We start from the raw sequence: 67,295 nt of genomic DNA on the forward strand, positions 1-67,295 counted from the left end.
TACTCATCATCGTACCCGGGTTAAAATCCGGCATGGTATGTAGAAGCAAGGATGACTTTGTGTTGGTGACTAATGTATTTGTTTGAAAATGTAAATAAATGAAATAAAAGGTTTTAAAATACCTTTTATATGTCATTAACCAAATATTATCACCGAAACACGGATTTAACCGTCATGGTATGAGGAACCAAGGGTGAAAAATGCTTTATGGTTAAAACATGTGAAATAAAATAAAAATGGTTCGTAAATACTTGAAATGGTGAAAACCAATTACAAATATGAAAAATGGAATAAGGGAAATGACGAGAACAAACACGGTTGATTTCTGGTCTGAATACCCCATTTAGGCGCGGGCTAGTTGGCGACCTAAGGGGCTTCTGCCTCAGACCAAAAATCAGTTTTGGCTCGTTCATTCCATGTTTTGGTTCATGTTATGCATGTTTTAGCATGTTATAGTCATGAAACGAATGAAAACATAATAAAAGAGGATTTTTACACCCTCATACTTACATGTTTGGTTATGGCGAGTGACCGACGTAAGTGTAATAACTCGTTTGATTGGAAAAAACTCGGTTTAAAACCGTTTTGGTAAGTAAAAAGAGTGTTTTAAGCTTAGTGACGGTGTAGTGGTCGAAATGGTCGGTCAAGTGATTTAATGCACGATGACGGTACCAAACAATGTGTAAGGCTCGTGTTTACGATCGGTAGGTCGTAAATACGCGTCGGATTGTGACGTAAGAAGTCGAGTCGAGAATTTTAAGGGAGAAAAGAAGGGACGGACACTCACGTAAGTCTCAAATGGGTGGCATTTGAGGGGTATTTATAGGAGAATGAGTGGTTGTGTGAGTTTTGACGACGTGGCCACTTGGGCTGCTCAAAGAGGCGCGAGCCACGTCGCGGTTCTTCGAGTTGTGTTGTCACTTTCACAACAAACGCAATCATGATTTGTTCTATCCTAGGTTTTGTAGTCACATGTTTGGTACTTGACCAACATGAATCCGGGAAAACTTAAGGTAGAAGGTTTGGAAAGTTTTGTTTTTGGTGGTTGACTCGGTTTGACTCGTTGTTGGAGTCATGATTTGAATTTTTGAGTCGGTTTTTGGTCCGGTGTCGGTTTTGACTCTAGTTAGTGTCATTGCGACCCCGTCATCGTGCATTAAACACTCCAGGTATTTTTGAAATATTTTGAAATGTTTTATTTTTCGAAATCGTTTTAAGTTTTCCGACGTAAAGTTGTACACAAACTGTCGATCAAACGCCGCGATTCCAAAACATGTTGTAGTCCGATAATCATCGGGTGTTTGTTGGAGTCTCAGCAGATACTGGGTATCTACAGCTTCAATCTGCTTATCTGATGGTGGATTCTCCTTATTGTTGAGAAAGTGGTAAAGCCCAGCAGGAGACATCCGAGTCCTCAACACAAGCAGTCTGTCTTTGTAAATTCTTGTTTTTTTTTTGTAGGTGGCTCAGAGAGTGGTTCAGTAGCTTCAGTAGGTGCTTCAGTAGAATCAGCAGCTGGTTCAACTGGTCGCTTCATTTTAGCTTGCTTCCTATTATGAACCAAGTAAGGCAAAATAACATCAGAACTAAAATCCAAAATGCAAACACTTTATGTAAGATTGACAACAGAGAAGGTGATTTCATGCACTTATTAACAAGTATAACAATATTATCTTCCAGTTTCACAAAAGAGGGTCTGCGATTCACACAATTAGGTCCTAGATTCACACAACTAGGTCCTAGATTCACGAAATGCAAATGAGATGTAGCTACTGAAAACTTAACCAACAATACATTTAAAAACTGGCAATATAGAAGGATAAGATAATGAAAACAGATAAGGTGATTTCATGCACTTATTAACAAGTATAACAATATTATCTTCCACTTTCACAAAACAGGGTCTGAGATTCACACAATTAGGTCCTAGATTCACACAAATAGGTCCTAGATTCACAAAATGAGATGTACCTAACAAAAACTGGCAAAAAACCCTAAACCCTCACTAACAAAAACATTTAAAAACTGGCAAAGAACATGCATCCAAAGAACATGCATCCAAAGAACGATAAATTAATCACAAAACCATACGCAAGAGAATCGAAATATACTAAAAAAACCCTAAACCCTCACTAATAAAAACTGGAAAAAAACCCTAAACCCTCAATAACAAAAACCTGCATAATAAAAACAATAATTTGACGAATTAAAGAAGTTGATTGAAATTATGGTGAAAAATACGAAACAAAAGGAGGATGAATTGAAACTTGAGAAAGTAGATAGAAAATACCTAATTTGCGGATGATAGCGATTGTAGAAATGGTAATGCTAATGGCAGACGAAAAGCTCAATGATAATGGCGGATAATGGCGAAGACGGATGTGAAATTGGAGCACTGAATATGGAAGTTGAAAAGAGAAGTAGTTAGTGAATATGGAAGTTGAAGAGAGAGCACTGAATATGGAAGTTGAAGTGAAATTTGAAATTGCGAAATTTTGTGAAACTGGACCACGTGGATCTTTACTTAAGAATACATGACTCCTAATTTTGAGAATCTTGGAACTAATTATGTGAAACTGGAGCATGAAAATGTGAAACTAAGTCTTGAATAGTTGATCTTCACTTAAGATGTTTCTTTTACTCAATGTTGTGAATCCTGGAACTTATCTTGTGAAACTGGAACATAAAAGTATGAAACCTAGACCTGAATCCAACATTAAGTATTTTTGTGATTTTGATCAAAATTTAGTCTTTAGTCGATGTCATTGTTTCCCAATTTAGCCTGAATCCAGCATTGTTTCCCAATGAAGTAAAGCCTTTAGTTGATGACATTAAACATGTAATTGTACATAATACAGAAAAAGATGTGAATCAAATGAGAAGGCGGCTTGCATTAAACATCTTTGTCTCTAAATAAAAGACCGTCATACGAAGTAGACCCGTCTCATCTTATGGTCAAATCCAAGTTTCACAATTTCTTGTAGCATTACATTCTCGATTACTAAATACATTCTCGATTACTCAAATACAAGACTACAGACTAATCAATTCATGGTACCATTACAAACAAACAAGGTCATATGGCCGAATTTCACCATTTCGAATACTGAGTACATCAACACAAGATAGATTTAGCAGCTCTGCCAAGCAAGGGATGTCCGCCGGTGAACACATATCCATCGGAGAAAGATCATTTGCTTGCAAAAAGACTGTCATGTCATCAATGAAACACCTATACCATCAAAAACAAGTAACAATTAAGAGATGTTCACCAAAGTTATGACCAAATGGACTTTGCATTAATTTTAAGTCAAGCAAGTGTACCGTTTTTGTATTTTTATCCCATTTAAGAAGTTCCAGTATTATCTTCTTTCGATAGTCAGGCAATTTCTGCAAAAGAGATTTTCATACAGTATAGTATATATTTAATATGTAGCAATGGCAAGTTAGGAGGCAAAACCCGTAAATCTATACCTCAAAATATTCCTTTGTTGGTCCGAAACTTTCATTGTCCAACGCATCCAACCATTTCAAAGACAAACACTCCACAATCAAAACTACAAATAAATAAACATTTATGAGTAAAAGAAACATCTCAAGTGAAGATCAACTATTCAACCATTCATTTCAGCAATATGGGATTGGGTACTTGGTTTTGGTCAGAGAGGGACCATTCAAACTTGTACGATAAAAACACAAATATAGCCTAAAAAACGAAGATACATGGTTACATACCATGTTTTTTTGTTAAGGGACTTCAAGGTTGACAATTGGGTTCATGTACATCAACCGCAAAGGTTCAAATGCAGATGAACCACCACAAAGAACAGATGAAACTTGGTACAACTGGAACATGAAAAAGCCAATAGAACATAAAAATATGACAGGGTTATATTTTTAAGAAACTAAAGATAAATACTCCAAAATATTTTGGGAAAAAATCATACAATCTCGTGGGCAGTGTGGTTATCAGGATCCGCATGTAAATCGGTGCTCGAGTCGAGGATGAAATTTACTTTTTGCTTTAAATCGCAAACGCAAGCCCACCAATGACGACACTTATCGTTAAGCATATTGATAAAAACCTGCAATAGACAAACCAATTAACAATACACATGAACGAAAATAAATAAAAAAGAACATAAATAGTAGAAGAGAGATCTTTCACCTTTTGGATATTGCTCTCATCAAATGGAATGTAATCAGACTTCAGGTATTGACCCCAAATAGCTGGGTTGCGTTCTTCATGAACGGTCTGCATGTGACAAAAGTAGGACCATTTTAATAAACCAGAGAGGAGCAACATTAAGAAAGCAAATACTTTAATATCAACATCTAAAGGATTTGAAGCTCACATATACTGTGGTTGGCAAGTAGAGGAGATGTGATCTATCGAGTGTGGACTTAACTCCAAACATATCAATCACCTACAAAATCAAATTTAACAAACATAGGTAAAGGATTCACAAAATAAGTTCCAGCATTCACAAAATAAGGTCCGGGATTCACAAAATAAGGTCCAGGATTCACAAAACAAGTTCCAGGATTCACAAAATAAGTTCACAAAATAAGTTCCAAGATTCACAAAACAAGTTCCAGGATTCACAAAATAAGTTCTAGGATTCAGAAAACAAGTTCTAGGATTCACAAAAAAAGTAAAATGAAACATGAAAAGAAAAAGGAAAGAAAAATGATACTTACCTGATCCATAACAAAGCCACGTGGTCCAAGGGTCTGTAAAGCATGTCTTGTGACTTCCATCCACGGAGTGGACACCATAGCGTCACTTAAATATTGAGGAAATGCAATTAGTCAATATCTCTCATAATATAACTTTTATATTGTAAAATCAAAGCAAAATCATATAACTTTTATATTGTAAAATCAAAGCAAAATCATTACAATTTAGTTTGTGCCGATTTTGATCTGCAAACATAATCCAACAATTCTTTGGTCACTTTGTAAGGAAATGGTCGAGAGCCACTGCCACAATACGAACATATAACATTATTTAATCAACTAAAGTACTAAAGGTTTTGCAAGAAAAATTTGATAATATTAAAAGAAGAAGGTTCTTACAGCGGTACACGACTCCATTCTAGTGCATCTTTTTCACTCTATCTCTTAATACGTTCTTATCACATGTAATACTGTGATAGCACACCCTCAATACAAAACGCTTCACCTGAGCTTCCTATAAATAAAAAAGGAGAATAATAATGTGTTGCAAACTTATAAAAATTTATATTTATCAATGTATAAATAGAGTTGAAAAAGTAATCTTACAGTATATATGGTTATTGGACAATCACTTTTGTTTCCTTCGTAATTCTCTAATATGTTTAATAAATAGATGCCATTATCTATTTCATCAGAAGGTAGGTTTGATTTTGGGATACACACTTCGGGCGTACAAAATACTTGTCAGTGCTAGCAACTTTGGTTTAAGAAGCCGGATGAGCTTTTCTTTCTGTATGAACAAAAGAGAAATCAGTCTTTCATAGCACAGGTATAAACAAAAATTATTTTGTGAGGTACAACACACTATCTAGGAATCATGTAAGGTACTATACTGTCAATACAGACACTAGCTACGAAATTGCACCAGTTGAACCATACATCTTAGTTTGTAAAATTTGGAGTGAAATGGTAAAGGACCATAAGTTCACAAAATAAGATCTAGGATTCACAAAATAAAGGCCTACTTTCACAAAAGTCCCCTATTTTGCCCTTTTCCTTTTTTGGTGAACCTCAGACCTTGTTTTGTGAATCTCAGACCTTGTTCAGTGAATCTTAGGGCTTATTTTGTGAAACTTGGTCAACATAAGTGGTTTAAAATCATCTATTTTGCTCTTAATTTTTTGAATCTCAGACCTTATCTTGTGAATCTCAGACCTTGTTCAGTGAATCATAGGGCTTGTTTTTGTGAAACTTGGTCAACATAAGTAGTTAAAGTGATAAGATTCACAAACCTTAAGTGTAGGCTTCACAAAATAAAGTCATACATTCGCAAAGTCATTTCCTAGTAGAATCACAATAACACACATTTTCCTAAGCAAAATGGAAACAATAGACGTACCACAGGTTGTATAAAACAAGAATAATCAACAGATCTGCCTTTCATAGGATGGATGATTTGCACTTTGCTACTTTTAGTTCTGAGGTCGATACAAATCAAGAAAGGTGGACATGAGGCGGAGACTATTGGAGCGCAAACCTGAAAAAGGACAAAAAGTAAACTGAATTAAAAAGACAAAAATGCAGTGAATAAAAAAGACAAAAATGAACTTAAGTTGAAATATAAGCAGACCAAAATCAAAGACTTACTAGTTGAACTGCAAAAACATCAACATTGGAGAGACACTGGGAACAAAAAATGAGTAACGATTAGAAGTCAACATCATGTAAAATAGACTTGGAGAATTGGATAAAGTAGAGGGTAATAAGACTAACACTTTCATTTCTATGCGACACAAATAAACGAGAAGGGGAAGTCCGGGATTTGAATATCTCAATACTATTTAAGATCTCACAATACACATCTATGACATGAGATGATATCCGATCCCCTTCGGCCACACTCTTCAACTGGCTCCTTGTCAAAGTCTGACATTGACTTTGGAAAAGAATCTCTGTTTCATCATTATATGATTCACCAAGTATAAAATCTAATACTTGTTTCTCAGCTTGATTCAAATCCCTAAAAATATTAAGATTTCTTTGCAAATAGGGCGATCGGAAAACTTCAGCTGGAACTACAATCCTCCTCTTACCACGACCCGGAACATCCTCTTCAATTGGTAATGGAGATAAGGGAAATGGGATTGCAGCAGTAGTTGGGGTTTTGCAAGGAACACTGGCAATCGACTTTGCCAAATGACGTGGCGAGCGACGAATATAGACATTACTGACAGATCGTTTACTGACAGATGGGTTATCGATTGTTGAAACAAGTGGAGTATCTGGTAGGCAAATAACATCAAGAGTTGTCTTCCGTACCACAGTAGTAGGAGGAGTAGGAGGAGTAGCTTTTATCTCAATAATTGTAGGCTCAGTGACGTCCTTGTCAGGAAGAACATCATCCAGAGCAGCGTGAGAGGATGTGTTGCAGTGTAATGTCCAAGGGTTTAGACAAATACAACAAACAAACCAGCAAACCAAAGACAGTTTCTCAGGAATGCTATGAACTTGTGCTAATTAATAAAATTATGACATGACCTCCTAAAATCATGAAACTTGGCAGTAATTTACTTGGATATGAGAACTAACTCTGAGCAAAACTCCAGGATTTTTAGAGGACTCAAAGTAATTTTAAGACTCAACTGAACTGACTGATAGACACAAAGGACTGCAATTGAGACAGTTCTGGAATAGTGACTGAAAGGAGGGAACTTTGGATATAATTATCAACTGAAAACCCACAGAATACTCACAGGGAATTAAGCTAACAATTTGGGGTGTTAGAGTTAAGAAATTCCACAGATTAACACAGGAAAGACTCAACTGAAACAAACAGCAAAGCTAAACTAACCACGAGTCTCAAAGACGGGAAAGTTTATACTCTACTAACAGGTACTTAATCAATAACCACAGTCTAGGCACAGGTTATTATCAAGCCTGACTCTAATCTACAGTCTAAGCACAAGATTAAGAGGTTTAAATTTGAGAGAAATCTCAGGTTTCATTCATAAATCATTTGTCCTACTGTGATCGAGTGAGGTCCTTATATAGGCCTTTTTAGGTTACAAACTTGAAAGAAAACTACATACAAGGGTCAGGATCCCTCCTCACATGCTGGTAAAGAGTCCAAGTACAATATTACAACGGTTTAAAAGCTCTTAATTGTTAACTGGAATGAAAACAAAAGAGAAATGCGGTGTGATGTGATAGGTTGTGGTCCTTTCTTTGCATTGCTGGCCTTTTCGTTGAATGTAGGCACTTGAGGACGAAATGATTGAGTCCTTAGCATTAAAATTGGCTCTAGGTTGTATCTGGTATATGGGAAGACAAGCCAAAAGTTCTTTGAGTGCTTTTTCCTCATGGTTTAGCCAGAAATGGAAAGGTTGCTTTTGTTGTTTGTCATTTGCTGCAGATCTGTCCAGCTTGGATTTCTAGGACTTGCATTGTGATTTTCCCTTGGACCCCTAGGACTTTTCTGAGCCTAATTTAGTGACCAACCAGCTGGCCATGGTGGCAGCTAGTGGTTGAGCTTGTACTCATACTTATTGGCCACTAAACTTAGCTCAGCTTGACTGGTTTTTGAGATGGGTGTGGTGTTGCTTTGGCCTGTCTGCTGATGTGAGGTGCCCTGGTCAGTGGCTCCTGCTGCAACCTCCCCTGGTTGAACAGGGCTTGTCCTCAAGCCTGGTGACTCCTCCCCCTCAGCATCATCATAATATGGACTTAGGTCACCTACATTAAAAGTGCCATGCACCTCATACTCTCCTGGTAGATCCACTTTGTAGGCATTTGGACCAATCCTCTCAACAATTTCAAAGGGGCCATCAGCTCTTGGCATTAACTTGTTCTTTCTTTTTGCTTGAAACCTCTCTTTTCTTAAATGAACCCAGACCAAATCCCCTGGAACAAACTCCTTCCTTTTCTGATGCACCTTGGACTGTTTCATGTATTTCTCATTGGTCTTCTCAATCTCCCTTTTCACAGTTTTATGGAGTTTCAGAAGTTGCTCTGCCCTGGCTTTAGCATCATGATTCACCTCATTTCTTGGTACAGAGGACAAGTCTATAGGCATTAGGGGATTAATCCCATAGACAACCTCAAAAGGACTATGACCGAGAGTAGATTGATGGTGATCTGTTGAAGGCAAATTCTGCTGCTTTGCTAATTTGATGTCCCAATCTTTTAGACTCTTGTTTACAAGACATCTCAGAATCCTACCGAAGGTTTTGTTGGTGACCTCAGTTTGGCCATCTGTTTGGGGATGGTGAGATGTCTTGAACAACAGATTTGGTTTTGAGCGACTTCCATAGAGTTTTCCAAAAGTAACTCATGAACTTTGTATCTCTATCTGAGATAATTGTCTTTGGAACTCCATGAAGCCTCACAATTTCCTTCAGGTATAGCTCAGCAACACTGGCAGCATCTTCTGTCTTCTTGCAAGCTATAAAATGGGCCATTTTACTGAACCTGTCAACAACAACCATGATTGAATCCTTTCCTCTCTGTGTCCTTGGCAATGCAACAATAAAATCCATGCTCACATCCTCCCATGGCTTGTTTGGCACTGGTAATGGGATATATGGACTAGTTTGGAAGGAACTCTTAGCCATTTGACATCTTTGAACATCTCTTGAGAACATTTTGGACATCCCCCATCATTTTTGGCCAATGGAACTGTTCTTGTAGTATGTCCAGTGTTTTCTGAACACCAAAATGCCCTCCCAAGCCCCCTGAATGGACTTCCCTGATTAGGAGGTCCCTGTAGGAACCCCTTGGAACACAGAGCTTGTTCCCTTGGAATAAAAACCCATCTTGTAGTAAGTATTTGTTCCCTGGAACCCTATGCCCCTCAACCTGTATGATCCACTCCTCAGAGAAGTCAGGGTCTTCCCTGTACATCTCTTTCATGAACTCAAAACCAAGGACCCTGGTTCCCATAGTGACAGAAGGAGTGCCTCCTTGATAGTGCATCTGCCACTACATTTTGTTTTCCTTCCTTATACTTGCTGGAAAAAGTGAATGACTGCAAGTACTCCACCCACTTAGCATGTCTGTGACTCAATTTGTGTTGACCATTTATATACTTCAAAGCTTCATGATCAGAGTGTAACACAAATGGCTTTGGCTTCAAATAGTGACTCCAATGCATGACTGCCCTGATAATTGCATAAAATTCCTTGTCATAGGTAGAATACTTTAATTTAGCTCCATTCAATTTCTCACTGAAGTAAGCTACAGGTTTCTGAGCTTGGATCAGGACTGCACCAATGCCTACTCCACTGGCATCACACTCTACTTCAAAAAGTTGATCAAAGTCTGGCAATTTCAGAATAGGAGTCTCACACATCAATTTCTTAATCCTCTCAAAGGACTGCTGAGCACTCTCAGTCCAGTGGAACTCTCCTTTCTTCATACACTCAGTAATTGGAGCAACAACTAAACTGAAGTTCTTGATAAATCTCCTATAAAAGGAGGCCAATCCATGGAACCCCCTCACCTCAGTGATTGTTTTAGGAGTTGGCCATGATTGAATGGCTGCAACTTTTCCTGATCAACTGTAATCCCCCTCCCAGAGACAATGTACCCTAGGAATGCCACTTCTTCAACCATAAAAGTGCATTTTTCCAGTTTGCCAAATAGCTTTTGTTCCTTGAGGATCCTGAACACAGCTTCAAGATGTTTCAGGTGTTCTCTTTTACTGCTGCTATAAACCAAGATATCATCAAAGTAGACCACTGCAAATTTGCCTAAACATGGTCTTAGCACCTCAGTCATCAGTCTCATAAAGGTGCTTGGTGCATTAGAAAGACCAAATGGTATCACAAGCCATTCATACAGTCCATGTTTAGTTTTGAAGGCAGTCTTCCACTCATCTCCTTCCCTTATTCTGACTTGATGGTACCCTTGCCTGAGATCAATTTTAGAAAAAATCATGGCACCACTGAGCTCATCTAACATGTCATCCAACCTTGGGATTGGGAATCTGTACTTGACAGTGATGTTGTTAATGGCCCTGCTGTCAGTACACATCCTCCATGTCCCATCTTTCTTTGGAACAAGTAGAGCAGGGACTGCACAAGGACTGAGAGATTCCCTGACAAATCCTTTGCTCAAAAGTTCCTCAATTTGGCTTTGTAATTCTTTGGTAGCAGCTGGATCACTTCTATAAGCTGGCCTGTTGGGAAGCACTGAGCCTGGAACAAGGTCAATGTGGTGCTCAATGCCTCTCAATGGTGGCAACCCACTAGGCAGCTCTCTTGGAAACACTTCCTTATACCTCTGAATTAATGGCCTAACTTCAGCAGGCATCTCAGGACTCCCTTCCTTGCTTACTTCCTTGGATAGCAACACCCAGACAGGTTGTTCTTACTTCATTTCTTTGATCATGGCTGCTTCAGAAAGAAATAGCACACCATTGCCCTCCTCTGGCATACTTGGACCTCCATAGTTTCTCTGGTTGGGTGGTAATGGGGTTAGGGTGACCTTCTTGCCTTCATGCTTGAAACTATAGATGTTATCCTTCCCATGGTGAGTGGTATTCCTGTCATACTCCCATGGCCTCCCCAGGAGTAGGTGGCAGGCATCCATTGGGACAATATCACACAAGACTTCATCTTTATACACCTTTCCAATAGAAAATGGAACCAAGCATTGTTTGTCCACCCTCACTTCTGCTCCCTTGTTCAACCATCTCAACTTGTAAGGGTTTGGGTGCTCTTGAGTTGTCAGGTTGAGTTTGCTAACCATGGCATTTGATGCCACATTTTACAACTTCCCCATCTATGATTAGGTTACAAACCCTCCCCCTGGACTGTGCATCTGGTTCGAATATCAGGGATCTTTGATCGCTTCCAGAGGTGAGTCTTTGGGAATGCATGACCCTCCACAAGACTAAGTTGTGACTGTATCAAGGGGGCCACAAGCGCATCTTGTTCTGGTTCTCCTTCGTCTCCACTTCCTCCATTATCGGGTCTCATCTTCCTCATACTGAACCAAACCTTCCCTCTCCCACTGTTCTACTTCCATTTCTTTGTCAAGGTTCTCTTAGAAGGACAGTCCTTCCTAAAATGGCCATACCCTTGGCACTGGAAGCATTTAATTTTCCCATCAGTCACAGGTGTGTTGGTTCTAGGATTCACATGACTCTTCCCCTTGTCTGGTGTAGGTTGGGTTGCAAGTTTTGGAATTTATCCAATCCTAACCCCATAAAAAGGTTTGAAAGTGGATCTGGTAAGGGGTTTGGAAGCAGTGACCTTGGCTTTTCCCATCTTTTCAATCCTCAATGCCAGGTTGACTGCCTCATCAAAGGACCAAACTTGCTGCATTCTAACCCTTATAGCAATTTTAGGATCTAAGCCCTCAACAAACCTAGCAATTTTCTGTTTAGGCTTTTCAATGATCTCACATTGCAGGGTAAGTTGTTCAAAGCTCCTAAGATAAGACTCAACAGATTGTTGGTCTTGTTTCAGCTGGGTTAACTTAATAAACATATCATGTGTGTAATCTTTAGCTATAAACTTGTCCTTCAATTTCTTTTTAAGTTTTAGCCAAGATTTAATGGGTTCCTTGCCTTCTCTCATTCTCTGGCTTTTCAGGGTTTCATACCAAAGTGAGGCATAACCTTTGAATTTAAGGATAGAAATTTTGAAAGCTTTCCTGTCAGTATATCCCTTAAATTCAAAGACTCTCTCAACAGTTCTAATCCAGTCTAACAAATCTTCAGGGTTTAAACTACCATGGAAATCAGGAATTTCTACCTTTATATCTTTGTCTCTTTCCATGTAGATGCCCTCTGCCATAGATTCATCAGTATCTGACATGTCTTCTCCATGTTCCTGGTGGTATTGTTGTCCTCTTCCTGCTCCAACAAAGCCTCTACCCCCGCCTCCGCTCTCGTAGGGTGGCCTCCTTGGATCATGGTTAGGAACTCCTTCTGCAAGAGTGTTGACAATATTTACCAGTTCATTGATTCTTCCTGCTATCTGATCCACCCTGGTCTCAATACCAGTAAATCTCTCTTCACTCATGGGTTATTTTTTGTAGTTTTGTTGTAGTTAGGGTAAAATGAACTCACTTTCCTTCCCAAGACTAACACAAGATGGAATCGTGTTAAAACCTTGCTCTGATATACCAATTTGCAGTGTAATGTCCAAGGGTTTAGACAAATACAACAAACAAACCAGCAAACCAAAGACAGTTTCTCAGGAATGCTATGAACTTGTGCTAATTAATAAAATTATGACATGACCTCCTAAAATCATGAAACTTGGCAGTAATTTACTTGGATATGAGAACTAACTCTGAGCAAAACTCCAGGATTTTTAGAGGACTCAAAGTAATTTTAAGACTCAACTGAACTGACTGATAGACACAAAGGACTGCAATTGAGACAGTTCTGGAATAGTGACTGAAAGGAGGGAACTTTGGATATAATTATCAACTGAAAACCCACAGAATACTCACAGGGAATTAAGCTAACAATTTGGGGTGTTTGAGTTAAGAAATTCCACAGATTAACACAGGAAAGACTCAACTGAAACAAACAGCAAAGCTAAACTAACCACAGTCTCAGCACAGGAAAGTTTATACTCTACTAACAGGTACTTAATCAATAACCACAGTCTAGGCACAGGTTATTATCAAGCCTGACTCTAATCTACAGTCTAAGCACAAGATTAAGAGGTTTAAATTTGAGAGAAATCTCAGGTTTCATTCATAAATCAGCTGTCCTACAACAGTCTGAGTTGAGGTCCTTATATAGGCCTTTTTAGGTTACAAACTTGAAAGAAAACTACATCCAAGGGTCAGGATCCCTCCTCACATGCTGGTAAAGAGTCCAAGTACAATATTACAACGGTTTAAAAGCTCTTAATTGTTAACTGGAATGAAAACAAAAGAGAAATGCGGCGTGATGACAAAGTTGTGGTCCTTTGCTGCATTGCTGGCCTTTCTGTTGAATGTAGGCACTTGAGGACGAAATGATTGAGTCCTTAGCATTAAAATTGGCTCTAGGTTGTATCTGGTATATGGGAAGACAAGCCAAAAGTTCTTTGAGTGCTTTTTCCTCATGGTTTAGCCAGAAATGGAAAGGTTGCTTTTGTTGTTTGTCATTTGCTGCAGATCTGTCCAGCTTGGATTTCTAGGACTTGCATTGTGATTTTCCCTTGGACCCCTAGGACTTTTCTGAGCCTAATTTAGTGACCAACCAGCTGGCCATGGTGGCAGCTGGTGGTTGGGCTTGTACTCATACTTATTGGCCACTAAACTTAGCTCAGCTTGACTGGTTTCTGAGATGGGTGTGGTGTTGCTTTTTCCTGTCTGCTGATGTGAGGTGCCCTGGTCAGTGGCTCCTGCTGCATGTGTTCCCTACCAAAGGAGTGGGCTCAGTGAAAGGAGGGATGACATCCACAAGTAGGGATGACACAGCAGCATAAGTGTCAGGCTCAGGCTCAGGTTGAGACAACAAATGGTCATCAGCTGCTAGGAGCCTAAAGAATGGGTATTCTGCATTTGCTGGTGGTGAATGATGTGGCGCTATTGGTTGCAAAGCTTCACCCATCGCATCCAATCCCGCCAACAAATCAGCCTCAGTCTACCCATACAAATTATCCACATTCTCCCCAGCTTTCTCCACATTCTCCCCACCTTTCTCCACATTCTCATGAATATCGTCAACCACTTTCTCAACGATATTCTCATCCACAATGTCCGACACCTTTTCCTCATTCTTCATATCCTTCACGTTTTCAGCATCATCCTCTTGTTGAGATAACTTAAAACCTTCTGCTATGCCGTCTACAGCTGCAACTAGTTTCTTCACTGTTGTTGTTGAAGGCAGTTTGGAGGGAGCTTGACTAGCAAGTGATTTGTAGTCCGCAAAAGCTTGAGCCATTGCCTTTGCGGAAAGCGCAAGTTTATGGACAAACTCACCAGTGCCTTCATTCCCAGGTAGAGGTAATTTTTCAGCTTCAGCTTCAGATGCTTTATCTTGAATTGTTGACTTGGAAGACTGGCCGAGCTCAATCTTTGGAGAAGGAGGACACAACTGTGGAATATGGTGGTTGATGACCATTGGAGGCTCAATAGAACCCCTGCCGAAAGTTTTCTTTTCCGAATTTTTATCATTCACTTCCTCCTTAACTCTCTTGGATATAGCTTCTTTAGTCCAAGTTGAGAGCGTTGGAAACTGCCGAGTAAAAAGGCGTGCTCTGAAAACACATCGGTCAAGATAAATGAAAACCAAGACCATAATAGGTCCACCAAACCAATTTTCTTTCAGCTTTTTGGTATGCCACACCTCCTTTTGCCAAGACTCAACTTGGGCAGCCAATTTACGTTTGATAAAATTGCACCAGTTGAATTTGGAGATCAACTCAGTGATTACCAAAACTTTTAAGAAGTCTCAAACTTGCCTGATTGCCTACAACACCGCTTAAAAGAGCATTGAAGATATAAATGATGAAAGTGCGTTTGAAATCATCTCCACCATCTCTTTGTGTAGAGAGCTTTTCCATAATGTGTTTGACCTCAATGGAACTACCTTTGTATTGACTTCTGAACTCCTCCAAAAGAGACACATAAGAAGGGCACTTATCTCCAATTTTTGCTTCTTCGACAATGTTTGGACCCATTGGCAATCCCAGGCACAGATGAATATCTTCCTCTAAAACAAGGAGTTTCCCATCGCACAACGATCCTGTACAGGGGTCATAATTTGAAACTAGCCAGTACGCCAAGTGACCCGGAACAACATCTATTTTAAGATACAATAGAGAACCAAATCCCATTTCTTGTATAGCTTCAATCTGCTTATCTGATGGTGGATTCTCCTTATTGTTGAGAAAGTGGTAAAGCCCAGTAGGAGACATCCGAGTCCTCAACACAGCGATCTGTCTTTGTAAATTCTTGTCTTTTTTGTAGGTGGCTTAGAGAGTGGTTCAAAGAGCTTGAGGGTGCTTCAAAGTATAGTGGTTCAAAGAGCTTCGATGACGTCCTCAACACGTCGCTTCATCCTGGCTTGGCTTGCTTCCTACAACTCAGTAAAGCTTATTATTCACAAAGCAAGGGAAATAAGTTCACAAAATAAAGAAAGTTGGTCAGTAAGGTTTAAATTCTCATACCTTGTTTTGTGAATCTCAAACCTTGTTAAGTGATTCTAAGGGCTTGTTTTGTGAAACTTGGTCATTATAAGTGGTTTAAATCATCTATTTTGCTTATACCTTTATTTGGTGAATTCACAGACCTTGTTTTGTGAATCTCAGACCTTATTCAGTGAATGTAAGGGCTTGTTTTGTGAAACTTGGTCATTATAAGTGGTTAAAATCATCTATTTTGCCCATACCTTTATTTGGTGAATTCACAAAACTTGTTTTGTGAATCTCAGACCTTATTCAGTGAATGTAAGGGCTTGTTTTGTGAAACTTGGTCATTATAAGTGGTTAAAATCATCTATTTTGCTCATACCTTTATTTGGTGAATTCACAGACCTTGTTTTGTGAATCTCAGACCTTATTCAGTGAATCTAAAGGCTTGTTTTGTGAAAGTTGGTCATTATAAGTGGTTAAAATCATCTATTTTGCTCATACCTTTATTTGGTGAATTCACAAACCTTGTTTTGTGAATCTCAGACCTTATTCAGTAAATCTAAGGGCTTGTTTTGTGAAACTTGGTCATTATAAGTGGTTAAAATCATCTATTTTGCTCATACCTTTATTTGGTGAACACAGACCTTGTTTTGTGAACTCAGACCTTATTCAGTGAATGTAAGGGCTTGTGTTTGTGAAACTTGGTCATTATAAGTGGTTAAAATCATCTATTTTGCTCATACCTTTATTTGGTGAATTCAAAGACCTTGTTTTGTGAACCTCGGACCTTATTCAGTGAATCTAAAGGCTTGTTTTGTGAAACTTGGTCATTATAAGTGGTTAAAATCATCTATTTTGCTCATACCTTTATTTGGTGAATTCACAGACCTTGTTCTGTGAATCTCAGGCCTTATTCAGTGAATCTAAGGGCTTGTTTTGTGAAACTTGGTCATTATAAGTGGTTAAAATCATCTATTTTGCTCATACCTTTATTTGGTGAATTCACAGACCTTGGTTTGTGAATCTCAGACCTTATTCAGTGAATCTAAGTGTTTGTTTTGTGAAACTTGGTCATTATAAGTTGTTAAAGAACATTACATTATAACAATAAGCTATGGTCAATTAACTGAATTTAAGTGATAATAGGTAAGAAAATGGAAAACCGTACGAAGAAGCAGGAAAATTCACTAAACAAAGTCTCAGATTCACTAAACAAGGTCTAAGATTCACAAAATAAGTTCACAAAATAAGTTCCAGGATTCACAAAATAAGTTCCAGGATTCACATAATAAGTTGCAAGATTCACAAAAGAAGTTCCACAATTCACAAAATAAGGTCACAAAATAAGTTGGTCATTATAAGTGCATGGAAGAATATGTAAGAAAACAAATACAAAATTAAATAGAAAATCAGAAAGTAAAGAACATTGCATTATACATAGAAAAGTGATCCATGCAAATATTTAAAACAAAGTACAACATTACATGATAATTTATGTTATCCAAAATGTTAAACTAAGACGTACATAATTATACAGAAGGTTGACACTACTACGAAATTATACAAAATAACAAAAGGGCAAAGTTAAAACCTTAAAGTGCAAAGCCCTAGTTACACAAATAGTACATTACAAACAAGGGACAACTCTAGGCTATATATACAGCATCAAAGGTAAGTCAAGAAAAGATATATCTCTACGAGTGACTAGTAAGTCAGCAGCAATGCCAATAGCTATATCTCGTTCTTCACTCGGCGTAGCTAAAACATACAATGACTCATTAACTGCACTGCGTGCAGCATCATCAAGAGTATTGAGATGAGTACTCTGAGATGGAATTTTTGCTTGGTGATAATGCAGTAAGAATTTGGCAATCATATCCTCCGTCATGAAACATTTGCATGTTTGAAAGACTATTCTAGGACCCCTACGAATAGTCTGAACATCATTCATATCATGTATGTCTACAGAAAGCCAATATGCCAAGGTGACCCCAGGTGCAGTTTTGTGTATCAGAAATAGTTGAGCCCAATTTCGACATACGAGCGCCATATGTGCTTTATCTTCGTAATGATTAATTTTAGAGAAGATTTTTTCCGTAAGATCTTGATTATTAAAAACAGAATGACATGCTTGATAGTGACGGCCAGGCACTATAACTTCCTTTAACGGCAAAAAAGAGAAATCCATAGCTGTTTGTTTTTCAGTGACATAAAGTGCGAGAAATGACACTTGATCTTCATCAAGAAGATTAACAACACAACCATTGCACCAAGGTGTCATACTTGTCTATGAAACAAGTGAAATACAAATATTAGTTAAATAAAAGAAATGTGAAAATACAAAACACAAATTTCTAGGTAGTTGGACTAACAAGCTGGGAAAATAAACAAAGGTGAAGGAGGGTCACAAAATTATATCTAGGAAGCACAAAAGCCGGGAAAATAAAAAGGTTTAGATTCTCAAACCTTGTTTGGTGAATCTCGGACCTTGTTCAGTGAATCTAAAGGCTTGTTTTGTGAAACTTGGTCATAATAAGTGGTTAAAATCATCTGTTTTGCTCATTTCTTTATTTGGTGAATTTACAGACCCTGTTTTGTGAATCTCAGACCTTATTCAGTGAATCTAAGAGCTTGTTTTGTGAAACTTGGTCATTATAAGTGGTTAAAATCATCTATTTTGCTCTTTTCTTCTTAATTTGTTTCTCTGCTTCTTTGTAATCGCAGACCTTATTCAATTAACACTCAAGCAACAACAGCAGAAGATAAAAAGTAGCTAGTGTAATTTATGCAAACCTATATAATTTATGCAAACCTTTGAATAATCTCAAACCTTATTCAATGAGAACAACAACAGCAGAAAATGCAACACGCTGAGAAACAACAACAACAGCAGAAAATGCAACACGCAGCCAAATTTACTAGTTTGAAGATAATATAACAATAAGCTACTGGTTTCACAAATTTACCTCATAGATTCACAAAATAAGTTCTTGGTTTCACAAAAGCAGGTAAACGAAATCTTAAAACACAGATGACAAACATTAAGTCCAAGTTTGAAGATAATATAACAATAAGCTACTGGTTTCACAAATTTACCTCCTAGATTCACAAAATAAGCTACTGGTTTCACAAGTTTGAAATAGAAAGGAACATACGAAAAAGCGGAGAAATCGAATGCAATTGATTTTATGCGTTCCTACTGTGTTCGATTATGCTCACAAAGCGATCAAAACCTGCATAATAACAACAATAATTTAGTAAAGAAACGGAAAATAGAAAAATAAGAGAAAGTTTCAATCAAATTGCGAGCATAATCGAGCAGAAACGAAATGCATAAAAATCAAACGAAGTCGAGTGAAGGAAAATAGAAAAATAAGAGAAAACTGAGTAATCGACTTCAATGGCGAAAAGGAACATACGAAGAAAAGGAGAAATCGACTTCAATGGCGGAAGACGGAGTTCAGCGAATGGCGAATGGCGAAGACGAAGTGAATAGCGAATGGCGAAGACGGAGTGAATGGCGAAGACGGAGTAATGGTGATAATGGCGGAATAGATGAGCTTGTAATGGTGATAATGGCGGAAAAGTAGTTGTGAAGGAAGAGAGAGAAATAAATGGTGAGTAAATGGTGAGGAAGTGAGATTGTAAATGAGGGAAGTGCGTTAGTTGGGAGTATATATGGGGGACACGTGTCAACATCTCGTGCATTTGTAATAATTAGATTCAATGGTGAGTAAATGGTTCAGCCGCCTCACCCTAAGGAGGGTGCCTCATATGATTCAATTTCTATATATATATATATATATATATATATATATATATATATATATATATATATATGACTCATCATAGGTGTTTTGGGCCTAAGTTGACTAACGGACCTTCCTCTTATTCTTATCCTTTCACAAATTATTGGACACAACCCTATCCCCTTCATTTTTATACAAAATTTCAACATACTTCCTCCCTTTACAACCACTATTGTTACATAATTCCACCATTTCACCAAAAATATCATAACTCACTCAAATCTTAACCAAATCGACTCATTTTCGCGTCTATCTTCTCCTCTTTCCGTTCTCCATCCATTCATGTAAGAAAATCGAATCTTTCATCGTCCTTACTTCTGTCCGTGTCTTTTAAAGCACGATTTTCCATGCTAAAGTGCTCTTTTTGTGTGTAGATATTAACTCGTGTTGTGTCGCAAATGCGAAGAGCAAAAGGTAACGGTGATAGTGTAATACTCCGTATTTATAAGTCTTGGGGTACTCTATCGAGTAGCCCTTACTCTGTCGAGTAAGGGTAAGTTGCGAAATAAAATAGTTTCTGACCTGTTGGGTACTCGATCGAGTAGCTGGGGCACTCGATCGAGTAAGGGGGTACTCGATCGAGTACCTTGGGTACTCGATCGAGTGTCCGGTTTTACGGGGAGTTTTCTCGGGTTTTGTTAATTATGCGATTAAGGTATTTAAGTTCCGTCGTCATTATTCTAAACCACTTTTACAAAACCTAAACTCCTGTTTAAGAGAGAAAGCAACAAGTTCATCTTCCTAATCGCATTCTTAGCAATTCCCGAAGTTCAGACGGCCAGTTCTTGTCGTTGTGTATACCGTTGAGTTCCTTGCGTCGAGGGTAAGATCTACGTAACCTTTTTTTTGTATTTCCTTTGATTTGGTTAAACCCTAATTTAGAGATTGGGGGTTTTTATGTGTAGTATGTGATTGGTAGCCCATATGTGTTGTATGATAGGAGGAGGGTTCATAGAAGAGGCTTTTTGACTCGGAAGAGAGACCGTCGATTGTGTGCATACCGGGTAGGATTTCTACTCGGTATTAGTCCCATAATGGGATATTGGTTGATGTGTTGTATTTGGTTGTTTGATATAATAATTGTACTGTGATTGTGGTTGTGATCGTTGTTGATGGTTCGCGAGGCATGGCCTCGGCTGAGTGGGGTCACTTGCGGGAGTGGCTTCACGCCCTAGTTTCGCCCTTCGTGGAACCCGCCACGGAAGGGGATGTGCACATTAATGGACAGGGTTATCGCTCACTATGTGGAGCGGGGATTTGGTGGGTACGGTTGCGGTCCCCCCGGCGGTCGGGTCCGGTGGGACGGTCGAGTTTGATTGAGATGATGGGAATTGGTTGGTTGTGTGTGTGTGTGTGTGTGATTAAGTCACATCTGTTTATCTTATTGTCATTATACATATTGATTGTGTGATTAGTAACGACCCGGTGTTGTTTTGTAAACTGCGGTGATCCATTTGGGGATGGTGAGCGAGATATTGAGCGGTATTGAGATGAGTATCTTGGGATAGCTGGGATGCCACGACATGATGATAGGAGTCTTCGCTGTAGCCTTTAGTTTATTTACATTTCGATTAGAACGATCGAGTTTGGAATCATGTATCGTACTTTTGGTTTGGTTTTGAGGATTGTAACTATTCGTTAAATTATTTATAATAAGCGTTGTTTCTTTATTGTTGTTTGATTATCATTGCCTCGGGTAACCGAGATGGTAATGTCTTCATACCTGAGTGGTCCTGGTAAGGCACTTGGAGTATGGGGGTGTTATAAATGGTATTAGAGCGACGATCCTGAAACCTGTAACCAATGAACCTAATGAACATAGGGAGTCAATTAAAATGAACTCGGGGTAAAAGTTGTAGGAGCTAGTGCAAAGGCTTGGGAGACGTCCTAAAGTCGCAGGGGTCGCCCTACAACTTTGAACCGGTCACATGGGGGAAGTGTTTGTCGAGTCGTATGTGTGTTTGGTTAACTTGTGTAAGAATGTGGTGAAATGTGTTAATTGTTGGGTGTTGAAGTAGAAAGTTGAGCATGTGAAAGAAAATGGTGATATGTGGGAATTTGTTGATGAGATGATAACATGTTGGATGATTTACAATGTGGCATTTAATAATATGATGAAACAATCTCGTAGATAGTAGAAAAGATGCGTAGCATGTGTATTATGATATAATGTGGTTTATAAGTTTAGCATGTTAGCATATGACGTAACATGCGGGTAGCTTTTATGTGTTAGCATGACTCGATCGAGTGGGGACCGACTCGATCGGGTGGGTTTTTAACGATTTTGAGTCGAATAGCGTTTTTGGGCACTCGATCGAGTAACTAGGGGTACTCGATTGAGTAGAAGTCACTCGATCGAGTAGCCTAGATACTCGATCGAGTAGGTAAGAGATCGAAGGTCCGTTTGGGGTCGAAGTTTGGGTACTCGATCGAGTACGTGGGGCACTCGATCGAGTAGCCCGTTACTCGATCGAGTGTGTTTGGGAACTCGATCGAGTGGGTTCTGGGTGGCGTGTTTTCGTGTTTTGAAGTTTAGTACGTATGTTCATATCTACCCTTTCTTATATATGGATAGTTTTAAGATGCCGCCCAAGAGAGCGCTTTGTATGCGAGAGCCGAGCTTATGACCGTGGATGACATCGTTAAGATGTTAGAGCACCAGGATGCTCTTACTGAGACCCTAAAGAAAGTGAATGAGGATAAGAATAAGGATAAGGAGAAGGAGGTTGACCATTCAAAAATCAGCCTTTATATAGCGAGGTTTAACCCGAAAGAATACAAGGGAGTTGGGGAGCCTAACCTTCTTGATAGTTGGTTGAGAGAGATGGAGAACATATTGGATTTGGTTCTTGTCCGATGAGATGAGGGTGGAGCAGCTGCGTTCTATCCGAGGGAGGCGAGGCAAGTGGTGGGATTCGGTGAAAGTGAGTGCTAAGGAGATATATACAAACCAAGGCTTACCTGCTATACCTTGGGAGGAGTTTCGTAGGGCTGTGAGGAAGGAGTTTGTACCGGAACATGTGAGGAGTAAGATGAGAGAAGAGTTTGATGGTTTTAAGATGACCGCCGAGATGTCGTGGGTGAGTACTACACTGTTTGTTCAATGAGAAGTCTAGGTATCTTTGAGGATATGGGTTTGAGTGAGGAGAATCGGCATTGAGGTTTGAGAGGGGTTGACCCCTAAGATCATGGATAAGTTACCCGTGGGAATCCTTACTGACGTTAAGGAAGCTTATGAGAGGGCTGGGAGAGCTGAGAGGTTAGTGGAGATGGCTCAGGAGAGGTTAGGTGGTGAGAAGAGGAAGTCTGAGAGCGAGGGTGGTGGCCAATCTAATCACAAGAAAGGCAACCACAATCAGTCTAAAGGATTTTCTTCTCGGGTCCGGGTTCGATCTTTGGGGCTTCCTTTGGGCGTGGCCGTGGAAGTGTGAGTAATAGTTGGGGAGTGACTGCTATATTTTGTGGTGGTGTAGGCCACAAGAGACATGAGTGCACAAGTGCACCGGGATCTTTCCGGAGACTGCGCTTGTGAGCTTCGCGAGCAAATGACCGGCTGGATCATGGCCAAACCGGGAAGTCGAGTTACAGAGTGGGGGCAACCGCAACGGCGGTAATTCTTATCGAGAAAACACCGGCGAACAACAACAACAATCAAGGGTCGGGTGCTAAGCCGACCACCTCGGCCCGATCTTGTCCGGGAGGTGGGCGGAAGACCGATGGCAAGTTATTCATGATGGAGAAGAAAGCGGTGAGGAAGATGCGCACGTTATCACCGAGTACATTCCTTGTTAATGGTATTCCTACCTTTGTTTTGTTTGATTCGGGGGCTTCTCGGTCGTTTGTGTCTTCGAGTCATGTTAAACGGTTGGGTTTGAGAGTATATGAGTTTGTTAGTGAGCAAGTTTTCATACCTTCGGGTGAGTCTGTATCGTGTGGGAGATTGTTTAGAGATGTATCTTTGATAGTTGGGCAAGTTGATTTCCTTGTAGACTTGCTAGAGTTTCCTTTTAACGGTTTTGAGATGATAGTTCGGATGGATTGGTTAGGAAAGTATAAAGCTAAGATAGACTGTCATCAAAAGAAAGTGTCTTTAAGAGGTCCTAAGGGTGTTAGTGTGTCTTATCGTGGGTTTTTAGTCAAACCCAAAGTTAAGTTGATTACAAATTTGTCACCTTGAAGTCTTATCCGAGGAAGGGATGTCCTCGATCTTGTGCCATGTGAGAGATGATTGGATAGAGAGTCCGACGATTTGACGAGATACCAGTGGTGGGAGAGTTTGCGAGATGTTTTTCCAGAGGAGATTCGGGGTTGCCACCGAAGAGGGAGATAGATTTCTTTGTTGAGTTGAAGCCGGGGGGGGCCGATCTCTAAGGCACGTGCACCGTATGGGTCCTAAGGAGATGGAGGAACTTAGGAAGCAGTTGGATGATCTGATAGAGAAGGGATACATTAGACCAAGTGTATCGCCATGGGGAGCACCCGATTCTTTTCGTGAAGAAGAAAGATGGGAGTTTGAGGTTATGCATAGATTACAGGGAGCTGAACCGTGTGACGATAAAGAACAAGTATCCTTTGCCAAGGATAGATGACCTGTTTGATCAGTTGAGTGGTGCAACAGTCTTTTCTAAGATTGATTTGAGGTCGGGGTACCATCAGGTGAAGATTAGAGAGGTGGACATACCAAAGACGACTTTCACGTCGAGGTATGGCCATTATGAGTATGTGGTGATGCCGTTTGGGTTGTCTAATGCGCCGGCGGTGTTTATGGATTTGATGAATAGAATCTTGAGGACAGTTCTTGGACCAGTTTGTAGTGGTGTTTATCGATGATATCTTAGTCTACTCTAAGACTAAGGAGGAGCATCTGAGGATCGTGTTGCAGACTTTGAGGGATCATGAGTTGTATGCTAAGCTGTCCAAGTGTGAGTTTTGGTTAGAGAAAGTTGCTTTTCTGGGGCATGTAATCTCTAAAGATGGGGTAGCGGTGGATCCGGCGAAGATTGAGGCAGTGACAAAGTGGGAAGCAGAAGAAGAATGTTGCGAGGTTAGGAGTTTCTTGGGTTTATTTGGATACTACGAGACGGTTCGTGAAAGATTTCTCCAAGATAGCTAGACCGATGACAGCGTTGATGAGGAAAGAGAACGGGTTTCGTTGGGATGAGAGTTGTGAGACGGCGTTCCAAACATTAAAGGAGCGTTTGACCACAGCTCTAGTCTTAGCATTACTGAAGGGAGCGAGAACTTTGAGGTTTATACGGAGATGCCTCGAAGAATGGGTTGGGATGTGTGTTGATGCAGAATGGTAAAGTGATTGCCTATGCTTCTAGGCAATTGAAGCCTTATGAGGAGAACTACCCTACTCATGATCCGGAGTTGGGTGCGGTGGTGTTTACTCTCAAGATTTGGAGACATTACCTTTATGGAGCAATCTTTAAGGTATTTTCTGATCACAAGAGTCTCAAGTACATCTTCACGCAGAAGGAGTTGAACATGAGACAGAGGAGGTGGATGGAGCTGATTGGCGATTATGACATGGAAATCATCTACCATGAAGGGAAAGTCAATGTTGTAGCTGATGCTTTGAGTAGGAAGAGTGTACATTCCTGTGTACGGCTCATCTTTGATGAGGTGAGGGATGAGGTAGCGAGTTTTGGGATACATATGATGCGGAAAGGAGATGCCATGGGTGATATGACAAGACATCCGGAGTTTTATGATGATATTCGGGATAAGCGAGGCTTTGGATCCTAAGATAGTGGAGTGGAGAGTGGAGTAGAGAAAGGAAAGTGTCCGGTTTTCTATTCATACGAGATGGTAGTTTGAGGTTTGATGGTAGGTGGTGTGTTCCTAATGACGAGGAGTTGAAAAAGACTATCATGACAGAGGCACATTGCACACCATATTTGGTTCATCCGGTGGAGACAAGCTATACAAGGATTTGAAGAAAACGTTTTGGTGGCCTGGGATGAAGAAAGAGACAGCTGAGTTTGTGTCCCGTTGTTTGACATGCCAGAGAGTTAAAGGGGAGCAGCGACGACCACAAGGTAAGATTCAGTCTTTAGAGGTGCCTGAGTGGAAGTGGGAATCCATTTCCATGGATTTCATCGTGGGTTTGCCAAAGAGTCAACAAGGTAACAACATGATTTGGGTAATAGTGGATCGTCTGACCAAGTCAGATCACTTTGTTCCAATGAAAGATACATGGACTAAGGCACAATTGGCTATGGCCTATCAAAAGAACGTGCTTAAGTTACATGGAGTCCCTAAGGACATAGTGTCTGACAGAGATGCGAGGTTTATATCGAGGTTTTGGAAGGAGTTGCAGGAATCGTTGGGAACAACTTTGAAGATGAGTACAGCATTTCATCCTACGACAGACGGCGGCGAGAGAACAATCAAGACTCTTGAGGATATGTTGCGAGCCTGTGTGATGGATTTTGGTGGTAGCTGGGAGCAGAGGTTGGACTTGATAGAATTTTCTTACAATAACAGTTATCACACCAGTATAGGTATGGCACCGTTTGAGGCTTTGTATGGGAGGAGATGTAGGAGTCCAATCTGTTGGGACGATAGTGCTGAGGCAGTGGTTTTAGGACCAGAGATGGTGCATGAGATGGTGGAACATATTAAGATGATCAGGGAACGGATGAGAGCAGCCCAGGATCGACAAAAGAGTTATGCAGATCTACATCGTCGGGACATAGAGTTTCAAGTTGGGGACAAGGTTCTTTTGAAAGTGTCTCCTATGCGTGGGGTTATGAGATTTGGGAAGAAAGGCAAGTTAAGTCAGAAGTTTATAGGGCCTTATGAGATCTTAGAGCGAGTTGGGGAAGTTGCTTATCGTCGGCTTTACCCGGCTGCGTTAGAGAGAGTGCATAATGTGTTTCATGTATCGCAGCTGCGGAAGTATGTGAGTGACCCGTCACATGTGTTGGAGGCAGAGAGCTTAGAGCTAGATGAGTCCTTATCATATCTTGAGGTGCCTAAGCAAATTCTAGACCGAAAGGTTAGAAAGACTAGGGGTGGTGAGACAGTTTTGCTTAAGATCCTTTGGTCTAACCACGAGACCGAGGAAGCTACATGGGAGCCGAAGGAAGCTATGAAAGAGCGTTACCCTTTCCTTTTGATCAGGTATGTATGGTTACGGGGACGTAACCTTGTTTCTTTTAGGGGGGTAGGAGATGATCGCGAACAGTTTTTAAGAGTTTTATACCCTTTTTATATGTTGTGTCGGGATGTTTGTCGGGATGAGTTGGGTTAGTATCATGTTTTATGTTGAATTTTGTTTTGGTTGCTGAGTCGGGAAGGTTATGGGAGTACCTTTGTTTAGTAGTGGCTTGAACTTCGGGGACGAAGTTCCTTTTAAGGAGGGAAGACTGTAATACTCCGTATTTATAAGTCTTGGGGTACTCTATCGAGTAGCCCTTACTCTGTCGAGTAAGGGTAAGTTGCGAAATAAAATAGTTTCGACTGTTGGGTACTCGATCGAGTAGTGGGGCACTCGATCGAGTAAGGGGTACTCGATCGAGTACCTTGGGTACTCGATCGAGTGTCCGGTTTTACGGGGAGTTTTCTCGGGTTTTGTTAATTATGCGATTAAGGTATTTAAGTTCCGTCGTCATTATTCTAAACCACTTTTACAAAACCTAAATTCCTGTTTAAGAGAGAAAGCAACAAGTTCATCTTCCTAATCGCATTCTTAGCAATTCCGGAGTTGGACGGTCGGTTCTTGTCGTTGTGTATACCGTTGAGTTCCTTGCGTCGAGGGTAAGATCTACGTACCCTTTTTATTGTATTTCCTTTGATTTGGTTAAACCCTAATTTAGAGATTGGGGGTTTTTATGTGTAGTATGTGATTGGTAGCCTATATGTGTTGTATGATAGGAGGAGGGTTCATAGAAGAGGCTTTTGACTCGAAAGAGAGACCGTACGATTGTGTGCATACCAGGTAGGATTTCTACTCGTATTAGTCCCATAATGGGATATTGGTTGATGTGTTGTATTTGGTTGTTTGATATAATAATTGTACTGTGATTGTGGTTGTGATCGTTGTTGATGGTTCGCGAGGCGTGGCCTCGGCTGAGTGGGGTCACTTGCGGGAGTGGCTTCACGCCCTAGTTTCGCCCTTCGTGGAACCCGCCACGGAAGGGGATGTGCACATTAATGGATAGGGTTATCGCTCACTATGTGGAGCGGGGATTTGGTGGGTACGGCTGCGGTCCCCCACTGGCGGCGGGTCGGTGGACGATCGAGTATTGAGATGATGGGAATTGGTTGGTTGTGTGTGTGTGTGTGAGAGTTAAGCTGTCTTTATTTATCTTATTGTCGTTATACATATTGATTGTGTGATTAGTCCGACCCGGTGTTGTTTTGTAAACTGCGGTGATCCATTCGGGGATGGTGAGCGAGATATTGAGCGAGGTATTGAGATGAGTAATCTTGGGATAGTGGGATGCCACGACATGATGATAGGAGTCTTTTTGTAGCCTTTAGTTTATTTACATTTCAGTTAGAACAGTCAGTTTGGAATCATGTATCATACTTTTGGTTTGGTTTTGAGGATTGTAACTATTCGTTAAATTATTTATAATAAGCGTTGTTTCTTTATTGTTGTTTGATTATCATTGCCTCGGGTAACCGAGATGGTAATGTCTTCATACCTGAGTGGTCCTGGTAAGGCACTTGGAGTATGGGGGTGTTACAGATAGGTTACTCGACATTATGCTATATTTATATGTGTGTGTTTATGTGGTTGTTTACTCTTTTACTGAACAAAGTTTACATTTTTACTTGTGTTTGTACTATGGTTGTATGTGACGGTTTTATACAAGATTTACATGGTTAATTTGTGTAAAGTTTGTGTCTTTAGCTTCCTTATGAAATGAGTGAATGAATTTGGTAATTTAAATGGGTGAATATCATATTTATCATGCTTAAAATATCGTCTTAAGACAGTTTCACAATGAGCCTTTGGACCGTGTATATGGGCGACTTTGGCGACCGTTTTGGTCGACTTATTGTTGTTGATTTGAGTCAATTTTCTTGGTTCCGTCTTAAGTGTATATACATGTATGAATTGGGTCGTTTGTATGGGTGAATTCCATCTTGTTCATGCTTAGAATTTCGTCTTATTTTTGTCTTGAAATGGGCTATTTTGGACGGTTGAATGAAGGTCGAATTGGACATAAATTTGGTTGTTGGAATGTGTGAAACTATTGATTTCCCGTCTTGTTCATGCTTGAGAATCCATTGGTTAATTGTATCGAAATGGGCTGATAATGCTGCTGTTAGAATTGTCTGCGACTGGGTTGACGATCGACTAAGGGAATTGGTTGCGGTTTTCTCTAACCAGTTTTCGTAGAATGGCCATAACTTCCTCGTTTCTTAATTATTTTGGACTTATGACCTACCGTTAGAACCGTAAGAGGATAAGATATAACATCCAATTGGTTTCACCTCATTATCATATATAGAGTTCAAGTTATGGCCATTTGAAGTTGACCCTTATTGTAGTCGCGTACTAAACTTGTTGTTATAAATTGGGTTTTATGTTTCTTGTTGGGTATGCATCTTAACCTTGGTTCTAATGCTTGTGTATGGTGTGTTGACCCCCTTTTATCATTGGAACCCCTTTATTATGTCTCTTTCACCTGTTAAACATCGGTTTTGGTTGTTAAGCTTAAATGTGGTTCAGTTTGGGTTTGTTTTCATTTTACCTAGTGTTTCGCATTACTTAATTCATTTGTTATCGTTTGTTTATACTATGTTTAATTAACATCTAAATATGGAGTATAATGTTTATTCATGTTATAAAAGTATGAAATGATGTTATATACTTCATATTTGAGTTCTCATTTGTTTGTTTACGTTTTGCCTCGTATTTTGTATCACTTAATTCATTTGTTATCACTTGTTCTATTTTAAGCTAAAGTAACTTGTAAATATGAAATAAAATGTTTAGCCATGTTATACAGGTATGAAATGACTTAGTATATTTCATTTATGGGTTATTACTTGCTCTTTTTCATGTTTTCATCATATTTCAAGTATGAGTGATTTATTCTAAGTAACTACTGGTGATGAGCCGTATTCTTGTGAAAATGGCATAATGCTATGCCTTCTTTCTTGACTTATATTTACACCTTACTTGTGCCGTTCTGCCAAGTATTGGTTAACTCATGCTCTTTCCGCCTCTTTTGCGTCGTTCTGCCGAATTCGGGGTACTCGACGTCCGTTCTGTCGATCGAGTCTTGGATGAGAAATGTTTATCGCATGTCGATTCAGGTAAAGTACCTTCCGAGAGTCTGGCCAGATTTAAACTAGGACCGTATATATTATCGTCGTCCTACCAGGAGGAATTGAGTCTTAGAGTAGTAAATGTCTTGCTTGGTTATGGACTTATGGTCATTGGCATATGTCTTTCTACACGAGAGTTGACGTCTTATGTGGTTGAATGTAAGAGTCTTGGTCCTATCGGATACTAGAGGTGAGATGCAAGCCTTCTAGTTGCGATATGATCGCCGGGATTGATGCTCCCATCCGTTATCATGGTGAGATACAAGCCATGAGTGCGCATGTGACATTAATAGCCATGTCCCGTGCAATGTTTGTTAGAAGATTTCCAAAATAATGGCTATGCTTTTCATATATATGTATTGCAATGATTGACCACTCGTTTATCTATCTCACTTGACTAAAGTACTAGTTTTGTGTAATTTGGATAGTCGCATATGTCACATTTCATTGGAATTCGTGCTTGTGATTAACTAACCTTATCAATGTTCTTTCCTTTACTTCATTTATTTAAATATGCCTATGACATGCTCATTTGCTATTATATCTTGCTTTCTCTTATTATTCTAACATGAATGATCCCATGCTTATTTGTTCAAGTGAATTGTATTCCGTATTTATTATGCCTTACCTTATTTGAGTTATTTGTTAAGTTCATTGTGATATAATGTGGCTGGGAGAACCTTGAGTTACTCCCTAATGACTGTGGCGTTCATGTTTACATGAATGTCATGTATTATTTGGTGTATTTATGGGGTAAAGACATGTGTGAGCTAGCGAGTACCTTGACCGTTGGTTTTTTGTCTATCGTTATGCTTAGACTCACCTTTTAGACTTGTTATTCGTGGGATATTTTTTCACCTTTTTTTTGCTAGACTTGGTTTGTAATAACTTAAGTTTGCTTATCGTGGCACTCTTTTCATTATGTTTAGTGAACCCACGTGTTAAACGTTAAAAAGTGTTAAAAATCCTTGATTTCCGCTGCAATTTACTAGTTATATTTTCCGCTTTAACGCGGGGTGTCACAATGCCTCAGGGAGGATAAACATTTGAGCCCAATAATTATGGAAAGTCTTTAGAACAGATATAACCAAAACTAATCTCCCAGCATAGGAGAGTTTCCTGGATCCAAGAGTTCTAATACTGTTGACAATCTTATCTATCAGAGGTTTGCAATCCTTGGCAGAAAGTCTGGTTGTCTTAATAGGTAACCCCAAATATCTGAAGGGAAGTTTGCCTTCAACCAGACCAGAAATTTGAATTATCTCCTGTTTCAAAACTGAATTGACCCCATTAAAACATACATTAGTCTTGCCCTTGCTCATTTTGAGCCCTGAGGAGATAGAGAAGGTCGCAAAAGTTCTAAGTATCAGGATCATTGATGGGGCATCTCCTTTACTAAACAATTGTAGGTCATCTGCAAATACTACGTGAGTTAATTTCATAGGCTTACAAAGAGGATGGTAGTTAAAAAGCCTAGTCTCGGTAGTATAGTTGATGAGTTTAGTAAGGCAATTAGTCTTACTATAGACGGATATATCCGTTTAAAGTGAAAGACGGGTCAAATATGCTTAAAGTGGTGATATTTTTGGGGCCCACCATGCAATTTGTTGCTTATCTTATGTTTAAAGTGGGTGGATATTTGGCCCGTCTATAACTATAGACGGGTGTCTCCTGTCTATAATGAGAATTTGTGTTAGTAAGGTACTCCATGCATATAGTGAAGAGAAGAGGGGATAAAGAGTCCCCTTGCCTTAATCCTCTCTGACCCTTGAAGAAACCAAACATATTGCCACTGAGATTAATGGAATATGTAGCAGTTGTAACACATTGCAAGATCCATCCCGTGAAAATAGGAGGGAATTTAAGGGCATTAAGCATTTGATCTAGGAAATCCTACTCAATTGTGTCATATGCCTTTTGAAGATCCATCTTTAATTTATCATAAACCTGGGAGAGATGACCTCTTTGACGTTATCATATCCGTATTAACTACTAACATATTTCGTATATCATAATCTTAAAATCAATACGTGCATTTTTTTTGCACGGGACTAAAACTAGTAACTAAGTATAGTGTACGGAGTAGTTACTATACTAAATGCTGAGGGAATTTTTTTTTTTGTCAGATAAGTAAAATTGCTTAAACTATAGTGTTAGTTATAGCATGGGCAATTCTATTAAGGCTCCGGGGACAGTGACTAAGAAAAAAATTTGGTCTTGAAGAAAATTACGCAAAAGTTAGGCAAATCCCAACCATCATTCTCCCCTTTTTTTATGAAGGTTAAAGGAAATACAATAATTCCAAATTTCTTAACTATAATTGTATAAAAATAATTATTTTGATAAATCAAACGCGAAATGGACAAAATAATTTTTTGGAGGAAAAAGATTACGCATTTGATGTATTACCTCAGACCCTTTTTAGTTATTGAGCATACACGCATTTTTCTGAGCTTTTAAAGTTTTTAGTTACTCCCTATATCTTGGTCATTTGTTGTCCTTTTCTATTTTGGGGTGTCTCAGTCAATTGTTATCCTTTATATTTTAAAAATAAACTTAATGAGTAATTTGATCATTCACACTCAATTTATTCCACTTGTCATTTAGTAATTGACCCATCCCCTTTCCTTAGTCTTTGTGCAAAAACCAAAGGACAACAAATGACCGGAATGGAGGGAGTATATTTTTATTTTTTGATGTACTTCAATTAATATGTATAGTTTTTGAGTAATATTGTATTTTCTTTTTAATGTCTAAGTGAACGAGCTCAAAAACTTTATACTAAAACTCATAATATTTAAAACAAAACTCAAAAAATTTCTTATAAAACTCAAAAAGTACACAATCAGATGTACTACCTCTAATGTATAGTCTATGAACTGTTTTTTGGGAGAGAAATGAAAAAAATAATAAGAAAATAATAGTTATGACAACCAACAGTAAGTGGATTATACATCTGATGTACTACCACCAATTGTGTAGTTTTTGAGCATTATAATAAAGTTTTCGAGTTTTGTTTGAAAAATTATGAGTTTTTACTATAAAATTTCTGACTTCATTAACTTAAATATTAAGCTCAAAAAATTACAATATATAACTCAAAAATATTAAAGTTTTGACAGCAAAAAATTAAAATGAAACTTACACACTTTAAAAAGCTCAAAAAAAATATACATAAGCTCAAAAAATATACATAAGCTCAAAAACAAAAGAGGTCTGAGGTAATACATCTGATGTATGTTCCTATTTCTCTGACAACTAAACAAGTAAGTACGTCATTGTTCCTTTTATACTTCCTCCATTCAACTCCACTTTACCACTTTCAATTTTTTACACTATTTATAAGTTAACATTCAATTTCAATTTTCTCCTAATACATAAGTGAAAATATATTTATGTGGAATCTTGTTTGATTCGTTTTTACGAGTACATTAAAAAGGAGTAAATTATCAATTACACCCACGCTTAATTCACTTTTTTACATTTATTCCCACGTCAATTTTTTTTTACATTACACCCAAATTAATAGCTCAGGTTATAAATTGCACTCAATATCGGTTTCAGACCACATTTCCGTCAAATTTCAATTTTTTTGGGTTAAAACATTTATTTTAGGACGATTTTGCCCTTCTTCCTTCCTTTATTAAGCTTATGTATGTTAGATGTTTAAAATCCGCATTCATTCCCTTCTTCATCCTCTCTCTCATATTCCCCCAATTTAATTTCCTTCATTATGTTCTTCATCTTCAAGGTAACCCAGAAATTAGGTTGACAAAAAATTAACCAAATTCAATGGCCAGCAATTATAATCCCACAAATTTACATTTTGGAAATACAAATTTGTCTGGGAAAAATAGTGTGTGTTATGTTATCGGACGTTTACCTTTGCCTCATGTGTCATTAGATCCTCGCCCGTTAATAGTAAGCTGTGGACTGATCAGTGAAGATGTAGACATATTAGACAAAACAACATAAAAAGAATTATCAATTTGCCAGAAATCCACTCTCATACCATATTCTTCATTGTTGAAACTTGAATGGATTCATGTGAAGTTATCTTAGAGAGTGTCTGACAACAAGAATTTAATTTTAAATGCTTCATTTTCAATTTAGCAAAGTGAAATAAAGATTTGAAATGAGAAAGGGGGGGTGGTGGTAGTTAGAGAGTGGATTTCAAATGGGTTTATTTTAGCCTTACTTGGATTTAGAAGGGATTTGGAAATCCAAATCCAATAGGTTTGTCAAACATGCAAATTGGTTCAAATCTAAATTTGAGAATATAATCTTGGTTCCCAAACACACCATTAGTGAAAAGTGGAGATTTAACGAGGTAAGCATAACGTCTTTTTGATTGCTCAAAAATTTATGTTTTGAGCATCATTGGGTTGCCGATCATGTAAGAAAGTACAAGCTATGACTCCTATGAGAATACAGTAACAAGCTATGGTGGATGTGAGCTTCTAGTTTCTCTTCTATTTTCATGAATTCTTGAAGTATAAACATATGTCCGAATTTTCTGCCTCAGTCTGTTAGCTTTTTCCCTTAAGCGGCAACATTTTAACTTAAGCTACATTTGTAACTGTTTGGCATTTGTGTATTTGTAGTAGATGTGTGAGCTCTCAGTTGCTGAAGGATTTGTGGAGATTAATGAAAACCTGAGCTATTAATTTGTGGAGATTAGCAAAACTGAGAATTATAAACACAGGGGCAAATTCGTCATTTTATAAAGTTTTTTACCTGAGAATAGCATTGGGTGCAATTTATAACCTGAGCTATTAATTTGGGTGTAATTTAAAAATATAATTTGACGAAGGAGTAAAAGTAAGAAAGTATTTGACGTGGGTGTAATTTAAAAATATAATTTGACGTGAGTGTAATTAATAATTTACTCATTAAAAATATCTAACTTTTATAATTTTTGCAAATACGTAGCTAACGATATTTACAGCACAACACGCGTTGGCAAACATGATTAAGTAAAGTGGTAAAGTGGAGTTAAATGGAGGAAGTATATATTTGGGGCACTAATGATGAGAGATGATAATTAAGAAATCAGATAATAATAGAATAGACACAAACTACAATTGGTCTCACTTGTGACGGGTAACAAAATGGGTTAGTGGAGAAAGGGGACCACATGAATAGTGTTGCAGAGAGAGAAAAAGTGGGTACATTGTGAGGTAAAATGGTATCCGTCTTCAGCTTGTGACGGATATGTCATGTCTTCAATGAGAATTTAATACTCCATCTGGACTTGACGCGTTTATTATTGCACAATTACTAAATAAGTAAACACAAATTCTCATTATAGACAGACACTATCCGTCTATACGTATAGACGGATACCATTTTCCCTCACAAAATACTCATTTGCCATAAAGTGGGAAGCACATGGGGGTGCCCCACCTTGTCCCCCATACCCATTTTATTAGAGGTTTTTACCCGTCTGTTTGCCCCACCCGTCTATACCAAGACTTATTGATAAGTAAATTGCATGTAAAGTTTAATTTACAGAGAGAGAAACTCGACCACCACACAACAAAACTTACAGAGAAAAGCGTAAAACTAGAGCACCATAACACCGATTCCGAAAAGAGAGCGGAGGCTGAAAAATAACTCAACCGCCAACCACCACGGCACCACCCAACAAAACTTAGGCAAACAACCACCAAACAAACATCTAAATTTGAAGAGAGATAATAGATAGGGCGATTTAAGGACGATTCAGTGAAGCAACAGGCTCGTTACTTTTTATATAGTAGACTGTTAACCCGAAGGGAACATAAAATGTGTCACCATCCACGGGGTTGTTATGCACAGTCGTAATGTCATAAATTGAAAAGTAGCCTCTATGATACAGTACTCGAAACTAGAAAGGGTCCATAACAAGCCATTTAGAGACCATGGCAAGGCACTCTTGGCGCTTGTATTCTGGAGCGGTGTGTCCTCCACCCTACAATATGCAGAATATTACGCTTTTATATAAAGCTCATAACTACATGAAAAATATACGAGAAGAGTCAGAGTCACTTCTGAGAGGTTATCACCTTCACAGTTGCAAATGTTAGATCGTAATGACCATTCGAGAACTTCATGGTATACCTGAACACGACTGTAGATGTGAGAGCCAAAATATCTGGACTTAAAACTGTGCAAAGGCTGATAAATATGGAGAAAGGAACACGAGATACTATAATGACTTAGTTTTTATCGCTGGTGGCTGGTGTAAGGAAGAGGGAAGGAAAGAGTTGATTCCAACCCCTTTTGAACCCAGTTCACGAGTACCGGTTCTGAATGATGTCAGTTAGCCAGCTGACATAAGCAAATACTGACTTGGTTACAAAGAATATAAGTGACTCACCCAGCAACTTGGCCTTTGACAAACCATGGCCGCCAATCATCCAGGATCTTGATGAATAGATTCTTGATCCATTGTAGTGTCCCCACATATGATACTTTCAGGTCTTGGTCACCACTGCCATAGCAGAAGAAAATGCAGGGAAATGGAACGGAGAAACGGAAACAAAAGGGTTATGTCGCCCTTTTTTTGTTTTACAGAGAAAATTGATTATCTAATTGATAAAAAGCCATACGGCATCTACAATAGAAGTATACGTAGGGTTTGGCTGGATCATTAAGATAAAACTTGTTACGAACAAGATTCGCGATGAATGCATGATGTTCTCTCAGCAAAATCGACTGGTGTTGTCTACGATAAGAAAGGCACAAAGAGATGAACATCCTAAGGATTGACTAAAATTATGTATATAGAAACTAATGGTATGCCAACGGATAATGTGGTTGCATAATCAGTTCGGCTACTTAGTGCTTGATACAAAAAAATGAGCCCACAGGGAGATGTTCTATTATTTTCATATAACCCAGCGTACCCTTGACAGACAAACACACAGTATCCAATCTTAGTTCGAGACATGATCTCGGAATCAGCCTTTGCGGCCCGATCTCAGTCATTTCATTAAAAATGCAGCCAATATCGGCCATAACCGGTTGTTGTGAACCTTCATAGCTCAATTGCGTTTAGGTATCCCAGATGATACCAACAATGCTCGACACTTGGACATGAATATGACAAAAGGAACTTAATTCTAAGCCATGTGTACTGTCACAAAAACAGCGGAGTCCTGATACGATCGGGTCAAGTACTTCTAAACATGTCCAAGAGTTAGCTGCTACATAGCAAACTTCTAGCTGTCATTATGCTATTTCCCCGTTATATCACATATTCTACAAGAATGCGATGTCAACAAATTAATCTACACTACCCCTAACTTTCTATACAAGATTGCTAGAGCAGCACATTTTGAAAATGATGTACTCTGTATATATTCTTGAAAAAGAAACAACATGCTACTAGCCTACTATCACTGAAAATCAATTGAGAATTCAACTTTCAAGAATGAGTGAAGAAATTACCAAGACCAATGTGACAATGATTCACCATGTGCACATAGTGACCAAAACATTTATATGGAAAAATTAAAAGGCCATGTATATCCAACAATGAAAAAAAAACAGTGGTAGAAGTATAGAATGGAAGCTACTTCCCCAAATTTGCTTCCTTGATTTTTTTTTTTTTTTTTTTTTTTTTTTTGCTGTTCAATAATAACTCATGGTTTACATATACAATTATAAAATCTTGAACAAGACATGTAAGAGAATCAGTACCTGTAAACTAGCGCGCGGATGACCTCTTTCGTGAGATTTTGATGATAACCGAAGGTGCTTTCAACATTATATGCATATGCTAAAGTCTTATTACACCTAATCCATTGACTTTTAGTGCCCTGATAATAAGTGAGATTTTATAAGAACCAATCACTAAAACCATGAGAAAGTAATTCATCAGGTACAAGAAATATAAAGTAAGCAAGAGAAAAGAAACTTAAATAATTTCCAATAGATCAGTCACAAAACAAGTTGATAATACCGTGGAGATTTTCTTTACTAAGTTTCTGAAATATTTCTATATATATCCCCATAGATAGTTTCGTAGTTAAAATCTCCCTCCACAACGCTTAAGTAATTGGTAAGTTTGGGAATGCTAACAGGCATATAACACAACAATCAGGGAATACTATCATCATTTTTAGAACATATGAACAAAGTGTTACGAAGCCACTAAAGCATATGTTTGAAGGATAAAACGTTCAAATTTGGACTGAAGTACCTCGCGTATTTGAAGAGCTTCTTGAACATTTGCATTGTTTGCCCAAGATAACAATAGTTCGTAGCTGGTTTCCTACAACACGAGGAGAAGACAGAAATGCTGACTTTTTTTATTAAGAAAATAAAATCGAATACATACAGAATTTCACTCTAGCCACACACACACACATAAGCAACAAGAAGAAAACAAGACTTCATTAAGTTACAAAACGTTTAAAAGAGCTCAATCTATGTTAAATGTTAAATGTGAGTGTTGTAGGCGGTATGACTATAAGACGAACAATGAACAGATAAACTTACAGAATTGAAGAGAAAGATGTCGTGGCGTGATAGAATCACTGCTTTAAAGTTGAATTTGCCCCGCTCGATACACACGGCCTCTTAGCAACCAACTTCCCAGGGTTACACGACTTCCGAGTCTAAGGTGTACGACAAAGACTTAGATTGAGAACTAACAGAACGCTGCCAAAATTAGCTATGAATGATAAGTATTAGGGAAGGAGTAGATTGAGAGGAGTAGATGTGAGAATGTGTTGCGTGTTTTGAAATGGTGTAGATAGATGGTATTTATAGGAGAGGAAAGGAAAAAAACTAGAACCATATTTATTATTGTCTCGTAAATTGATTTTAGTAATCACCACCATTTGTATAGGAAATACAATAATCAACATAAAAGAATGAGCAATCTATTTTGGAAAATTGTGCCGATGAATGTGGAAAATAGGGAATTTTTTTCCAAAATGGGTTTAAATAACAAACAATTTAACAAAATAGGATGCTTTAACATAGACAAAAGACCCTCCACTACTACACATATTAGTAGTAATACAAGTGATCACTTATAAACCACAACCTCATGGATTGTTATATCAATGTCGGATAAATAAACGCTTGTTTTGAAGCAACACTTCCAACAAGTGTCTCACATTAGAGAGAGATGAGAGTTTATTAGTTTATATACTCAGAAGTTACTCCACTACCCATGGCCAAGTGGTTTTAGGATGAAATCTCATGTGCTTTATAAAGTGAACTCTCGCTCCTCGCGATTACGGTCTTGATCCATTTATTTAACTTAGCATGGTATCAAAGACCACGGTTAAGAAATATGGATTTGGTAGAAAAAAATAGTACTCTCTTACATTGTGGCCTTTTGACAACAATAGAAAGGATAAAGAAATTGTGGCCAACCAGGTTTTCTTCAAAAGGTGACCACACGTCCACACATGTGAGGGGGAGTGTGAAGAAGAGATCACCCCTTGATAAATGTTTTTTTTATTGGGGCAAACAGCCCATGAAAAATGTCACATGTGAGTGTCTCGATCAAGTTGGAAAAAGATGAGTGTTATTTAGTTGCTCCCATCATGTAGGAATTACCGAGTTTGAAACTCCCCCATTTTACAAAATATGTGTTAACAAAACAAGCTCCAAAAACCACAATTAATTAAATTCTAGAATTCCTAAAACGTAAACTATTCCATAATCTCTTACATCCTCTCTTAAACTTATGGTTATTTGCTAAGATTTCCATAAGTTAGCAAAATATATAAAAAAAAATTGTTATATAACTTTATAAATCTTCTTCGTCTTCAACAATACGTAAAAGACTCACCCTGGTTGCATGTAGGACTCGCAATACTAAGATCAATGTATTAGAAATACACAGGGGAGGAATTCATAAAGCGATCGTTGTTTTATTGATAATTGTTCGTGTCTCCAACCGTTTCAATGGTTTGCTTTTATAGTACATCTAAGATCTGAACATAATAATCATAGTATCTCTTAACAATGGTAAAGATAATTAACTTATTGCATAATATCGATATTATTCTGATTACGGTATATCAAATTATACCGTAATCTCCCGACATCCCCCCTCAAACCCATGATAATTTATCGAAATTTCCATGGGTTTGCCAAATATAAAAAAGAAGAATCATTCAAATTCTTCAATTTTCGATCTTCAATTTTCAAGAGTAACGCCACTCTTTTCAACTTGCTAAAAGAAAAATATCATCCGTCGGGAACGGCGTCGTTTTTCAGATCCGTCGAAATATCAAACGATCAATATTTTCGAATTTGTAGAAATTTCATGGTGACGAACGCCGCAATTTTTCGAACTTACTTCGTTAAAAAACGGAAAAATATCTGTCATATCGAATCAATGGAGAACTCATTTGTATTCCCAATAAAGGAATGCAAAGATCACAACATCAAAAGGACGAAAAAAATTTGTTTTTTTTTTTTTAAAACGTGAATCAAGATAGACATTAATAAACGACATCCCGCCGGTGGGTGCTATACATTAATCATAACCCCACCGGCAGGTAACGAAATTTTACAAAATTAGAAATACAAAGGGGAGGAATTCATAAAGCGATCGTTGTTTTATTGATAATTGTTCGTGTCTCTAACCATTACGATGGTTTGCTTTTATAGCACTTCTAAGATCTGAACATAATAATCATAGTATCTCTTAACAATGGTAAAGATAATTAACTTTTTGCATAATATCAATATTATTCTGATTACGGTATATCAGATTATACCGTAATCTCCTAACACAATGCGTATATAGGTAGCCAATTTTCTCGTGCATAACTCGATAGTCAATAACTTTGAAGAATGCTATTCTTTCCAAACTGTGAGATCTAATCGGAAGGGAACACCTTTCTTTTCGAACCCTTCAAGTTTTAGTCGAAAAAGGAACGCTCCTTTTCTCGAACGTTGTCAAAAAAAATGAAGTTGGGATTGTTGTTCTTTTCGAACCCAACTTAACCGTGCCATGAATATAACAATTTAAACAAAGTAAAACAAAAGGTTATTTTTTCTCTTTTATCTAAAATAATTTAGATATCAATAAACAAAATACCGCCGATAGGTGTCACATAGTAAATAATTTTACTTAAGTGCTAAGGCTATGATACCATGATAAAATCCTCTATCTATAAAAGTCAAAGCATTTAAATGCTTCCTATTGGCTGCTTGGTTTAGGGTAATTGACCCCACCATAATCTCTCCCAATTAATTACTATCTCTCCTTTTATTTCATTTGTTTTCCATTTTACAAATTTCAGAATATTCCTATGTTAAGTTTATAATAAAAATTTTACTTACATAAAATTTTATGCTAAAAAATAAAATAAAATAAAAATAAAAAAATAAAAATCTATACATAAATCCATATGTTAAATAACTACAAATTAATAAATTTCAAACTAATAAATTAGAAAATAACAAACTTAATGAATAATAACCAATAAAATATAGACAAACAAATTCATATCATTATACACCAAATTTAACATAGAGACCAATATCATTATAATGTCGAGCTAATGCGTTGTTTTTACTTACGTCTAAGCAGTTCATAGACTATACATCTGAGGTAATACCTCTTATTGTTCATTTTCTGAGTTTTATTTTAAAGTTTTTGAGTTCTGCTTTAGTATAAAGTTTTTGAGCACATTTACTAAAACATTACACTAAAAAAAACAATATTGCTCAAAAACTATATTTATAAATGGTAATATGCTCAGAAAAAATGTGTATATGCTCAAAAACTACAAGGTCTGAGGTACTACCTCAGATTCGTAATCCTTTTTCTCACGTCTAAGTTAAGCGTATAAAATCTCCTTACTTCTTACATCGATATAACTGTAATACTAAAATCATATTTTTATTAAATATATTAACCTTCTTATTGATCTTTTCAATTTAATAAAGTAAACCCGTGCATTTTTTGCACGGGCGTAAAACTAGTATAGAAGGAAGACTGGATTTCACACTTAATAGCAACTGACTAAATCAGCTCTTTTGTGCTGTGAATTATATGACAAAGAAAATCCTCTATCTATAAAAGCCAAAGCATTTAAATGCTTCCTATTGGCTGCTTGGTTTAGGGTAATTGACCCCACCATAATCTCTCCCAATTAATTACTATCTCTCCTTTTATTTCATTTGTTTTCCATTTTACAAATTTCAGAATATTCATATGTTAAGTTTATAATAAAAATTTTATTTACATAAAATTTTATGCTAAAAAAGAAAATAAAATAAAAATAAAAAAATGAAAATCTATACATAAATCCATATGTTAAATAACTACAAATTAATAAATTTCAAACTAATAAATTAGAAAAGAACAAACTTAATGAATAATAACCAACAAAATATAGACAAACAAATAGAAAGACAGAAAAGCACCAAAAGCACATATAACCGTTGCATATTCCTCTAAGAGGAATAAAGCTTCGATTTTCAGATAAAAATGCAGAAACCATGGCCCTGATAGAGAGGCAACTAATGTCTTAAATTCTTTCTCATGGTAAAACATCAAAAGCTAGAACTTCTATATCATTCTCTAAGGTAAATACAGCTTTATAAGGATCAATGAAGTCCACTGCATATCGAACTATCGATCCTAAGGCTGGCATTAAATAAATATCAGCATCCTACGTATTAGAGTGGTTATTAGCAAAGTGTAGAGCAATTAGACATGCCAAGGAATCAAGATAACATAGACATACCTGGCACAGTGTTTGAGGAGTTAAACATTTAGGCTTTAGGACATGTGCATCAAACAAGGGGTCGAGGTTCTGCATAATTTTGGCAATTAAATTGTACTAATTAAAACAAATATCTCATGATTGTAAATAAAGAAACTTTACCATACCCACCTACTAAAACATACTGTACATAATTTACTTGAACTATAATTCATGGAGAGATCTTAGCATGTCTTTATTTTTATATCAGGATTGGCAGATGAAATATAAAAAAAAATTCACAGGTCTAAATCGGAGATTGTTCAATTATTCTTACAGTAGCGCCAAATAACGTGTGCATAATTTAGAGTGAGGCTTCTATGGATGCCAATGACTGAATCTGTATTTGATCATGTTAAATCCTAATCCGTGGCACCTAACTTGGATCCAGATTTGAATTAGATTTGTTGGGTGCAAAATTCTCAGATCCATCCGCACTTGTCAGAATCATGTTCAACACATCTGGATAGAATCCATGAGAAATTGACTATCTTGCCGGATTCGGAACACACAGAAGATATCAAAATCCATTCCGCCTTTTAACGAATACAGATGCATTAGTCCAAGACAATAAAAGTCCAATGGACACGTTACAATCCCTAAGTTGCATATGCAGCGTCAAATTTTGGATGCTGTGACCAAGTTATTTAGTCATAGGGTTTATCTAAAACTAGAATGGTTCTTTAAATTCCGTAATTTTCCTCATAATTGGTTACTATCAAAAATAGACTTATGTAGAGAAAGTGACGTACATCTGATATAGCTTGAAGATGTCTTCTGCAATCTACATTTGCATTCGTATAAGTGCCATTGCAACTCTTTTTGGTTGTCTATAGTAAAAGAGAATAATCAGATAACGCGAAACCAACTCATTACCTGAAAGCCTTATGGTAGAAATTTAGATAAATATATCAACAGTAAGGATAGGATAAACCTTTGGCATGTAAGAATCTCAGATCTCTTAGTCAAAAACATGCAAGGGGAAACTGATCTTTTTGACGGAGTATAACATAAACTAATGTTTGGTAATTACCTCAAAAAGCTCTCTGGATAAGAGGGACACGCGTTCAGCATACTTAAATTTCGCAACAGTATTGTCCTCCTTACTAGTATAAGGATTCCCAAGAATGTATCCCTACAGTGAAAAGCTCATTCACGGTCCAACGTATACCAATGTGAGATAGTGACACAGATGGTTGTATGACTGGCATGGTGTTAAAACAATATGACATGACTATATTAATCGGAGAAGAAGACTGTATCATATGCTTATGCGGTCATCAATTGAACGTTGCGCAGTTGAATAAGAACTAGTCAGAAGTCTTTTATTAGGCTTCTTTTTAAGGCTTTGCGGGTGCCACTCAGACCATGTAGAAACTAGAAAGTAATGCAAATCAAGGATTCATTTTTTTTTTATAATGACAAGAGCCTATAACTTACATGCAAAATCAAAAGCATTACTGTCAAAGCAAAAGCTTTAGTCCCACAATATGTTATATTTTTTCCTTAAAAGACATTAGTGGCGCACGCATGACACGTGCATTTAAAATGGGCTTGAGCTGGATCAAACGAGCTCGCGCCCATAGTCATCTAAATGTTTTGTAAAATATTCTTTTAAAGTAATAAATCTAATCTACACAAAACAACAATATCTCCTTAGTAGCCAAAAATGCAGTGAAATTCATTACCGATATACCTTGAGATTCATTGTCACGGCCATATCAGCTTTGTTCCCTAAAAAAGATACCATGAGTATGAAGCTTACAAGAAAGACAGATAATTGCAGCAAACAATTCTGCACTTGTACAATTGACCCAACTCTAAAAAAGACCAAAATTTATATTGGGAGTAATAAGCAAAGTGGATGACAAAATCCGTAACACTTTGCTTGGATTCAAGATATTTGAAGAGTGAAAGGCAGGCGAGGCAAAAAAAAAGTTTTCTCACACCACTTATGTTGATTCTTTGAAAAGAGACACCAACGAGGGTTTTAAAACGAAAATGTCATGTTGAGTTACTATTAAATTTTGCATTGCCGAGCGTATTTTGCCTAATTAGAGTGCAATAACAGCAACTGGCGCTAAAATACGACAATATCTGATTTATGAACCACAACAGAAGAAACACAAAAATGTCAGGTATAAATTACCGTTAACAATATGTTGAACAACAATAGGGACAATCTTGCCACAATAGGAGTCGCCTGAAATGTAAAGCGGATTATCCCTGAATTCAATGTGGTCCACCAACCACTGCATGCGTCATCACAGACCAGACTAAGTAACCCAAAAGCAATGCAAGCTCTAAATTTAATGATGTAAATTGTTGCAAAGCAATTCAGAGAATCCTTCTGTGTAAGGAAAATGTAATTAGAATAAAATTGCACCATAGTGACCTTTTTCATTTGTGAATTTATATTAGATTGTTAGCACATTTGCGTATTTGCCACCAATAGAATGGGGGAGATTGGGTGAACAGGTGCTTAGCTTAAACATCTATAAAGTTCCGTATCAAACTAAAAGTTCAAACTCAAACATTTTTAAACAGAAAAGTATTATGCAGCATGCATTTAAGCATTCGACAAACAAGAAACTTAAATTAATGTCTTTTGAATTGTTATTACAGATCACCACATTAGCAAGGGCGCTTACTCCAAAGCATTTTCTGTGTCAATTTCTTACTTGGTTAAAATGTCCTGGCAGAGTTTGAGTCTTTGTGATTAGGACATTCTAGTACACGTTATATGCCTCCTAAATAAATAAATAAATAAATAAATAGAAGGAAAAAAAGGGGAAATTATATAGGATGACAACTAGGAGTGCACTGTTATATATGGCACTGAAGACTGGACCATAAAACGGTGAATCTTAAGTATCTGTTGTGAAGGCCAAAAATCGGCATTTTTTAGAGGACATTATAAAATAAGAAGTAATGCTATGGCAACCCAGTAAGGCAATAATCCATTAGGAACGCAATGAGTGCATATTGTTTACCGTAGTCCAGACATAATGATGAATTCACTCCAAATTCTCCCGGATTATGTTTGAGCTGAAAAGGTTTCAAGTCTTTCAATTAACCATAACTTCTACACTCCCTCCTTATCTGATTTTGTTCCCCTCAAATCTTCATTCAACCACACTTTTGGTTGCCATTTCCATACTTCGACAAGGTGTCACGTCCTGATTTTTACGAGGATTGCTATACCATCGCTGACTAGTCTCTGCAGTTCCATGTTCTATCCTTGCTCACAAATGATAAAAGCCTTGTCAAACATTGTCCCACTCCTCAACAAATGATAAAAGCCTTTCCATTTTTCCAATGGCCTCTAGCAACGGATTCAAATCGATACAATGTTGACGCTTTTTGAAGCTATGTTTTAGGCAATGCAGCTATATAATGAATATATGGTCCAAATGACCCAGAAAGAGTACTAACAGTTAAGAGATTTGGAGAATACTTTGAAAAAACCGCAACCATGGAGAAAAATTTGGGTGTTTGATCAGCCAAGGCATTTGCAGTTGCAGACATCAATGAAATCATCATTACCAGAAACTATATATTTCTGAAATAATTTCACTTCCTTGCGCCCTTGCCGGATGGTGAGCATTTGTCTTTAGAAATTAGGGGCCTTGCCAAAACCATTCTACTTATCTATTACAGTCCCGTTGCTAAAAAACCCTTATCAAATTTCTAGTTTAGCCTAACCACCGGTATAAAGGGTTATTTGATGCAATTACAAGAGGAAAACAAAATAAACCACTTTGGAGGGAAGTAGAAATACCACCTCTTGTTTTGAGCTTAATTACATCTGCAATATTATGCACCGACTTGGGAAAAACTCAAGGGCTATATGATTATGCGGGTGATATGAAGGACATATAATGAAGCAACCAGGAAAAGCCTGACTAACAGTGAAATAAATCAGCAACTACCACAGCATCATCACATATTTAAGTGACGTGCAAATGTATTATAAAGTACAACAGTTAAAGTTGATTTGTTACCTTGCTCAAGAATTCATAAATATGCCATGATTGCAAGGTATCATTACTGTAGTAAGCAGCATGAGTTGTTGCATAAGAGAAACCAGTTCCAACGGGGGAGTCCAAAAACACTATACTAGCAGCCTGAAAATGAAGATAAAAAAGCAAGATTCGGCATTAGTCAGGAAGAAACAATGGGTTACAGAAGTAGGAGACAAGGAAGACGGCTCAAAAGAGTACCTTAGTCCAAGAAAATGGATTTAATTGAAAAATGGGAATTTTCGAGTCCCAGCTAGAGGCACTATCATTTATATTCAGAGGGCCTGAGAAGTGACATCAAAATTGAGTATGCATTCGAGACCAAGGAAACATTAATCAAATTGAAAATTGAAAAGAGGAGTTGGCGTAGCATACCAATCTCTATAACAAGACCAGAAAAAGCAGAACAACCGGGGCCACCAGTAAGCCAAAGCAAAAGAGGGTCTTTAACAGGATCACTCTCAGACTCAACAAAGTAGTAAAACAGTTGCACTTGTTCCATCTCGCCTACACCTACATACCTGCATTTCATTTCATTTCATGTAATTTCTATTACGGAGTATGTACTCTATACTAACATCATCAATATAATAGGAGTAATTAATAAGATAGAAAAATGAACAAACCCAGTATGTAGGTGAAATGGAAGATTTCCGGGAAACCCAGGTAGAGATTTGATAGTATTGTGTTTTGCAGCATCAGAAATTGGCCATATTAACACTACTAGTAGTAGCAATGATAATAGTTGAACAAAATGTATGCTCATTATCTTTATCTATCTCTCAAACAACACAAAGTATGTGCAACAGAGAAGATACTATACTACGAAGTATCAAGTAGGATTGACTGACAATAGCGTACGACCTGTCAATATCAACCTCAAATCTAATCTAATGGTAGAATAATGGGTGTATGAAATGCCACATCATGTTCCTCACTCACTCACGTTGTCCACATGTTAAATTGTGAATGAGTGCGATTTGATGCTCACATGAGTAGGGAGTAGGGACGGTGATACTTCCGTAATAACACTTGGTCTCTTTTGTGACGGTCACAAATTATCACGGTCCAAAATACGACTATTTTAGATAAAAAGTAACCACTCTCACATTTATACCCGTCACAAATTGTGACGAAAAAGTGTCCGTCACAAATGAGAATTTGCATCATGAAAATTATAAGAAACATAAAATAAATAGAAATAAAAAATTAACTACCAATAGATATCCGTTATCTGCTGAATCCTGAAAGAGTTCAGATGATGATCGGATTACAACATGTCTTTAATACCTAGGTTGTTATTTGCACGTCGCAAGCTAAGCGTCGAAATGAAATTAATTAGAGTCAAAATTGACTATGGACCCAAAATCGCCTCCAAAATCCAAAACTCGAGTCAGACCAAGTAAAAAATGCAAAATATCCTCCAAAACACCACTATAGTGTCGACATATCGTAAAATATCTCAATTACAAACAAACAAAATGACAAACAATCCTTAACCTCCACGCAAAACCATGCAAGCACTCTGTTTTCACGCCTAAAGGCTCGCGCCTCAATCACTTCTAACAAACAATGTAATACCCGGATATTTGGAAACCTATAAAGGAACCTTGAGATGCGTGAGAGGACCTTAAGCGAGATGAGAGGCCACTCGGGAGTGAGGTATGACCATACAGTGGACCTAGCGAAGTGTTTGATGGACCTAGCTAGTGAGTGTGCAGCGGACCGAGTGAGGGAGATAATGGACCGAGTAGAGGTTACTCGGCCGAGTACAGGTTATACTCGGCCGAGTGAGTGGCACTCAACCGAGTGGACTCAGGACTTGACCAAGTGCACTGTGTTAGACGGGTTATAGATAACTCGCGACTTCCCTTATCTTATCTAACCCTAATTCATTTCCTTCTTTCTCCTATCACTCCAAACCCTCTCCCTTCTCTCTAAAACCCTCGCAAACACTTCTCCAAGGGATTCAAGCTTGGATTAGAGGATTGATCACCTTATCCTTCCTTCTTTTCACCTTCTTAGTTGAGATCTACCTTTTTCTATTTCTTATGAACCCCAACTTTTGGGGGTTTGTTATAGGTGGTTAATTAGTAGTTAGTATGAGTAATATGGATAATTAATGGGCAATAATAAGAGGTTTTGTATTGTACGATAGTGTAGGATGTATTGTGATAGTATTGTGTGATATGTATAGGATGAGACGGTTTCATGAGACGGAATAGTATTGGATGCGAGTAGCTTATGGAGTTTGCTAAAAAGTAGGTTGATCCTACTCGTTTTTGATAATGTGTATACTTATTAGTGTGTCCTTCATCATTGTTTTCATGGTTTAAGTCACATTGCATCATATTGTGATAATTGGGGATTGTTGGGATCTCATGTGGTTGTCGGAAATGCATTATAACATGGTAGTGAGTTGTGACGACTCGAAGAGTCGGGATATTTGAGGAAGTGATGTTCATGGCATATTTGGGAAGTGTGTCTCATAATGAGTTGTATTTTGATATGTTGCGTTGCATATTACATTATTGTTATTGTTGTATATGTTTGAGGAGGTGGTTGTTATTGAGGAGACGTAAGGCGGTTAGGAGACCGTCTTACGCTTGGGTCGCCTTTTGGAGCTTCTCACTCCAAGAGGGATGTGAACATTAATGACTTGAGTTATGGAGGGACGTGTGTGGTTAAGACACAACGTCTGGCAGGGATCCGGTTAGCGCTCGGGCCCGGTACCACGGTTGTGTCCCGACTCACCTTGTTATGGACTACGGTCCGACTATTTGGTGGGCGGTACTGCGGTGCCGTCACCGGGTTGTGGGTACATATGGGTGTGTCCCGATACCGTATAGTGGTTGTATAGTCATGTCTTGTGCATTTTGAATGACACGTTGCATACTTACATATCATATCGTCTCTTATGCTTTTACTTTATTGAAACTGACCGTGTATGGCTATGTGTAAATTGTCACCTATTTTCGGAGTGGCCTGTGTCAATCTATATGATATTTTCGATCATATGGGGGAGCAGTTTGAGTACAAGTTTTGCTTATTGACGTGATCGGGATTTGGGCCGCGCTACGGACTTGGAGTCGAGCTGCATAGTTAGATGACATAGATGGTAGTCGAGTTGTATATGGTGTAGTTCACATTTGTTATTCATTTAGTCATTTACTTGTTAGGTAATTCACTAAACTTGTCATTTTATTGTTTCTTAATTGTAATTCCGATTTCACTGTCTCGGAAAATCGAGACGGTAATATCTCCCGATTACCTAGGCCGGGTATGAAGGGGGTGTTACAAAGTGGTATCAGAGCGGTGATTTTGGAACCTAAACCAATGAACCAAAATGAATTTAGGAGAGTCGAATAAAATGAACCCGACATGAGTACAATAAGAGGTCGGCTTTGGATGGGTAGGCGCCCTCATCTCAAAACTAGATCTTATTGTCTCGGTTCGTCACTATGTGGGTGGTTATAAGTATGGGTGAACGATGTGAGAAATGTATGTGATTACATGTGTGTTGTGATTGTTGATAGACTTTTTACATGATATAATCTTTCATGTGATGTATGATGAAATGTGGAAGTTGGATGAGTGGATTTACGTATGTAACATGTTTTGAAAGTGGCTAATACGTCTTGGTTTGAAGGCTAATAGTCCCGCTCTTTGACATTTATATCGTATGCATGCTTTGGAGTTACTAGTGTTATCATTAGAGTATGCTTTGTGATGAATGTTGGTAGAGTAGTCGCGAGTATGAAGGTAGTGTGCCAAAGACGGTAAGTAGGATGATGTATGAGCTAACTCGGGAGGAGTCACCGATAGCCGGTGGGCCCCTAAATCTTCTCTTTTGATGCAGGGATACCATCATTCAAGTTTAGTAAAAAATTTCAAGCCATAAGGAGTAACTCGAATGAGCGCGAGTCAGCACTATGCCGAGTACATGGCACTCGACCGAGTGGACCAATTTCCAGTGTCTGCAAAAACTTCTGGAAACTGGGCACCTAAACAGAGTGAACTCGGACACTCGACCGAGTGAAAGTGCACTCGACCGAGTGGACTCGGCACTCGACCGAGTGCCTCACACGGGCTGAATCTTTAGTAAAAATCACCTTTTTACCTTATCTTATCTCTTTCATTTTTTCATCTTTTCTCATATCTTCAACTCCAAAATTTCTCTAAAAACATTACAAAAACTCCATTTTTGTGTTTGTTGCTTGGATTCTAGTTTCGTAGTCCATTTTACTTCATTAATTCTTACCAATTTAACAATGTAAGTGGTTTCTCTTTTCTCTTATTTTTCCCAATTTGATTTTGTTTAGATCTACACTAATTCCTTTAAGATTTATCAATTATTTGCATGTTTTTGCTTAATTTATGGTAGTAATTAACTTTCTACATCATTGTTGTTGTCAAATATCAGATTTTCATGATGAATTTTGCCCAAATTTGATAAACTCGAAAATTAGGGTTCTTGAGTCAATAATTTGATTTTTGTGTTTGTTGCTTGGTTTAATTGAACAACAAAGGTTAGTGATAGATCTTGCCTTACATGTGAAAATTTTGTCTTAAAATGCCGTCATAAAATTTTGAATTTTAGGGTGTTTGATGAGTCATAATTATATGCATATTTATGCCTCCCCTTACGGTTTTCGTGCTAATTTATATTAAATACATGCCTTTTATGTTAGTTGTTACTTCCGCTATTTGATGTTTAATGCAGGAATGATGCATTTGAGGAGCAAAGGAATGAAATGGGCATCGCGGAGTGGGCATGAAGGAATGCACGAAGCATGGCACGGGAATCTAGAAGAATAAAGGAAGAGAAGTTAAGAAGACAACACGAAGAAAAGAGTAGAAATAGAGTGGATACTCGATCAATCCCACCTAGGCTCGATCGAGGAAGTAGTGTACTCGATCTAGTGCACCTAGGCTCGATCGAGGATCTTATATTCTCAGGGATTTTCCGCAAATTCCATAAGTCGGTTGTGTTTTACTATAAATACCCAATTCGTACCCTATGTTTATTTACGCATTATTTTACCTAGCTACGCTTTATATTTCCTTAGAAACTCTCAAATACTTTTAGTTTTAGTTTTATTGTTATTGTTCGGATTTTCTAAGCTTGTTCTTCATTATTATTATGGTATTGTTTCTAATCTTTCCTTAATTATTAATAATTCAATTGCTTGTTCATTTTCTATGCTTTTAATTATGTTTTACTTTATTGTTATTATTATTGTTGTTCCCTCTATTATGCGTAGCTAAACCTCTAATCTAGGGTGAATGGGGATCTAGGTTGTTAGAAGGGGGATTTATATTGATGAATTGATAGTTAAATTGCTCTTTGTTCTTGTTCAGTTTGTTGGTTTGAATCTAGTTGATTAGCTTCTGCAGGGTTAATTAATTAGTATTGCATAAATTAGGATTTTCACCGATCGGGTTAAAACTAGTATAGGCCACGACAACTGAATAGAATTAACTTAATGATAGCAATCGCATGTTAAGTTAGATCTAAAGGACATATTAGAATCAACCGATCATATGACCTTAAACGACATAAGTTGCTCTATCAATGAATTAAATCACACCCACCTAGTGAACCTAATCCCTAGACCTTTTAATATTATTGAATTCGTCCTATTTACTTTTATCACAATTAGTTATTAGAAATCAAACAAACAAACCCCATAAAATTGTTACCTTTAAGATGAAATTAAATATAAACAAACTAGATTAATTAACTCGCCTCCCTGTGGATTCGACCCTTTATTACTGCTAGCTATTAGTTAGTTGAGAATAGGATTTATTTTGATAGGCCAACGACTGAAAACACCCATATCAAATTTGGCGCCGTTGCCGAGGAGGCAACAATTTTTCTGTCTGTTTTTGTTTATTTCTGTCTTTTGTCTCAGGGAACATCAGTTCCTTGAGACAATTTGATATTTTCTTGTTATTTTCATGTATGCCCAGGTTTGATAGGTCAGAGATTGTACCTTTTGATCCCGAGCCAGAGAAGACTTTTCGCTATAGACGAAAAATTAAAAGAGAAGTAAGTCAGGTGGAAGACTTGAGTACACTTGACTACGAGCGGTTTATTTTCGCAGAAGATTCGTCCTTTGAAGAGGACACACTTATTTTTGCACCCGTTACTCCTACAACATTGAAGATTCCGACCTTGGCAAGTCATTCCGAACCCACCATTGATTCTAGTCCTATAGGTTTTTAAGCTCCCTACCACTGATAAAGGGACCTTTGAGATCAAACCGTCTTATATAAGCCTGGTAGAGCGAAATCTATTTGGAGGAAAAGATGGAGAGGACCCCGCCAAGCACATGGAGAAATTTGTCACATATTGTTGTTCTATTCCTTTGACTGCTGGGGTGACTCAAGATCAAGTCAAACAAACTTTTTTTCCTTTCTCTCTGAGAGATGATGCAGCAGAATGGCTACGTGACTTGGATATGGAGACTGAATCAATAACTAACTAGACTTCACTAGCTCTTGCATTCTACAAGAGGTATTTTCCACCGCAGAAAACTAATGCTCTTAGAAGCCAGATTACGAGTTTTAAACAAGGTCCTACCGAAGACCTTAATGAGGCCTGCATTCGTTTCAAAAGTCTAGTTCGATCCGTCCCTCATCATGGCTTCCAGATTTGGTTCCTTTGCAACCAGTTTTACAACGGGTTGTATGACGATCACAGAGCTTTGCCTGATTCTGCTGCCAATGGGAAATTCCAGGATAACACTAATGACGGTAATACTTGGAAGTTGATTGATCAGACACTGATGAGTATGGTAACCCCAGCGGTAGTAAGAGAGAAAGTGGTTCAGACAATGTTATTACGGCACAACTGGAGGCCTTAACGGCTCAAATAGCCGAATTAAAGACATATCAGTCTTTGGGTAATAAGCAAGAAACGGTTCATATGGTTCAACAAGAGGTGTTCTGTGAGAGATGTGGTATAAATGGCCACACTGCAGCCAAGTGGATGAGTACCATTGAACAGGTACATGCGTTTCAGTCTTTCAAGAAAGGTACTCCCTATTCTAACTTCTTCCCTGAAAGGAGTCAGAATGTATTTGCTTAAGCCCCGTAGCAGAATGCTTATATCATTCCTCAAAATCGTGATAATCAACCACAAGGAATTTTTTTTGGCAAAATCAAGGAGGTTTTCAACAGATGCAACCTCCTTCTCAAGCTCCAAGTAATAAGATGGCAGAGATGAAGGCTCTATTGCAACAAAGTTCGATAATTCAACAAAAGAAAACGGCTCAGATTTCTGAACTAATAGCTCACACAACAAGATGTTGGATACTCAAGTTGCTCAAATGGCGGCTCAAAATCGTTTAAAACAGCCCAGAAATCTTCCTCCTCAAGGTAAGCAAGCACATGAACAAGTTAATGCTATTTTTTTGAGGAGCGGTACCACTTATCAAAGTCCGTATGTGCCCATTAATGAAGAGGAAGTCTCTTACATGCATCCTAAGGGATTGGGTAATCTCGAGTTGAGTGATGATGAGAAAGAATTAAGCAAAGATCAAACACGGGATAAGCAGAAAGATGAAAAATAGAGGAACGACGTGAGTACTTGATCGAGCCCCAACAGGATTGATCGAGGAAACACCATACTCGATCGAGTACAACACGAGCTCGATCGAGGAACACCCCCCCTCCCCCCAAAGCATGATTTTTCTCGTGTTTCAGCTACGCCATTGGAAGAAAATAGGATCCTCGATCGAGTGATCACTGGACTCGACCGAGTACATCCTATAACTGACGACGGTGCTTCTAAAATGACTATCAAAGCAAAAGAAGCCGAGCTAATTAAAATTCAACTACCTTTTCCACAACCGTTGCAAAAGTCTAAACTCCAAAAACAGTTCGGGAGGTTCATGGAGGTAGTGAAGAATCTTCAAGTGAGTGTGTCATTTACTTAATTGGTTACTCAAGTGCCGGCGTATGATAAATTTTTGAAAGAGATCTTGTCAAAGAAGCGGTCTTTTCATGAAGTTGAGACAATAACATTCACTCAAGAGTGCGCGACCGCATTACAAGCTAACTCACCACCAACGCTAAAGGATCCAGGGAGTTTTTCTATTCCTTGTCATATTGGTAGTATAGCTATTGATAAAGCCCTTTGCCATTTAGGGGATAGTGTTAGTGTCATGTCGTATTCTATATGCAAAAAGTTAAATATGGGTCAACTACGTGTCACTACTATGACCTTGCAAATGACTGATATATATTTAAAGAAGCCTATGGGTGTCTTAGAGGATGTACCGGTTAGAGTAGGGAAGTATTTCATTCCAGTTGACTTTATCGTTATGGATATGGCTGAGGACTCCCAAGTCCCTATTATTCTAAGTAAACCATTCCTACACACAATAGGGGCGGTCATAGATGTTAGGGATGGCAGTCTTACACTACGAGTTGGGGATGATAAAATCACTTTTATTCTTGATAAACCATTAAGACATCCTAATTTAGAAGCTACTTGTCATATGATTAATGCCCTTGCTCCTACTATTGATGATTCCCTTGCTTATTATTTGGACAAGAATCAGTCCGATGCCTCTGCTGTTGCATTAGGACCATGGAGCAAGGAAGTGGATGAGATAGAGAAGTTGATTTATAGAGATGAGCCTCATCCTGAGCCAGTTTATAGCTTTGATGTTGATGTTGACATAGAAGCTGAGCTGGATGCCTTGGAGGCCGAGATTTTCAAAGAGAAGTCCGTCAAAGTTTTTGATGAAGCTTCTATGAAGGATGAAGAGCCCCATCTCCTCCCCGAAGATGATAACTTGAAGAGCGATGAACATACTTGCTCATATTTCATTTTAGAATTTGAGTTTGATGAGCCAGAACTTTATTCATTGCTAATTTTCTTTGCTTGGACTATTTATTGATGCTACTTATGTCTTTGTGTAGCACATGCGCTACTTTTTGATTTACTATTGCGTGCTTTAAGTGTTAGGTTTATTTACTTATTATTAGACTCCTCTAATAGTGAACTAATTAACTTATTAATTGTTTCTTCTTTAGATCTAGTGCATGCATAACAAAATAAGAGATTTATAAGAAAAACTATGTCTCTTACATTGATGCTTGGTTCGAAAATATGGGCACAAGTAAGGTCACCTTCCTTCACTTGTTCTTGAGCTTAATATGATGGATGATCCTCCTAAGACTCCAAGTATAGAAGACACTCTAATAAGTTGGACACAAGATTTAACCCAAAAAATCCTACTAATATTAACTAGATATGTAGTAAAAATGTTACCTTAATATTACTAATATTTCTATTATTACTACCTCTAGTAATAGTTGGAGAGTATTAGTATTTTAGAGTGTTTTTATGATTTTGCATGTGAGGAAAGATGAAGTGAAAACAAGCAAAAACAAGTAGGAAAAATTGAGCAACAAATGCTCTATATGAAGAGCACAAAACCGGTGGGTTTGATGCATGGGGGGGAATCTTTTCCTTTTGTTTTTACTTATTTGTTTAGTGTAGGTAGAGTAGTGTAAGAATTAGCATGATTAAAGTTTATGTGATATGTCACTATCACACTCTAACCAAAATAAACAAAAGACAAAAGGAGCATCTTTTGCTCTCTCTTTTGGCCGAAATAATGGAGACATTTTGGTCCATTTTTGCCTTTTATCATTTGTCCCACAAATGTATATAAGTCATATGTTTAACTATCTTACATAATTAATTATTAATGTAATCATTTAACACTTAAATATTACAATTAATAATATAATATACACTCCACTTTTTAGTAGTATACTACAATTATATCAATATATAATGGGTTATATAATTGCTAGTTAGTTAAAATTATAACTTCTTGTAACTTTAAATAACCAATTACCTCTACCTCAAAACTTATATAAAACCTCAACTAATTTAGCAATTTAACACTTAAATACGAAATTAAATCTCATTTAATCACATTACAATAAGACGCAAAATCACACTCCTATAATTAAGGAATTAATTAATCTGTATCGCATACAATTAATTAAATATCTATTTGGGCCTCATCCTATAGGTGTGATCTAAAGGGATCAACTGACCACCACCGTCATACGATAGTAATGTCAAACTCTAGTTAGCCAATCATTACCGATTAATGATGATCAGTTGACTATATAAAGAATCATCCCTTTCGTATTCTTGATATGAGATTTAATTATGATTTTAAATCACGTGATCGCACTATTGTTGAGGACACATTTTCCATCAATCTCCCACTTGTCCGAGACAAGTGTGCGTCACCAATTCTCTTGTCCTATTACAATCTCCCACTCAATGCAAGGTGTATTGCAGGTCGTACTTACACTTGATCATATCTTGAGTGGTTTCCTCGATTTGGAGAGTAACTGTCTGGCCGGAATTATCTACCATAGATACCTTCCGAGCGTGGCCACGCATTTCCAGTTGACTACTCCTCGAGTGGCCTTGACATTTCAAACAACCCTGACAAGAGGTGGACAATTCCTATCGCACTATTCCCTTTGTTCAGCCACAGTTCATCATAACCCAAAATATACCCAGTTTGACCTCATTTACGAAGTCGTAGAGTATAAATCAAAGCTAATCAGAAATTTGTGCCAACTTGTGCGAATAGTCTTTAGTCAAATGAATTGACTCATAAGAATACTATAGTAGCTCTTGCCACGACCAGGCTTTATGAATTACCAGAACTCTATAAGCGGTCACTGCCCGACAGAGTGTCCCATACAGTCTGCCTATGTGATCGACTAGTCATCCCATATGACTTTATGGCACTTGAACTTGTCATCAATCGCATCACACTCTAGTCACTTCGAGATGTCACCTCATATAAGTAACTAGGGGCGAATACCATGTTCATCTAGTTCACTTTAATGGGGTTCAATTTGTCTCTACAACCCATTTGGATAAAACAAAGTAATTAATAAACGAGTTTGTATAAATAAACTCAAACAACAAATGCGATTATCATATATGAACCAAAAACAAAGGTTTTTCTTTTCATATCTTATAATCTAATACAAATTTGGCATACGCCTTAGACCCATGGATACAACATGATGGTCATGCTTTGCTTGCGATAAAGGTTTGGTCAATGGATCAGCTACGTTGTCATCCGTTCCAACCTTACAAATCGCTACTTCCTTTCTTTCAATGAAATCCCTAATTACATGAAATTTTCTAAGTACGTGGCTAGACTTGTTGCTAGACTTGGGTTCTTTAGCTTGAAAGATTGCCCCACTATTGTCACAGAATATCGTGATAGGATCTTTGGCGGTGGGAACTACCCTTAGCCCTTCCATGAATTGCCTAATCCACACGGCTTCCTTGGCAGCTTCTGATGCTGCAACGTACTCAGCCTCCGTAGTAGAATCCGCAATCACTGTAATACTCCGTATTTATAAGTCTTGGGGTACTCTATCGAGTAGCCCTTACTCTGTCGAGTAAGGGTAAGTTGCGAAATAAAATAGTTTCTGACCTGTTGGGTACTCGATCGAGTGTCCGGTTTTACGGGGAGTTTTCTCGAGTTTTGTTAATTATGCGATTAAGGTATTTAAGTTTCGTCGTCATTGTTTTAAATCACTTTTACAAAACCTAATTTCCTGTTTAAGAGAGAAAGCAACAAGTTCATCTTCCTAATCGCATTCTTAGCAATTCCCGGAGTTCAGACGGTCAGTTCTTGTCGTTGTGTATACCGTTGAGTTCCTTGCGTCGAGGGTAAGATCTACATACCCTTTTTATTGTATTTCCTTTGATTTGGTTAAACCCTAATTTAGAGATTGGGGGTTTTTATGTGTAGTATGTGATTGGTAGCCTATATGTGTTGTATGATAGGAGGAGGGTTCATAGAAGAGGCTTTTTGACTCAAAGCAGAGAGACCGTCCGATTGTGTGCATGCCGGGTAGGATTTCCTACTCGTATTAATCCCATAATGGGATATTGGTTGATGTGTTGTATTTGGTTGTTTGATATAGTAATTGTTTTGTGATTGTGGTTGTGATCGTTGTTGATGGTTCGCGAGGCGTGGCCTCCGAGTGGGGTCACTTGCGGGAGTGACTTCACGCCCTAGTTTCGCCCTTCGTGGAACCCGCCACGAAAGGGGATGTGCACATTAATGGACAGGGTTATCGCTCACTATGTGGAGCGGGGATTTGGTGGGTACGGCTGCGGTCCCCCACTGGCAGGGCTGGTCCAGTGGACAGTCAGTATTGAGACGATGGGAATTGGTTGGTTGGTGTGTGTGTGTGTGTGACAGTTAAAGCTGTCCGTATATCTTATTGTTGTTATACATATTGATTGTGTGATTAGTACTGACCCGGTGTTGTTTTGTAAACTGCGGTGATCCATTCGGGGATGGTGAGCAGATATTGAGCGGTATTGAGATGAGTCTTGGGATAGTTTGGGATGCCACGACATGATGATAGGAGTTTTCCGCTGTAGCCTTTAGTTTATTTACATTTCAGTTAGAACAGTCATTTTGAAATAATGTATCGTACTTTTGGTTTGGTTTGAGGATTGTAACTGTTCGCTAAATTATTTATAATAAACGTTGTTTCTTTATTGTTGTTTGATTATCATTGCCTCGGGTAACCGAGATGGTAATGTCTTCATACCTAAGTGGTCCTGGTAAGGCACTTGGAGTATGGGGGTGTTACAATCACAGCTTCCTTGAAGCTTCTCCAGCTTATAGCACCACCATTGAGCATGTATATAAATCCAGCCTGGGATTTTATATCATCTCTATCTGTTTGAAAACTCGAGTCTGTGTAACCCTTAACACATAACTCGGAGTCACCTCCAAACACTAAGATAGAATCCTTAGTCCTTCGTAAGTACTTAAGGATATTCTTCACAGCTATCCAGTGACTCTCACCAGGATTCTCTTGATACCTACTAGTCATGCTTAAAGCATATGAGACATCCGGACGAGTGCATATCATGACATACATAATTGATCCAACAGCAGAAGCATAAGGAATCAACTTCATGCGTTCAACATCTTCGGGTTTGGAAGGAGATTGAGACTTGCTCAAAATGATTCCACTACCCATAGGAATTAAGCCTCTTTTCGACTTATCCATGCTGAAACGTCGAAGAATCTTCTCAATATAAGATTCTTGACTCAATGCCAATATCCTTTTCGGTCTATCTCTATAGATCCGGATACCTAGTATGCGTTGTGCTCCTCCTAAATCCTTCATTTGGAAATAATTTCCCAAATACTCCTTGACGGAGGATAACATTGGAATGTCATTTCCAATAAGCAGTATGTCATCCACATACAATATTAGGAACACAACATTGCTCCCACTGAATTTCATGTATAAACATGGTTCTTCAACACTTCGAGTAAAACCATTTTCTCTTATAACATGATTTAATCGATGATTCCAGCTTCTAGATGCTTGCTTAAGACCATAAATGGATCTCTTAAGCTTACACACTTTGTTAGGATTTATCGGATCTACAAAACCTTCAGGTTGTAACATGTACACCTCCTCTTCTAAATGCCCATTTAGAAAAGCGGTCTTTACATCCATTTGCCATATTTCATAGTCATGAAATGCGACAATCGCTAACAATATCCGAATGGATCTAAGCATGGCTACAGGGGCAAATGTTTCATCATAGTGAAGACCCTGAACTTGGGTAAAACCCTTTGCTACTAGCCTAGCCTTGTAGACATCATCATGTCCTTCTATACCATTCTTTACTTTGAAGATCCATTTGCATTGAAGAGGTGTCACTCCTTCAGGCAAATCTACCAAGTTCCAAACTTGATTTTCATGCATAGAACTAATTTCGGATTCCATGGCTTAAAGCCATAAAGCTGAATTAGGACTAGAGATTGCAGCTTTGTAGGTGGCGGGTTCGTCGCTTTCTAGAAGCAACACATCAAGACTCCCATCCTCTTCGATAAGTCCCATGTATCTATCAGGATGGCGAATTTCTCGACCCGACCTCCTCAATTGAGGAATAACTTCCGAATTAGACGACGAAGGAACGTCTTCACTTGCTTCTTCACGTGTCTCTATTTCGGTTTATGTCTCTTGAACTTCATTAAGTTCAAAATTTCTCCCACTCTGTCTCTTAGAAATAAAATCACTTTCTAAGAAGACAACCTCATTAGACACAAACACTTTATTTTCTTGAGGTTTGTAGAAGTATTAGCCTCGGGAGGTAGTAGGGTAACCTACAAAGATGCATTTTTCGGATCGCGGGGCTAGCTTGTTGTCGGTCTTTACCTTGACGTAAGCATCGCATCCCCAAATCTTCATGTAGGATATATTAGGAACCCTTCCTTTCCACATCTCATATGGTGTTTTTTCGGTTGCCTTTGATGGACTATTGTTCAATGATTTGATTGCGGTTTGGATTGAAAAACCCCAAAACGAGTCGGGTAACTTGGTTAGACTCATCATAGATCGAACCATATCTAGTAAGGTTCGATTTCTCCTCTCAACTACACCATTAAGTTGTGGTGTACCAGGTGGAGTGAGTTGTGACACAATGCCACAATCTTTCAAGTGTGAATCAAATTCATTACTGAGATACTCTCCACCACGATCTGATCGTAGTGTCTTTATCTTTTTGTTCAATTGGTTTTCTACTTCATTCTGAAATTCTTTAAATTTCTCAAAAGCTTCACTCTTATATTTCATTAAGTAGATGTACCCATATCTACTTAAATCATCGGTGAAGGTAATGAAGTAATCATAATTACCCCTAGCGGTGACACTTATTGGTCCACACACATCGGTATGTATAAGGCCCAAAAGTTCACTAGCTCATGTCCCTTTACCACTAAAAGGATTACGAGTCATTTTGCCTAGGAGGCAAGATTCGCATATACCATAAGATTGGAAATCAAATTGTTTAATAATATTAGTTGAAACTAATCTTTTCATGCGATTCTCATTAATATGACCAAATCGACAATGCCAAATGTACGATTCATTTGGTTCACTTGATTTGAGTCTCTTGGTTTGTATATTATAGATGTCATTGTTTGGATTTGAAGTCTCTAGAACATAAATGCCATTAATAGAAGAGCCTCGGCCTATGACCAAGTCATTTCTAGTAATAATACAACAATTGTTTTTAATGGCAAAATTAAAGCCCTCTATGTCTAACATAGCAACTGAAATAATGTTCTTAGAAAGAGTAGGTACATAAAAACAATTATGCAAATACAACTCAAATACATTTGCTAGAACAAGTACATAAGTACCCTTGGATGTGGCCGCTACCCTAGTTCCATTCCCAAGTCGGAGATCAACATCGCCTTTGCTCAACTTATCCACATTTCTTAGCCCCTGTAAATGATTACAAAGGTGAGAACCGCAACCAGTATCTAGTACCATTGTTGTGGTGGAACTGAAATTTACATCAATAACATAAATTTCGGAAGGAATTTTACCAAGTGGAATAACAAGTCCATCCCTTATATTTCCCAAATATATGGGGCAATTCCTTAACCAATGTCCCATGCCATGACAGTAATGGCATTAATCATCAACTTTGGCTCCTCTAGTAGTCCCACTAGCCATCTTGTTACCATAGTTGAATTTTCTCCCTTTCTTTCCCTTCCTCTTGAACCATTTCCCTTTTGTTGCAAGAATTTGATTGCTAGGACTCCCACTTACTTTGGCATCCCTTTCTTGCAAAGATATGGATCTCATAGACTTAGTGACATGGTCTACCCGAGACGCATTCACACAAGGCCTAGTTATAGTAGGAGGTATGGAGGAAGTGATGAAATTGAGATTTCCATCAGAACCGATCCCAAAATGAAGCTCTCTAGTAGTATTGAGGTGGTTGTTGGAGCAAACTTCGTCAAATAAGTTGTGACATGACTCAATGGTTATTGGTGTTGTTGCTTCTGATGGATCCATTGTGATATATATCAACTACAAATATGAAGGTAAAAGAAATATTAACATTTGTCATTTTAATCAAACTTGTAAACATTTTTAAACAGGTTTTAACATTTATATAGTGACGTCCACCCAACTAATATAAATGATTCCGAGATCCAAATTCATATTAATACGGGTACGGTGAGCCGAGTCATCCCTTATTAATATAACTCGGTGGATTAACCTCTTAATCGATTCTACTTCTAGAACTCTCGGTCGATAAAAATTACTCTAATTTTCATCTTTAGCCCGGAACACATGCGACTACGGTCACAAATACTTCCGTTGAGCTCAATCCAAATTTCGATGTAATAACATTTTATTACCCACTTACCCAACGTAACAAGGTTTGTATTACGGTGAAGCCGGATTAACTCCCTTATGAAATTGGGATTCATGGTTTCTACTATTTGGTAAGGCTATTTCTCAATTATTATATGTGAGAGGTCTTGTCAATTTATTATCTATCACGTTTTAAGTGAACTAAAGCGGTGAACTACGAGAATTATAATTGACACGCGGTCGATGACTCGATTTAATATGCATGTTGTTGTTTATGGCGATTTGGCAATGCATGTAACATATTAAAAGAAATGCAAAGCAATAAATAAAATTCCTAGTATGGCCTTCCTAAAATAGAAAATCTAATAATCTATTACATATTCGGAAACCAACTCCTTTGGTCCCTTGAATCTTCAAGTGGCGCGCCTTCCAAGAACTCCGTCTTCGTCGGATCACCTTTCCGAATGTCACCGTCTTTGAAAATGCTCCATAATTACAAATAATAATAAAAATACAAAGCTATTCCTATTATACATTTGTAAAAATGGAAATACTAATGAAATAAAAGTGATACGAGATCACATTAAAGTAAAACCAAATCAATATTCCCTTTCATTACGGGTAATATCGATTAAAACTAAGGCCATACTAAGAGAAAATTACATAATTCAAAATTATAAAAACATTCAACAATTGACATATGCAGCATTATAATATGTACCTATCATGCCAAATTATGTGCCAAATCGCCCTATTTAACTTATGTCGTACATATAACCCGGTTTTATGAAAATACGTGATAATAACCTTTTAAAATCACTAATTAACACTTAAATCACATTTAAGCTCAAGTTAATTATCCTAACACTCTTAGGACTCAAACAATTAGCCATCACTCAATTTTTGATAATAATTCAACTTGATATAATTTTTATGCTCATATTTGACCTTAAAATCATAATATATATGAAATAAATCCAAATTAAGTTACAATAATTTCAAAATTTGAAATTTGAAATTTAAATTTTTGAACATTTTGGAATATTTCCATAACACTCATAATGTCAAAAATCATGGTTAAAAATTTCGAATTAATCTTGAGAAAATATAGTTGCAATTAATCGGTTTTCTCTCATAAAACATCTAAAGTATCCAAAAATTAATCCAATCAATTTTACAACATTAGATCTGATTAGTGGGATATTTATGCAACCTAAAATATTTTTCTCATGCCATGCAATTCGTTTTAGCTATTTATGCTAAAATAGTCACTATTTATGCCATTTTTACTCTAAAAAATCATAAATAATGCAAAATGAGATCATTTCATCTAGAAATTTACATACACTGTTTAAATCATGCATGTGACAACATAATAAAGTTTCATGTCCTGGTTCAAAGTTTAACTATTTTTAACCATTTTACCTCTTTTAATCCATGTTTATCTCATAAAAATCATAAATCGTGCAATATTAATCCAATTAATACGATATTTTACACACAACTTTTTAAATATGCATTTGAGGTCATATAAAATTTTCAAGATCAGAAACTTAGTTTAACTATTTTTAGCATTTTAATTCCCATTTTAGTCATAAAAATGTAATAAAATGACCAAAAATCCTTAAAATGAGCAATAAATTTCCGTAAATCATAAAAATGACCTAAATACATTTTAGGACCAGAATATATAACATGCATAATTATTTCGTGGCTTACTCATATAAATCACAAATTTTTAGTTTTATATGTTAACATTTTAACTCGAAAAAATAACAACCGATTATGCATGCAACATCCTATGCTCTGATACCACTTGTTAGGTTTATTTACCTATTATTAGACTCCAATAAAAGTGAACTAATTAACCTGTTAATTGTTTGTTCTTTAGATCTAGTGCATGCATAACAAAATAAGAGATTTATAAGAAAAACAATGTCTCTTACATTGATGCTTTGTTCGAAAATATGGGCACAAGTAAGGTCACCTTCCTTCACTTGTTCTTGACCTTAATATGATGGATGATCCTCCTAAGACTCCAAGTATAGAAGACACTCCAATAAGTTGCACCCAAGATTTAACCCAAAAATTCCTACTAATATTAACTAGATATGTAGTAGAAATATTACCTTAATATTACTAATATTTCTATTATTACTACCTCTAGTAATAGTTGGAGAGTATTAGTATTTTAAAGTGTTTTTATGATTTTGCATGTGAGGAAAGATGAAGTGAAAACAAGCAAAAACAAGTAGGAAAAATTGAGCAACAAATGCTCTATATGAAGAGCACAAAACCGGTGGGTTTGATGCATGGGGGGGGGGGGGGATCTTTTCCTTTTGTTTTTACTTATTTGTTTAGTGTAGGTAGAGTAGTGTAAGAATTAGCATGATTAAAGTTTATGTGATATGTCACTATCACACTCTAACCAAAATAAACAAAAGACAAAAGAAGCATCTTTTGCTCTCTCTTTTGGCCGAAATAATGGAGACATTTTGGTCCATTTTTGCCTTTTATCATTTGTCCCACAAATGCTTATAAGTCATATGTTTAACTATCTTACATAATTAATTATTAATGTAATCATTTAACACTTAAATATTATAATTAATAATATAATATATACACTCCACTTTTGAGTAGTATACTACCATTATATCAATATATAATGGGTCCTATAATTGCTAGTTAGTTAAAATTACAACTTCTTGTAACTTTAAATAACCAATTACCTCTACCTCAAAACTTATATAAAACCTCAACTAATTTAGCAATTTAACACTTAAATATTAAATTAAATCTTATTTAATCACATTACAATAAGACGCAAAATCACACTCCCATAATTAAGGAATTAATTAATCTGTATCGCATACAATTAATTAAATATATATTTGGGCCTCATCCTATAGGTGTGACCTAAAGGGATCAACTGACCACCACCGTCATACGACAGTTATGTCAAACTCTAGTTAACCAATCATTACCGATTAATGATGATCAGTTGACTATATAAAGAATTATCCCTTTCGTATTCTTGATATGAGATTTAATTATGATTTTAAATCACGTGATCGCACTATTGTTGAGGACACATTTTCCAACATTAAGTTGTATTGATTGTGATTTGTATGGGCATTTGTCTTAAATACAGAAAACTGGTTCGTCAACTAGATACTCGTTTGAGCCCAGCCTTACTCGATCGAGTATCCAAGCATTTTGGGTTTAAACGTAGCTAGATGATGATGATGTAATTGCGCGGTTGGTCATTTCCCCTATTTTTCCAGCTGGTTTGGGGGAACTCCTATGCTCTTACCCGATATTCTCTTCCCTTGTATCTACTTTTATTGTATTATCTCTATTTTTTTCCATTCCTTTTGTTAGTTGTGTCCTTTAGGTTGCTGAAAATTGTTGTGTGATTGCTATGATGTAGACGTCACAATGAGGACACTGTGACATTTAGGTTTGGGGGGGAGGAGTGTTTATTTATGTTGTGTGATTTACTTATCATTGTGTGCTTTTATATCAAAAATCTCATAAAAATTAAAAAAATAATTCAAAATCCAAAAACATGTCTTTACTTTGTTTTAGGTCGAGTCTTGGTGAATTTAATAACAATGATGTTAAATTGCATTGTTTTTGCATTTGAATCCCAAATAGTTGTCCATGTACATTGTTTTGACCCGTTATTCATGAAAACAAAGCTCATAACTCGAGTCTTGACCGTATTGACATGCCTTATGCTAATTAGATTTGACAAAATTATGTTGGTAAACTACTTAAATTATGAGGTCTATAGAGCTTCCTAGGCAAGTAACATCAATAAACTGGTCTCATTGCTAATTAGGCTTGAGTGTGGTTTCTCCTTGTGAAATATGTAATATCAAACTGCATAAGTATGACATTGATTTCTTGATACTTTTATTGCTTTCATTTGACTAAGTACATGTGGATAGGCGGTTCTTACCGTTCAAATAAGCCTTACATTACCTTTTGTTTAGCCCGTTTGAACCCTTGTAGCCAACTTTAAATTACATCCTATGAAGCTACAATCCAAGAATTTGCCTACCTTATCGGGACTGTCGCAGTTGCTTGTTTATCATGTCTATTTTGCTATTATGGTTGGGTTGGGACTTATTATTGTCATTTGGGTATAACAAAGTACTTTTTAGCGATTGTGTTGTATCCTTGTGTTGGAAAAAGAAAAAATATGAAGCAAAAGAAAAGAGAAAAAAAAGAGAGAAAAAAATCGGAAAAGAAAAAAAAATGAATTGAAAAAAAAAAAGAAAAAGGAATTGATTGCTTCATTTTGGTTTTGTCAAGGATCGAAAGGATGTTACTAGAGTCTAGCTAATGCATATTTGGAGAGTACCTCATAAGCTCTCATGTGTTGTAAAGTTGAGATGATTTCTCTAGATGGGTTGTATTCATGCTTACTTTTGTCTA

At 37.5% G+C, this 67,295-nt stretch overlaps 2 protein-coding genes across 2 annotated transcripts; both read right to left on the minus strand.

Moving 5' to 3' along the window:
• Positions 1-30,888: 30,888 nt before the first annotated feature.
• Positions 30,889-31,311, minus strand: LOC141655438 (uncharacterized). Its single transcript, XM_074462519.1, has one exon. The coding sequence runs from the start codon at positions 31,309-31,311 to the stop codon at positions 30,889-30,891; it is 423 nt and encodes a 140-aa protein (XP_074318620.1).
• Positions 31,312-35,597: 4,286 nt separating this feature from the next.
• Positions 35,598-47,771, minus strand: LOC141657473 (serine carboxypeptidase-like 7). Its single transcript, XM_074464720.1, has 14 exons — positions 47,249-47,771; positions 46,998-47,143; positions 46,824-46,906; positions 46,605-46,727; positions 44,750-44,852; positions 44,297-44,334; positions 43,634-43,735; positions 43,353-43,430; positions 42,583-42,651; positions 38,058-38,129; positions 37,556-37,674; positions 36,231-36,344; positions 35,917-35,971; positions 35,598-35,822 (listed from the first exon to the last, which is right to left on the minus strand). Exons 1-14 carry the CDS (start codon positions 47,386-47,388, stop codon positions 35,739-35,741), a joined length of 1,326 nt encoding a protein of 441 aa, XP_074320821.1. The 5' UTR covers positions 47,389-47,771; the 3' UTR covers positions 35,598-35,738.
• Between the last annotated feature and the right edge of the window lie 19,524 nt (positions 47,772-67,295).

Source organism: Silene latifolia, chromosome 5, assembly GCF_048544455.1.
Source record: "Silene latifolia isolate original U9 population chromosome 5, ASM4854445v1, whole genome shotgun sequence".
Classification (NCBI taxonomy): domain Eukaryota; kingdom Viridiplantae; phylum Streptophyta; class Magnoliopsida; order Caryophyllales; family Caryophyllaceae; genus Silene; species Silene latifolia.

Coding starts and splice junctions, on each gene's coding strand:
- LOC141655438 (XM_074462519.1), bottom strand. CDS start 31,311: ATGAAATTAACTCACGTAGTATTTGCAGATGACCTACAATTGTTTAGT.
- LOC141657473 (XM_074464720.1), bottom strand. CDS start 47,388: ATGAGCATACATTTTGTTCAACTATTATCATTGCTACTACTAGTAGTG. Junction 47,144..47,248: donor CCATTTCACCTACATACTGG/GTTTGTTCATTT, acceptor AATGAAATGCAG/GTATGTAGGTGTAGGCGAGA. Junction 46,907..46,997: donor TGGTCTTGTTATAGAGATTG/GTATGCTACGCC, acceptor GTCACTTCTCAG/GCCCTCTGAATATAAATGAT.